Source organism: Prosopis cineraria, unplaced genomic scaffold, assembly GCF_029017545.1.
Source record: "Prosopis cineraria cultivar Desert tree isolate PC_DT_omini unplaced genomic scaffold, ASM2901754v1 PC7, whole genome shotgun sequence".
NCBI classification, from domain to species: domain Eukaryota; kingdom Viridiplantae; phylum Streptophyta; class Magnoliopsida; order Fabales; family Fabaceae; genus Prosopis; species Prosopis cineraria.
The window spans coordinates 30,231,732-30,302,598 of NW_026555338.1; the positions used below are offsets into that span (position 1 = coordinate 30,231,732).

At 30.5% G+C, this 70,867-nt stretch overlaps 10 protein-coding genes and 1 pseudogene across 12 annotated transcripts in view; 6 read left to right on the top strand and 5 right to left on the bottom strand.

Annotated features, from left to right (window-relative positions):
• Positions 1 to 3,698, bottom strand: part of LOC129315730 (succinate-semialdehyde dehydrogenase, mitochondrial) — a 12,939-nt gene extending 9,241 nt beyond the window's left edge. Inside the window, exons 1-5 of one of the 3 annotated variants that reach the window (XM_054959713.1) lie at positions 3,375 to 3,442; positions 3,120 to 3,166; positions 2,747 to 2,860; positions 2,249 to 2,348; positions 1,013 to 1,061 (exon numbers count right to left, since the gene is read on the bottom strand). In XM_054959713.1, coding sequence (XP_054815688.1) covers positions 1,013 to 1,061; positions 2,249 to 2,348; positions 2,747 to 2,854 — 257 coding nt within the window. In that variant the 5' untranslated portion in view covers positions 2,855 to 2,860; positions 3,120 to 3,166; positions 3,375 to 3,442. Of the gene's footprint in view, positions 1 to 1,012; positions 1,062 to 2,248; positions 2,349 to 2,746; positions 2,861 to 3,119; positions 3,167 to 3,374 lie in introns of those variants that run through there. The other 2 variants (XM_054959711.1, XM_054959714.1) reach the window with 2 other exon arrangements.
• A 3,359-nt stretch (positions 3,699 to 7,057) lies between these two features.
• Positions 7,058 to 13,152, top strand: LOC129315873 (ALA-interacting subunit 3-like). The gene is made up of 8 exons (XM_054960002.1): positions 7,058 to 7,394; positions 7,936 to 7,994; positions 8,104 to 8,178; positions 8,262 to 8,375; positions 9,643 to 9,713; positions 11,189 to 11,486; positions 11,897 to 12,186; positions 12,732 to 13,152. The coding sequence occupies exons 1-8, from the start codon at positions 7,319 to 7,321 to the stop codon at positions 12,784 to 12,786; spliced, it is 1,038 nt and encodes a 345-aa protein (XP_054815977.1). The 5' UTR covers positions 7,058 to 7,318; the 3' UTR covers positions 12,787 to 13,152.
• Positions 13,153 to 13,806: 654 nt separating this feature from the next.
• Positions 13,807 to 15,786, bottom strand: LOC129316226 (cytochrome P450 71D10-like). The gene is made up of 2 exons (XM_054960539.1): positions 14,833 to 15,786; positions 13,807 to 14,517 (listed from the first exon to the last, which is right to left on the bottom strand). Exons 1-2 carry the CDS (start codon positions 15,712 to 15,714, stop codon positions 13,900 to 13,902), a joined length of 1,500 nt encoding a protein of 499 aa, XP_054816514.1. The 5' UTR covers positions 15,715 to 15,786; the 3' UTR covers positions 13,807 to 13,899.
• A 14,125-nt stretch (positions 15,787 to 29,911) lies between these two features.
• Positions 29,912 to 31,890, top strand: LOC129316089 (cytochrome P450 71D10-like). Its single transcript, XM_054960347.1, has 2 exons — positions 29,912 to 30,867; positions 30,958 to 31,890. Exons 1-2 carry the CDS (start codon positions 29,983 to 29,985, stop codon positions 31,570 to 31,572), a joined length of 1,500 nt encoding a protein of 499 aa, XP_054816322.1. The 5' UTR covers positions 29,912 to 29,982; the 3' UTR covers positions 31,573 to 31,890.
• An 8,945-nt stretch (positions 31,891 to 40,835) lies between these two features.
• LOC129316368 (premnaspirodiene oxygenase-like) lies at positions 40,836 to 42,496 on the top strand. Its single transcript, XM_054960756.1, has 3 exons — positions 40,836 to 41,765; positions 41,844 to 41,945; positions 42,016 to 42,496. The coding sequence occupies exons 1-3, from the start codon at positions 40,887 to 40,889 to the stop codon at positions 42,070 to 42,072; spliced, it is 1,038 nt and encodes a 345-aa protein (XP_054816731.1). The 5' UTR covers positions 40,836 to 40,886; the 3' UTR covers positions 42,073 to 42,496.
• Positions 42,068 to 42,619, top strand: LOC129316369 (cytochrome P450 71D10-like). Its single transcript, XM_054960757.1, has one exon. It carries the CDS (start codon positions 42,108 to 42,110, stop codon positions 42,528 to 42,530), a length of 423 nt encoding a protein of 140 aa, XP_054816732.1. The 5' UTR covers positions 42,068 to 42,107; the 3' UTR covers positions 42,531 to 42,619.
• Positions 42,620 to 45,134: 2,515 nt separating this feature from the next.
• LOC129315879 (cytochrome P450 71D10-like) lies at positions 45,135 to 47,181 on the bottom strand. Its single transcript, XM_054960011.1, has 2 exons — positions 45,954 to 47,181; positions 45,135 to 45,853 (listed from the first exon to the last, which is right to left on the bottom strand). Exons 1-2 carry the CDS (start codon positions 46,830 to 46,832, stop codon positions 45,242 to 45,244), a joined length of 1,491 nt encoding a protein of 496 aa, XP_054815986.1. The 5' UTR covers positions 46,833 to 47,181; the 3' UTR covers positions 45,135 to 45,241.
• A 4,045-nt stretch (positions 47,182 to 51,226) lies between these two features.
• On the bottom strand, positions 51,227 to 53,520 carry LOC129314987 (cytochrome P450 71D10-like; annotated as a pseudogene).
• Positions 53,521 to 56,074: 2,554 nt separating this feature from the next.
• Positions 56,075 to 63,538, top strand: LOC129314986 (ent-kaur-16-ene synthase, chloroplastic-like). The gene is made up of 14 exons (XM_054958479.1): positions 56,075 to 56,161; positions 57,574 to 57,626; positions 57,912 to 58,197; positions 58,314 to 58,494; positions 58,927 to 59,144; positions 59,243 to 59,363; positions 59,450 to 59,547; positions 59,679 to 59,902; positions 60,006 to 60,118; positions 60,214 to 60,315; positions 60,395 to 60,616; positions 60,722 to 60,862; positions 60,977 to 61,222; positions 63,114 to 63,538. The coding sequence occupies exons 1-12, from the start codon at positions 56,101 to 56,103 to the stop codon at positions 60,762 to 60,764; spliced, it is 1,722 nt and encodes a 573-aa protein (XP_054814454.1). The 5' UTR covers positions 56,075 to 56,100; the 3' UTR covers positions 60,765 to 60,862; positions 60,977 to 61,222; positions 63,114 to 63,538.
• Positions 60,938 to 63,416, top strand: LOC129316717 (ent-kaur-16-ene synthase, chloroplastic-like). The gene is made up of 2 exons (XM_054961110.1): positions 60,938 to 61,222; positions 63,114 to 63,416. The coding sequence occupies exons 1-2, from the start codon at positions 60,938 to 60,940 to the stop codon at positions 63,414 to 63,416; spliced, it is 588 nt and encodes a 195-aa protein (XP_054817085.1).
• A 5,622-nt stretch (positions 63,539 to 69,160) lies between the features above and the next one.
• LOC129316109 (cytochrome P450 71D10-like) overlaps positions 69,161 to 70,867 on the bottom strand; it is a 1,892-nt gene continuing 185 nt past the window's right edge. Inside the window, exons 1-2 of the mRNA XM_054960377.1 lie at positions 70,074 to 70,867; positions 69,161 to 69,995 (exon numbers count right to left, since the gene is read on the bottom strand). The exon at positions 70,074 to 70,867 is cut by the window's right edge and continues 185 nt beyond it. Of these exons, the coding sequence (XP_054816352.1) occupies positions 69,390 to 69,995; positions 70,074 to 70,867 (1,400 nt within the window). The 3' untranslated portion in view covers positions 69,161 to 69,389. The remainder of the gene's footprint in view (positions 69,996 to 70,073) is intronic.

Below are 70,867 nucleotides of genomic sequence, written 5' to 3' on the forward strand. Positions count from 1 at the left end.
GCAACAAGGAGGAACATAACAGCATGAAATTATTGACAGCATAAAAAATATAAGCAAATTAAACTTCATGACTTATATTTTTAATTGTATAGGTATCCAGTACAACATATCAATACATATCTAGTGTGTCATCATTTCTATGTCGGAGAATAGAAGTCCCACATCTAAAAATAACAAGAAAATGAAGGGTGTATAAACTTGCGGCAATCCTAACCAAGTAGTTTAAATTATCTTGGTGACATTGATATGTCTAAACAAGAGCCTAACGGCCACAAGATTCAAGAACTCCATTAGAAATGAGATGGACCCTAAGTCTTTGAGGTTTGAAAGTATAAGCTAAGGCAAAAACATAAAGGCTATGACCTCTGCTTTTGAGACTTAAAGAGCACAAGCCTAGGCAAGACAGGGGGGAAAGAGTAAATGGGGAAAGATGAAGAGTATATAAGCTTGTGGCAATCCTAACCAAGTAGCGTAAGTTAAAAAGCTTCAGAGAATAATTGCCAAGGAATATATAATTTCCCAAGAACATAGCCTATACCTTATTGTACTCAGAGACATACTAAAGAATTTTCTATAAACACTAGCATCCAACATAGGAAGCTGCTTTTTGACTAAACACAATTGAATGATATAGACAATTTCCTTTTATCCATTTTCTTTTTAAGTTATTTTACACATGCAAATTGTATAAGAGCATAGTTTCAGATCTATTATCAATTCTCGCCAAAAGTAAATAACAATATATGGTATCAAACATTCAACAACATTAATAACAAAAGATGCATGTGTAGGCACACACATATCTATGCAAAGGTATGGTGAAAAACATGACCCTGTTACTAACCAAAAACACCATGTTAGACCAATAACCACATGAAGAAGTAGCATGTGCAGCAGAAATATCTATAGCACATTACACCAATAGTAAAACAAATGGTCACATAATCAGCAGATAGCTTGTGTATTTCCTTTAAAGTAGGTCGTTTATAAATTCACCAGCAACCAAATATACCATTTTCTCAGAAGTTTACTCCTCTCAGCAGCAGTAGTTTTGCTCCAAGCTGCACATAAGGACGTTTAGCTATTTAAATATTTTACATCATCAAAAGATACCAAAGGCAATAAGTTGTTTTTAGTATCTATAGATACATGGATTTATACGAATATGGAACTAAGAGCCTAAACATCATAAACATATTAGCACAGGGAAATTTCGAGTATCGCGCCAATAGCTACACCATAGAACCAAATCAAACTCAAACCAGATTAAAATCACGATCAACTACAATTCTAAAATAATTAACCAATTTGTTTCATGCTAGTGTATCTTTAAAATATATTATATAAATTGGCGAACGTTTCTGTGGAATATGTAAGGGAGAAAAAAATGTATTTCTCATTCTGCTGAATATTGAAATACAACTGTGTATATATACAACGAGATGGGGAAAATAATAATGCTCAATAAATACAAATAATGACTAACAAAGCCTAGGAATATTTACAACAGTTACACTATCACAGTTTCGCAGTTGCCATGCTATAGGAATATTATATGTACTAATGCACAACTACATTGATTGAAATGTAACTGAAAATTTTGAAATTTACGCATGTCCTTTCAACATGAAGAAACATAAAATGCAACAAGAACCTGTTTGATCCATTTTCTTACACAAAAAACAAGGTATGCAATGTTTGCACTTCCTTTTATCTTATTTTTAAAAGGAGGGATACAAAAGTCATTTTACATCCATGAAATCCCTTTTTTATTTCATTTTCCTTTTCATTACTTTTTATTTTGTTTACCAAACAGCTTTTAGCTTTGCACCTCCCCTCAAGATTCTAATAAAAGAGCAGGGAGAAAAAGGTTTTGAGAGAACATTGAGCAACTAAAGAAACAAAACATTTCCAGAAAAAGAAAAGGCCTAACATTTCAAATTCTGAGCATTATCTTTCAGTAGCTTAATTTTTTCCCCTAGAGAAAGCTAGACACAGAGACATGAAATAGTGTGTGGAAAAACCAAAAAATTTAGTGTTCAAACTCATAATTAAGTGCTAAGCTATTTGATGACATGTCATTTAAGTACATGCAAATATATTCAGGCAATTATGAGAATACGTCATCTCAAAGCTCCATAATGTTTTCAGTCAAAAAGAAAAAAGAAAAAAGAAAAAGAAAAGTTCCATAATGTCCCTGCATTGATCTTAGTCAAAGTATATATCCTGAAAGTATGAAATTCCATACATTGAAATGCATCATAGGCTGAAGATATCGCATCATTTGTCTCTCTTCCACCCATGCATGCAATATCTGTTATAGATTCACCGGTTGCTGGATTATAAACCTATCACAGTATTGAAAACGCTTTTATGTAAAATTTAAAAGATGTTTACAAATGTCATAGCACAATAAAACAAAGGAGTATCTAAGACAAAACAAGAACAGGTGTTTAAAATTGCAGCAGTAGACTTCTCAAATAAAGAGGATGAAGAAAACATCAGCAGTATCACTTGATAAAAGTACAAACCACCTATCCTTCTATTCAGTTTAACAAAAAGAGGAAGAAAAATAGCCTGTAATGGGCTGCGAAACCTGAAAATTAAACGTTTGAAGTAGAAGATTTGCTAATAAGTAACACAATCAGAAGAAACTAATGATAAAAAATTGAAATAGCTAAACCTCACTTTTTCCTACCATATCAAAGAGAACTGTGGTTTTGCATTATAGTAGCAACTGCCATACCTTTATGGTTTTGCCATCATAGGCATCACTCCATTTGCCTCCAATAAGGCCCTGAGTCCGCAGCAGACCAGAACTATTAAGCTGAGAAGCAACAGTCTTTGCATCCATGCTTATCTGGAATTCAAACCACATACTTAGACACTAAACTGTCTTAAACTTTAAGTACAAGTGACACGCGTATCAGATGATAGGTAAAATCTATGCTAGACTTCAATTCAACTTCTTTCACCCAAAAATGGACTCTTTTTTAATCATAACACTTGAACAGAAGATTAATAAAGATGCAGGCAGCCTGTATGTCGTACATGAAGTAGTCACGTGCACATAGCAAACATATGTAAGTATAAAGGCAGGAGAGAAGAGGGATTTATACTTTAACGTTGTAATCGAAATTCTGCAGCTATGAAACCTCTTTCGATTCTGCATAACGTAAAGGGCGACAGAACAATGATTACTAGAAGAGATTCGTACACTGTGAGCTAATACCAAGGAAGCTGGGCGAGCGAGGGCAAGCTCCGTCGGCAATTTTTTTTTCCCCACAGTTCACGATATGGGTATGGTATATCACATCGCAGAATATTCAGACCATATATATATATATATATATAAACAACAAAGATGCACTTGCCTGGCGAGCGAAGGAAGGGCCAGTGGTCTGCATGGAGACCAAATGTAAAGAGCGAGGGATGAGCTGCCAAGATTTCATTGACAAGCGTAAGCTCAATGCTGCGGAAGCCAGCGTCATTGCCGTGATCGTTTGGGTTGCTACTGCGAAGTTTCCTTCGTTGTTTTGCTATAATGGATATTAGCGTTTTGCGTGTTCGCTGATGGCATATGATTGCAGAACCTGGTGCCCTCTCTCTTCTCGCTGAATTGAACGAGCGTTGTGCTCCGATGTCATTATCGAGATCGGACTATTCACATATAGCCCGAGCCAGTTGACAGTTCACCGCAAGGCTAGCAACGAAAAAAGGTTTAAAAAAAGAAAGAAAGAAACACGCCTAGTTTATATAATGGCATGATGGAAGCTTTCCAAAACATTAGAATTAATTACTAATGCTAATTATTGTTGAATAATTTGATTAATTTCCTAATAAAATTTAAAAAAACTAAATGCAAACAAAAACACGCAAGTCTAATATAAAGACATATCTCTCGAATCTTACTTTCTCCATTTTAAGGAAATTTAACACTTAAAAATATAAGGTATTTTTAGTCTTTTAAAAAGAATCATTATCCTTTTTTCAAAAGTGCGCTTATTTATGAATAACTTTATATTTATTGTATGGTGTTTCATAGAGATAAATATGAAAAGATATAATTAGTTAAAAAATAGGTAATTATTTTATTAAAAGTAAAATTTAATTAAAAATGCCTTACATTTTTTAACGGATGGAGTATATCTATTGATAAATTGTTGTCCTTTTATGTAAATAATATAATGATCAACTAGTAGCTCATAAATAGTTATAAGATTTGATTGATATAACTTAGTTTAAGTTATATATTTGTTTGTTTATATTATATTTAAAAAAATTATTAATAATTGTAATGTGCTACATGTGGTTCTTAATATGAGAATATAGTTGGAAGATTGTTTGTAACTATTTATAAAAGCATTCCTTAAATTTATTAATACACTTTAATCATAGTGAGTCTTTATAACCTAACTTAACTTGGTTCTTGTTAACCAATAAAGTTATGATTAATGAAGTTATATGTGTTTATGATATCAAAAAATACTCATGTCATAAATAGGTGATTATTACTGTTAGAATAAAAAATGCGAATGAAGTTGTGAGATTAGGTAAAGAATCAAAACTGGAACACCCCTTACCCATCACAACCTAAAAAATTGTTGATGTAATTTTGAACCAACGCTTAAGATGTTTCCATATTTTCACTTATCTCCATCATCCTTGTGAAAGTGGCTTCAAATCTTTTCTCAAACTCTTGCATTTGCACGGCATAATAGTCTGTCATTCTTGGTAGAAGTTCATTAATTTCAAGCTTTGCTACCTCCACCGCTGCATACATTTGCTGCTATGACCTCATGCAAGAAAGAAAGATTGGACCAGTAAGTTTGTAGCACTTTGGTCTTTTGGAAATTGTAAGTTGTAACTCATTCCATAATGCAAAAACAATGCCATTCCATATGGAGGCTAAGATAGAGTGAGTTTTGGCAGCTCCTTTTCCTCTATAATGGAGAGGGAAGCCAAACCAAGCTAATACTAGATGAAAAAGGAATGTAGCTCTTTTTGTAGACAAACTTTGGTAAGAACAGGAGGCGTTTTCTTTTTTTCATTCAGCACCCAATATCCTATGCCAGCTCCATGTCTAATTGAAAAGGTTTTAATGAGGTATAGATTAATTTGGATTGAGACAAATTAAAATCCTTTTTAAGTGGAAGCTCTACAATTACTGCTGTTATTATATTGTGAGAACTTGAATTCAAAATCTCTAATTAAACTAATACAATTTATTTTCTAATTAAACTAAACATCCTATGATTAAGAAGAGGAGGCATGGCAACAATATTGAGAAGAACATCGATTGAAGATGTCAACAAAGCTTATATTGTCAAATACGTTTTGTTCATGCTTATGTTCTGCCCTACATTGTTGTGATGCTTCCGTCAACCAATATTTCAATTTGCTCAATAATTATTGTCACAGGAAAAAAAAAATGTTGAGCACCTTTAAAAAACCAAAAAATTAGAGGGAGAAAGAAGTGAAAGATTATGGAACCCGAATGTATAAAAATGGGTTTCATTCACCTTGCTTATTTTTCTAAAACTATTATTTGAATTATATTAGCTTCCTTGTAAATATGATCTAATGAGCGATTCAAAATAATATTCCTTATCTCATGACGAAGGACATGTGAAGATGTTTAGCACTTATGTCAATATTCATGTCACAAAGAAAAAAAAAAAAGATTTGATGATTCCGGAGGATTTGATGGCATCCAAAAACAAGAGCATAAATCTGAAATTACAAGATGCTCTAGGGAGTATAAATGCTCTTATTATATAGTAGTTTTGTAACTGCACTGTTCTTTTCTTATTAAAAAAAACATTTTCTTTTGGAGAATTCTAGACTCTTATTGATATCACACTTTGGAATTTATAGCAACAATGAATATGAAGCGGCAAATGAATTCCACTTCATTCTCACTTTTTAAAGATACACGCAAAGAGCTAATACAATTTTCAACCAAAAAAAAAAGAGAAAGAAAAAAAGAGTTCATATACGGTTTCCTAATCCAAATAAAACGTGTCTATAATACAAGTTGCTATAAATTTTATTTTTATTATTTGTATTAAAACTCCCTCCACTCTAAATTTAAAAACATTTCCAATCATATTTTACATGCTAATAAAAGTAATTATTTTCTTACTATCATGAAAAATAACAACTCTTTTTTGTTTTTCCCTGGACTCATTTATTATGAAAAGTAAGAAGTGTTTAATCAAATGAAAAAAACTTAAATACTTAACATTATATACTTAATGTGTTTGTTTTTAATTAAATCAAGACATATGTATTTTATATAGATTATTTATTCTATAATAAATTTTTTTTATTAATTTTATTAATATATTAAGATTCACTTATCATGATTTAATTGGATATAGATATATTAAATATATAAAGCTAAGTATACATGTCTTATCCTAATCAAATTATATATCTCATACCTACATTACATTATCTCTCATAACTAATAAATTTAAATAAAATAATATTAACAAAAATATAAGTAACATCTCATCAAGTGTCTTATATTAAAAATTAAAAAATCTTATAAAAAATAATGATTGAAGAAATATTTAGATAGATCTAATGCACCACATCATTATAGGTTGTTTAATTAAAATGCTTTAAGTAATTTAAATAAAATCTTGTATGAATTTTTTTAATTAATTTTATTTTTATAACATAATGTACATTTGATTTCTTACATTTTTCTCTCTCTAATATTATTAATATCAAAATAATTTATATTTAATATCATTTAAATGTTATTTTTTATTAGAGAAACTATAGATAACATGATACATTCGATCTATTTAAATATTCCTCTAGAGGTGGGAGGAACATACTTTGGATAAGTTTAGCTGGAAAAAAATCTTATAATTTAGACTGAGGGGGTATAGTAATGATTAATAATTATTTGCATTGATTGATAATTAATGATAATTAATGATGATGCTGATACTGAATTAAAAATAAAAATAAATTAAAAACAGAGCCGTCCAAAACCGGAAATTGCATCGTACCCTTTTTTTTTTTTTTTCCCCGGCTCGTCTCTGTTGTTTAGCTGCTTCTGTCTCTCTCCTCAGAGAGGGAGGGAAGGAGGTGACTGGCCGGCCTTCGTGATGAATCAGTCTCCATTTATTATTTCTTTGTAAAACCCAAATCTCCTAGAGAAGGCGCTTAACCAGAGTTTGCTCCAATCACAATTGCATTTTCTTTGCCCCTCATCACATTTCAAGGGTCTTCAATCCCCGTCTCTTTGTTGTTGCGGCATTGAGAGAAAGGATAAGCCTTTAGGATTTTGGGTTCGGATATGGCATCTCCGGGTTCTGGGAGTGCTGGATCCGCTGATGCAGCAACTGCCAGAAAACATACGAAGCGACCCAAATGTATTAACCTCTGAAACTTCCTGGTTTCTGATCATTTCTTTTAGTTTCCGGAGTTCAGTTTGCAGAGAACCACATTTGAATGGTTCTGTTAGCATGCTTATGTTTTCCTGCAATTTATGCCCTCAATGTGCGTCCGCTATATCAATTTGTGATAAAATTGTGCTTTGAAAAGGGTAATGCCTTTGTTGTAAGTCATTATGCTGAGAGAAGAGGAGGGGGGAGGGACTTTGAGATGTTGGCTTCTCCTATTCTGGTTCTTAGTGTGTGCTCGGACCTGTTGTTCGAGCTCATAATTTTAAATGCGACGGCAGTATTGTACCAGATGGTTGATTAATCTTTGAACAAAATCTACTTTAGTTTTTGAGCCTTGAACATTTGAACTTTGTTGATGAAATGTATTTGACATGCATATTGGTTTGTTAAGGTGTTCTTTGCAGTTAGACAGTATCTTCTGCTCTAGTGACAATTGCATTTGCTTCATTTTTGTTTTTAACATATCAACAGAAATCTTAACTGACTAGACACTAGAGTTCTTTTTTAGATTCGAAGTTTACACAACAAGAACTTCCAGCATGCAAGCCGATACTTACTCCACGAGCGGTAACTCTACCAATCCCATATTTGCTGTCCATTGTTTTAAGCACCATAGATTTAGTTGTCAAACTTCGTATACTTATGAGTTGTATTTGATTTACTTATTTCCCTGCAGGTTATTTCATCATTCTTGATTGTCAGTGTTTTCTTCATTCCTATCGGAGTTGCTTGCCTACTTGCTTCAAATGATGTATGAGCAACTGCAATTGATGTTTCATGTTCATGCTTTCTGTTATGTATGATGCTTACTGTGATTATGTTATTATCCGCCAGGTTGTTGAAATTGTCGATAGGTATGACTCTGATTGTATACCAGATAACTTTAAGAACAACAAAGTAGAATATATTCAGAGCTCTGTCAATAAATCATGCAACAGGACACTAAATGTAAGTCTCTTTGGCACCCCTGTCTCCTTAACATTTTTTACTCATCATTGTCATAAGGGCAGAGGGAGAAATTTTTGCTTGAGGGGGCCAAAACTATATCAGGATGTAATGCACAATCATTATTTTTGGTTAAACCCTGACCTCTATACAATACATAACACACATACTATAGTAGAGATCTAGCATCGAAAAATGTAAAAGAAAGTGTATAGGCTATTGTGAAAGAGATAATATATTGCATTCAACTCTGACATTACTAGTGTGCTGTGATCCACATGGCATAGCTATTGAGACAATGCCACAACATGCGACAAGAAAGTATACTTCTTTAATAGGTTTCATTTGATTTCATCTTATCACACTTGTTGGCCAACTTTCTCTGATTTATAAAACTAATTTCAACTGAAAATGAGTAAAATCTGTTGATAATTTAATGATAGTGATAAATTAAAGCATTTTATCAGACTTGTATGTGAGGAGAAACTAAAGATTTGTATGCAATGAGCAAGTAGAAGCCATTAAATAATAAAACAAAACATGACATCTTAACTGACTAGGCACTAGAGTTCTTTTTTAGATTCTAAGTTTTCACAACAAGAACTTCCAGCATGCAAGCTGATACTTACCCCACAAGTGGTAACTCTACCAATCCCATATTTGCTGTCAATTGTTTTAAGCACCATAGAAAGGTGAATGTTGGGTGACTAAACAAATGAGAAAAATGAAAAGGAGAAACCAAGAAAAAAAAAAAATTGAGACCGGCGAACTTGGTGATTCCAACTCTCATTTTAGCCTTTACATAAACATGGAAGTGGAAGGAAAAGTCTTTTATGCTTTTCTACTTCCCTAAATTTCTTATATCTAGATTATAGAGTGAGTTTCTTGGAGGTTTTTGTCTTGCCTAACATATTATTCTTAAAAACTTTAATTGCTGATGTAGCTTATTGTTCATAAAATAGAAAGTAACAATCAATAATACATTTTTGTCTTGGGTAAATTTACATAAATATCATCATATGCATACTCCAAACTTTAATATTTTGTCACTTCAGGTCAATTGATGTCAAGATAATATATATAAACATCAACGTTTTGGGGAACCATATGCAAATTACTAGTTTTTAGGCTAAACTTTTCCGTATAGAATATGTGTTTTCTAACTATTCAGGAGGGTAGGGGGCGGATGCTTGATCAGTATAAGTCCTATTAAAATCCTAATAGATAATGGAGTTCACACTGTAATGTTCATATCTTTTCTTATGAGCAGGTTACAAAGAATATGAAGTCACCGATATATGTTTACTATCAGCTCGACAACTTCTACCAGAATCATCGGCGGTATGTGACCCTTTTATTTCTCATGTACAATATGTGCATATTATATGCACCACCCATGCAACATGATTGAAAATGTATGTAGTTTTAAGCAGAAAGTGTTCCATCTCCCTTCTGTAGTCCCTGAGAATTCAAGCTTTATTTTTCATGACTACCTCCCAGCTTTAATTGTGAGAATTTCTTGTTAAAGAAAAAGGTTATTGAAAATCATGTTATACCCATATAAGTAGATTACTAGTAGAAGCAGAAGTAAGTGGATTAACTGAGTTTGTGCAGATAGAATTAGGTTACATCGAGAGAGATTTTCATATGAAAAGTCAATTACTGCTGGTTGTTTTCCCATTTTCACATTTCCTGCTGCAGATTGGTATCACACTACAGAGCTTTTTTACTTCTTTTTGAAAATGTTGAAAAGCATTTTCTTTGAGAAGGGGGTGGTATTAGAGAAGCTGTTGCTGTGGACAATTTTTTTAAGATGCTTCTGTCAAGATTTTGCCCTAACTTTGTTAACAATCTAACTAACTTGTTTGTAAATCAATAAAAGACAAAGTTTTCAAAGTTTCATTTAAGTCTTGTCGTTGGTTTGGGCTATCTTGTATGATATGTTGGTGATGTGGCTGTCTTGAAGGTGTAGTACAGTAGTAGGTGCGTGGGTGTTTGGATTTGGGAGGCTTCTATATCATTTGATACAGTACTAGCAGTGGAAAGCCGAGAAATAGGGGAAACAGAAGAAGAGGAGGGGAGAAGGGAGAAATGGGGATATAAAGAGGGACCCGGGTGGGGGGGACAGAGAGGTAAAGGAAGAAAGAGGGAGAAAACAATTCTCTTATAATATTCAATCGCTGCACATTCAAGACACCCAAGGGTTCTTAAAGGTAACTGAAAACACATGCTTGGATAAATAAAGAAAATAATAATAATGATAATAAATAAAATACCTAATTTAGTTGCTTTTTTTTTTATATGGATGGCGAGTGGTTCTTGTAATACATGTTTGAAACCTCGAATTATAGTTTATACTGATTTTAAATGTTATCAATCATTTCAACTGCTGTGTCAAGAACTAATTTTTTGTTTGCCCTTGGTTATGAGAAATAAAAAGTTTTTATCTGAGAATAATAATAGAAGGAAGAAAATAAAAAAGTATTGTCTGAGAACCATGGGGAAGTTCATTTTTTACCAACCATCTAAGCTGTGAAGAATACGTTTGGTTGATGAAATATAATTTCATGTCTCTTGAGTTATAGCTCTGTACTCGGGGTCTGTTTCCTAAAAGATTTAAGCAATATCCATTTGAAGATCTTATTGTATTCATCTTATTTTCATAACTCGTTATAAACTTCTATGTCATTTTATCACACATGTCAATACATTTCAGTCTTAATGTTTGGGAATTTTCTGGTTAATGACCGAGTATAATCCATATAATTCCATCTTTATAATTGCAATTATTCTAGTGCTAACTTTGTATCATTCAGGTATGTTAAAAGCCGAAATGATGAGCAGTTAAGAGACCCCAAAAAGGGCAATTTAACTGAATTTTGCAAGCCCGAAGATCTTTCCGATGGCAAAGCAATTGTACCTTGTGGTCTTATAGCTTGGAGTTTGTTCAATGATACGTATAACTTCTCCCGTGAAAACAATATTTTGGCAGTGAACAAGAAAGGCATCTCTTGGAAGAGTGATAGGGAACACAAATTTGGAAAAGATGTCTTTCCTAAAAACTTTCAGAATAGTTCTCTTAGAGGAGGTGCGCATCTTGATGAATCCATACCAGTAAGTCTTTAACTATAGAACGTTTTTATTGAATGAAGCATCTTTTTTTGCCCCATTTTTTGGGGTATTTTGTGTGTGTGTGTGTTTTTTTTTTTTTTTTTTTTTTTGGGGGGGGGGCGGTGTTAAGAGAATGAAGCAACTATTGTATGTATATAATTTGACTGGATGGTTGTTCGGAGGGAGAAGTGTAATAAAATAAAATCTTTTGTGGGTGTAAAATTTTTGTACATTTTTATTTACTCAACTACATTTATAGTTGAACTTCGTGTTTATTATTTGATATATTACATTCTGCATTGATTCCCCTTTCATTTTTGTGGCTTATAGTATATTGCATTCTTCAAAGAGTGTTCTCTATACTTTACATCACTGAGGCAAGTTGCTAACTCTTTTAATGTTGTATTTAACAGTTGAGTGAGCAGGAAGATCTTATTGTGTGGATGCGTACGGCTGCTCTTCCAACTTTTAGGAAGCTGTATGGAAAGATAGAGGTGGACCTGAATGCAGGTGACCAGATACACGTGACATTGAAGAACAACTACAACACATACAGTTTTAATGGAAAGAAGACGCTCATATTGTCAACTACTACCTGGCTTGGTGGGAAGAATGACTTCCTTGGCATTGCATATCTCTCTGTTGGAGGATTGTGCTTTTTTCTGGCCATGGCTTTTACCATCATATATTTTATCAAGCCAAGGTAAATACTCTAAATACATGCAAAGACAAAAAAAAAGTCATACTATTCAAGTTATAATGATTACTTTTAGGGTGCGTTAGGTACATGGAAAAGGCATTTGAAGATAGGGAAAATGTAAGAGGAGATATCTTTATTGCATTTGGCAGATGGCAAGGTGGCTTTGTTAAAAAGAAAGTTATGTTTATGGGAGTAGGCTTTACTATTCTCATTCCCTTTTCCATTATCATTTTGTACCTAACTTTGAAGAAGATGCTTTGACCAGCACTCGAGATATAACTAGATGCAGAAGAATAAAACCATCAGAAGATTCTTTAAAAAAATTATTGCTAGCGTGCTCTAGTTATTGGATGATAAATGATAATGACCACCACCAAGTCACCATCCAAGTTTATTTCAAATGCTAAGGTTCACTAGTGTATATGCTACATCTGCTGTCATTTTTTCCTCTATTGACGTTGACATTAACCAGATTCTGTTCAGTAGTTTGCTGAATGGCTCTTTTGTCTACAAGATCCTAATCTGTCTGTTTCTAACTGTGATTCTAGGCAACTTGGAGATCCGTCATATCTGTCATGGAATCGGAGTCCTGGTGGGCATTAAACAGATGCTAATTGATTAGTTATCTTCCAAGATTCAAGGCTCGGTTATTTTGCTGTGTCAGGTTTTTATGTGTCTGTTACTTATGCGTAATGGATTGGCTTAAGCAATCACATGTTATTATCGTCTTTTATCTGTGTCTTCTGTGCATCATAACGTAAACATAGTGTTGCGTGAGAAAAAAATAGTATCCAGTATTTCTGGCAGTCGTTTTTTTTTTCTATTAACAACTTAGGGATAGAGGTGGGTTCTTATTTTGACATTGCCTCTTTTGGCTCAGGAGTTCTGTATAGGAGAAATAGAAAGAGTCAAGTGAGGCTTCTTATTTTTCCTTTCTTGAGATGGAAAGACAGATAATTTTCCTTTTTTCCCCCCTTCCCTTGTGTTTGGTCCAAGGCTTAAATTCATTTTCAGTCAGAACGAAATAAAATAAAAAATAAAATTATCTATTTATTATTGAGTACTTTTGGCCCAAAAAAAATTTTATTATTGAGTACTCCCTATGTTATTTATTTTTAGAGAAGTTATCACTTTTGACTTGTATTTTGTATGAGCAAAATCACCCATTCCAATAAGTATTTATTACATATTTTTTAAATCACCTTTTATAATTTATATTAACAAGAAACAATTAATGTATGTTTATGTTAATTAATAAAGGGCATTTTTGTCCATTTATTTTATTTTAAGATATAATTATTATAGTTAACTAATTATAAAAACGGAGGGAGTAAAATAAAAAATATAAAATAGATATTAAATGTCTTATAATTTGTACAATGAAAAATATCTCCATATGATGGGCATATATAATATCTTCCATTTTGTAAAACTAATGCAATAGAATTTTCCCAAAAATAAATTTCGAAAATGATAAGGTTTGGATTAATTCTTCATGTGATAAAAGTTTAGTTAAATCTTCCACACGCAACAAGAAAAATTGTACTGACTCATTGTGCTAACTGAAGTATATCATTAATTTTTTTGTCGTGCTAGTACATGACAGACCATGACATCATGATATATTGACTCAAGGCTTTAGCTTCCTGTTTTATTACCTTAAGGTTTTAGCTTCTACAAGCTGATATCATACATTGACTCAGATAATGACGCAAACTAAGGGTGATGGCTGATAGGAATCAAACGGAGATCATGTTTTCTTCTCACGGTGGAACCAAAATCCTCATCCATCTCCAACCCTTCAGGCTTTAACCCATTGGGGAGTTTCCAATCAAAGTGGTAGAGCAAACTGGCAAGCATAAATTCGATAAGAGCTGTGGCAAATGAGATTCCTGGACATATTCTTCTTCCAGAACCAAATGGAATGTACTCAAACTCTGTGCCTTTAAAGTTGTAATCAGTCGAGGCATTTAGGAATCTTTCTGGCTCAAACTTTTCAGGCTCACTCCAGTATTTGGGATCTCTTTCAATTGCCCAACCATTGATAATAACCCTTGTCTTAGGAGGTAACTCAAAACCGTTGATCTCACAGCTCTCATGATTCTCTCTTGGAAGTAGCAGTGGCAAAGGAGGGTGAAGCCTCAGAGTTTCTTTTATGACAGCATACACATACTTCAATTGATGAACTTCTGACTCATCCACATAACCTTTGCTTCCATAAACCCTTCTTACCTCTTCTTGTGCCTTTTTCATCGTGTTAGGGTTTCTGAGAAGTTCTGACATTGACCACTCCACAGTTGTTGCTGATGTTTCAGTTCCACCAAGAAAAACATCCTGAAAAGAAGACATATATGTATATGTCAGTTGACATTTAGACCTAATTTTAATCTAGACTTATTTGTGGGCCACAGGCAAACAAATAATGTACCTAGTGTTTTTTTTTTTTCTTTCTTTCACTTTTAACCAGAAATATAAAATACCTTGTCAGATCCTTTCTATGACACAAATTATATTTTTATGACTTAGAAACCTAAAAGCAATGAGCCTATCAGGTGAAGGTGGATTTCATTCAAAGATCTCACCCTGAACACACACGCACACACAGAAATAGATGGGAAGATAATTTAATTATATAGAATAAATACTTACCAGGATAACAGATTTGATGTTCTCTAGAGTTAAGGGGATTTCAAGATCATTTTCCCTTTGAATCCTCAGAAGAACATCAACTAGATCCTCTGCCTCACCAATATAGCTGTGCTTCTCTTCTCTGTGGTGGTTGATGATATTCCTAACTATCGAATCAATCTCCTTGTTCACTCCTTCAATTTTAGCTTTGATTCCAGTGATCACTTGAAGGATTTTGAGCGAAGGGTAAAGATCAGCAATTGAGAGACCACTTGCCAACTCTAGGGTCCGCTTCATAGTTGATAGTAGTTCTTCAACATTCTTGCCCTTGGTCTTTGCACCAAAGGCTGCTCGTGCTGTTACGAAATTTGTGAGCTCGAAAAGCTTCTTACTGAGATTGATAACAGAGCCTTCATGTTCAGATACATTCTTCACAAATGCAGATACCTCCTCTTCCCTTATCGTTCTGAATGACTGGACCCTCTTTGCAGATAAAACCTCCACAGTGCAAATCTTTCGAAGTTGCCTCCAGTAGTTTCCATATGGAGCAAAGCCTATATCCATATTGTTGTTAATTATTTTGCTCGCAACAAGACTAGGTCGATAGGCAAAGGTGGTATCATGCTTTTTCATGATCTCTTTGGCAATTTCTGGGGAAGAGACAACAACATGGGACACCTCTCCTAGTTGAAGGTGCATGAAAGGTCCATACTTGTTAGCTAGGTCTCTCAGGGAGTGATGAGGTAGTGACCTTACAAGTTGGTGCAAGTTCCCTATGAGCGGTAATCTGGGTGGACCGGGGGGTAGGGTTTTGACAGATTTCTTGGAGCTCGATCGCTTCAGTATTACAAGGAGGAAGCAAGACATGGCAATGAAGAGAGAGCATGGGATTTGAATCTCCATTGATGGCAACGCAAATGGTGAGCTCAATATGGTTTACGGTAGCAGATATTTACGGCTTTTATAAAGAAAAAGATCGAGATATGCCAAATGGATGATTATTTTGCTTCATCAATAGTCATCTTCATTTTGGAAAATAAGCTTGAAGATTCAGTCTACCAGCAACATATAAAAGAACAGTTTAAAAGCACTGACGAGAAGTGGAGAGAAAATGGTTCAGCATTATCTTTTGTTGGTTGCTGCGGATGATAAGAAATTGAATTTTGAAAAATTTACACCTAAGTTTTGAAGAAGAAAATTTTATTATCGAAAGGTCTTATAAAATTTATAAAATAATTTAAAGTTTCAATTCTTATATATTTACAATTGAATAACATATATTTAATAATAAGTTGAAAATATTAAGTTGTAAATGCTTATTGTCTAGTTATAAATATTATTTGTTTAAGTTATAAATACATAAAATTTAAGATTTTTAAATACTTTGTGAATTTTATGGGATCTCGTAGTGATAAATTCTCTTCTGTGAAGCTTAGGTATGATTTTCCCTTGAATTTTCAACCAAAGTGCATGTGGAAGAAGTGAACCAGATTTAACATTTCAGACATTAATGAGAAGAGAGAAATGGTTTCTTTCTCAAGCAAGAACAGAAGAAAAGCGGCGTGCATGAATCTGTTGTGGGTGGTGAAATCTGGTCAGTCCGATCAATCTAACGGTTCTAATCACATCATCTCTGAAAATTCATGAGTGCGGTCCATTAATTTGACGACTGAAAATGAAAACAAGTGGCAGACAGAATTACGAGTTAATGTACTTGACTTGCAAGTGATTTGACTTTGAAACATAAGACATTATTTACATAAAAGTGGGTTCCATGACTTCAAAGCACGTTGTGGAAACAATATTACAAGCACCATCTAACACTACTCGAGCGTAGAATCAAAAATAAAAATTGAGTCTAAAAAGTTAAATTTAGAGTTGCTGAAGATTCAAATTTTAAAAATAATTTTTTAAAATAATCAAACTTGAGAGTTTAATCTTGATAAGTCCTGTAAAAAAGGACTCAGACTCGGTTATAATAATATTATTATTATTATTATCTTTTTTGGTAAAATATGTGTTTGAAGTTAATGACCTGCTCACATAATCCTATAAGCGTTATATTATTATTAATTTTAATTTATTCTAAAATTAATTTAATATAATTTAATAAATATTAGTGTATAGTATAAAATTGCTGATATTTTTTATTTTTTATAATTATTATGTTTGTGTATTTATAAAAAAATAAAATATTTTTAATTAAGATTTAAATTTTATTACTAAACTTCTAGATGTGTGTTCTTTAATTTTTAAAAATTATGAGGATTTTAATTTTTTAAATTTCAAAATATTTTAATTAATTTATAATGTTTAATTGTATTTTAATTTTTTCATATATTAGAAGAAAAATTGTTAGATTATCCAATTATGAAGAGGTCTAAATCAATATGAAACATAACTAATATATAATTAAAAAAAAGGCATATAAACTTAAACTTTGAAATTTTTAATTAAAATATGAAGTCCTTCAACTACTTTTGTCTGTTTATTCTTTTTTTTTTTTTGTTTTTGAATAGTCGGTCCCCATTTTTAAAGAAAACTCATGTAGTGAGTTAAGACTAGCCAGTCAAAGATTTTTATTCTACGGATTTTTGCGATATTGTCTAATTTCAAGTTACCATTTACTATGTGTAGAAGACATTTTCTCATTATATGGTTTTAGCAATAACTTTTGGAGTTGGTCAAAATGCAATGGCTATTGAATCATACTTGTTGAAGCATGCATCTGTGCCTAGTTAGCTTCTGCCACTTTGTGTCACATGCGAAGCATAATTAGTTGAATTTTTTAGTTAGTGATGTGGAAGAAAAATCAATTAACCTAACTTCCCATGTACTATGGTGTATGTGTATCGATCCATTCATCCATTAAATAAAATTGATTAAAAAATTAATTAATATTATTGATTTTAAATATAATTGATTATATTTTGTGATATAATTGATTTATAAAATTAATTAATTTTAGTATTGTTTAAAAGAAAAATTAAAAATTAGGCATTATTTTATGAAAATATATCCAAACACTCCTATTGTATGTTGTCAAAATTAATTATGAACTCAAATCATATTTTTTTAAAAAATATCCAAATATCTTTATACATGTCAAAATTAATGGGGCTTTTGTACATATAGCTTATTTCATAATATCAAATAAAAAAATAGCTTATCCTTTCTTAAATTTTAAAAATGAACTTTTTAATATTTAGTTTATAATTAATTTACAAAATTGCCCTTCTAATATTTGTTTTTTTTTTGCAAATATCAAAAGATTCAAAACTCAAGAAATCTCTGCAACTAAATGCATTGAACGCAAGATATATAGTTTAAAATGATTTTTTTTAGAGATGAATGCGAGAGGGAAGACGAAACTGGACGTGATAGAGATGAACACGAGGAACAAATGTGAGATGAGATATATCGACGATACTCAATAGAACAGAACACATAGGTGGAGAAATGGAGCTATAGAGTTATGGTTTTTTATTTTATTAATTTAGGTATTTGACTTTCTGTGATAAACTAAGAGTTCAAAATTTTTTGTAAATTGTGTTTGATCCATTTTGGGCAAATAATTATGTGTTTTTTATGTTACTAATTTGTGATACTACGTCGTTGATATATTGCTGTATATCACTGATATACTATGGCAAATCTACATAACTATACAATTAGACATAAACTTGTTTGTTATTGATATATATATATATATACATACGTATATCAATGATATAGTATTACAAATCAACAATATAAAAAATACATAATCATGTGCCTAAAATGAATCAAACACAATTTACAAAAAATTCAATGTTATCGAGAGATGTGAAGATGGTAAAAATCTGATGACAGATTAAAAATTCCAACCTATTCTTCTACTTTTAGAAATGAAGATTCCTCTTCAATGTCTAATGTCCTCTTCATAATGTTCCTAGGAAAAACAGAGAGGGAGAGAGAAGAAAAGCTCTACGATAAAAAAATGCACCGACAATTTTATATTTAGAGAAAAAAAGAAAAGATTCAGTCAATTGAGAATTAGTTATGATAGATATACTATGTTTTAATAATAAATTTAATTTAAGGATAAAAAAGTAAAATATATCTAACTAATTTTATTAATAGGCCATATTTCAGAATATTCAAAAATCTTATTCATAATTTATGGGAGCTGTATTTTTTGAAGCAATTGAGTTAATTTTCTCAAAATTAATTATGAACATAAAATGATGGTTATCTTATAAGTTATGTTTACATTTCAATTCAGTTTTTTAATCATACTTTTCTAAAAATTTATTCAAAAACCATATAAATTTTATTCTATAAACTATAATTTTGAGTATGTAGTTGATTTTGACATGCATAATGGTGCTTGAATATTTTCTTTAAATCATGGTTTGATGTTCATAATTGATTTTAAAATGTAAAAGTTAGGGGTGTTTGGATATTTTTAAAAGGAAAAAAAACTTATATACTTAGTCATATATATTTAAAGTATTTATTTTTAATTAAAGCAAGATATACAGATCTTTTATAAATTATTTATTCTTTTTTTTAAATCATAATTTTAAGTTTATAATTAATTTTAATATGCAACAAGGATGTTTGCATATATTTTTAAAAACAATGGTTTTTATCTAATTTCCAACCTAATATTAGTATTGCTTCGGTAAGTGAAGGAAATTATTCAGCTTAATAAACTGGATCGTCTCTCATCTCATTTCAAAAGAATGGCATGTGATTAATGCGTTAGCGACGTGGAAGTATACTCAGCATCTGGGGTCTCACTTGCATCTGCATGATCTTCATCTTCGTTTTTGAAAACAGCATGCGGTGAGACATTTCTAACGGCTAGTGCAAACTTTTCATCTCTGTTATAAGATATACTCCATCTGTTTTCCATTATAGTGTATTTTCAATCATTTTACGTATTTTAAAAAAGTTAATTTTTAAAATTATAAAAAAAGAGATATATACTTTCATTTATATCATTTTATTTTATTATATAATCACATTAAATATTTTTATATTAATCAGTAAAGGATAAAATTTAAAAAAAAATGATTTAATTGTTGTAAGGTGTTATATATTTTAAACCAAAAATTATTTCTAAAATGTTTCTTACAAATAACATCTGATAGAGGGTATTTCTAACTATTTTGATAGGATTAAAAATATAATTAAGTCATTAACTTTTTAAAAAATAAAATAAAAATCCAATTTTATTGGTATTTAAATAAATTTTTTAATTTTATATTATACCTTCTTTTATAGTTTAATGATTTTAAATAGTGGGGTTTGGCCAAGTAGGCTAGATTCATTGATTTTGGGCCCAAATTAGAGGACAATGAGGAGAAGCCGGACTCATCAGTAAACACCTAAAGGCAAGATCTCAACATTGTAATAGAACATCGCATTTCAAGGGAGCAGCGACCAAGTCTAGACCACTCGACCACGTAACCACGTTCCGAAGAAAGACAGAGCACCTTGAGCCTTGAGGCACTCCCTCTTCGCCGCAGACAATTAATGAATGGTTATGTTCTTGTGACCATTTTCACATCTTAAACCTATATCAACTTAAGACATTAGAAGAGAGAATTGTGGTAAAAAATTTTGAAAATTCATAGTCATTGATTCTCCTACACATTGAGGATTTTACGCCTCTCGCACGCCTAGCATCATGTAAGAGACACAACGCTCCTGTTTTATGCCAACAAGTTGTAATGTTGAAAAAAACTTAATTATTACCCATACAATGACTTGTAATAAGGATCACACATTTCATCTAAAATGTTTCTTGTGATGAGGATTAGGAGGAGTAAATACTAATACATGAATTTGGACAAAGTAAATGACTTTACGGTATGGAAGGTGATTTTTTTTTTAAATAAGAGATATACTTAAGTTAACTCTCCGAGTTTAAAATTTTTATGTTTCTAACTTACAAAATCTTGTCAACTTATTCATTAATTCATATTATATATAAACTCAGTTAAAATCGTGAGTTTACCTCCAAATTTTAAGTTATAAAATCGTGTCAATAAATTCATAAACTTAAATTAGATTTAAGTTTGGTAAAACTTGTTAAATTCATTATTTTTTTTAGTTAAGTGAGTTAAGTATATACTATAAAAAAGGAAAAAATATTAACTGACCTTAATTTTGAAGAGGAGGGGGTGGGAGAGGCCTGACATGGAGGCGCCGACACCAACTTGGGATTAGAGAGAAGGTTAGGAATTAAGATTTGGAATTGCTCCCAATGATGTTGTCATCATTTGTTTAATGCCTCTAATCAACCGCATTAACTGACCCTGCCACCCCCGCCCACCATGCTTTTCTTTTCTTTAATTTGATTGGAAATCAACCCCATATTTCTTTGCTTGCACATGAGCGCCACGTGAGGGCTTCCCAGGGGACATCATTATTCATTTGTGAAAGTTGAGAATTCTGGAAATTTTTTTTTTGTTTTTAACGTTGGGAAGTACTTCCGCCAATCTTATTTTTTAAATTGTTTCGCAAACACGAGAGTGATCCTTATTACAAGCCACTCAACAAAAATAGAATAATCTTCTCACTTTATCCTTACTTCAGAAAACATTTGTACAAATTATTAGATGACCTGTCAATTTCCTCTCAATTTCTTATAAGGATATAATTAAACGTTAGAATAAAAATTAACATTGGAGGGAATATATAATTAAAAATCTGATGAAGGAGGGAAGTGGTAATGGAGAGATTATAGGAGGCATTATGTTACACCACCATCAGTACCGCCCCTCCGAACAAAAATTTACGCTTATTTCCTATTTAATTTAATAAAAAATGCATGAATAAAGTGGGAGAAATATGACCCAAAACGTGTGGACCCCATCTAAGCTTCGCCCGCGGCCCCACCCCTTTCCTGCTCACCTGGATTGGATGCATCATCTGTGTGAACAATACCATTATTAATTGATCCCACCATTTCTTCCCCCAAAATATAATAATATATCAACAGTGATTATTCCAACTCTTTCATGCATCATTTTGTGGCCACAACACTATGCACTTTGTATTCCATTATATTATTTTCTCTTGCTCGCTTGGCATACACTCTATTTTTTCCTAAAACAAAAAAAAAAAGAAACAATTTATCATCCATCGGTCAATATATCATATTCACGACTGCTATTTCCCCTTCAAAATATACCCACTCTAAAAAATTATAAAAAAAAATTGGGATTGAAAGGAGATGAGAAAGAGAGTTAAAAAAAAATATCTTTCCTTTTCCTCCCGCGCTAACAATCAAACGAAGAATTAAAATTTGAAAATTCATGGCCATTGATTCTCGTGCACATTGAGGATTTTACTCCTCTCACACGCCTAGCATCATGTAAGAGACACAACGCTCCTGTTTTATGCCAACAAGTTGTAATGTTGAAAAAAAACTTAATTATTACCCATACAATGACTTGTAACAAGGATCACACATTTCATCTAAAATGTGCCTTGTAATGAGGATTAGGAGGAGTAAATACTAATACATGAATTTGGGCAAAGTAAATGACTTTATGGTATGGGAGGTGATTTTTTTTTTTAAAATAAGAGATACACTCAAGTTAACTCTCCGAGTTTAAAATTTTTATGATTCTAACTTACAAAATTTTATCAACTTACTCATTAATTCAAATTAGATACAAACTCAGTTAAACTCGTGAGTTTACCTCTGAATTTTAACTAACAAAATCGTGTCAATAAATTTATAAATTCGAATTAGATTTAAGCTTGGTGAAACTTATTAAGCTCGTCATTTTTTTTAATTAAATGAGTTAAGTATACACTATGAAAAATTTAATTTATACAAGTGATAAGACATGGTTTAAAGAAAAAAAAATTGAAATGCAAAAACTAATACTAATAAAAAAATACTAAAAATAAGTCTCGATATGTTAAAAATTTTATATCTTGTATATGATAATTTATCAATGTTAATGAGTTAAATTTTAATTATTTATATTTTTAATATATTTAAATTAAATTACAATTATATTTTAAGGATTGTTTGTTAAGAAAAGTATATTTTTATGAATTTACAATCGGAGTTTGCATTTGAGTTTACATTTCCATCATCAATTTATTTAAACTCATGATTTTAACAAAGACGCAAAGCGCACGACTCAAATAAGTTACCCGATTAAATTATAATGCCGATCCTATTAAGCTACCCAATTAATGGAACTTGCTATAAACTATGATAAATCTTATTGAATTCGTACATGGCTAGCTATGAATCTATGGTTATAATAATAAAATAAAATATTATAATCCCATGTCATTCAAACTTCATACACTCTCATCATTCAAACTTCGCTTGCAATTATTAATTGAAATGCAGCCGTGCTTGATTGTGTCATGAGGATGGGTTAGTGCAAACTTAGAAAAAATCAGAAGACGAAAATAGCTAATTTCGGAATTATTAACTTATTTGCCCCCAAAAAAGAATTATTTAACTTATTCGGGTCAATAATTGATTTACTATAATTAGATGAAGTCATAGAAATTAAATATCCCTCTTTCTTATTGGTATCTCCAGTCCACGTCATTCAACATCTGTTTTCTTTTCTTTTCTTTTGTTTTTTTGTAACATAGTTATTCCACACTGTTCAACGAGTGAAATTGTTAGCCAAGAAAGAGATGTTAATCATTATAATTTAACATATTGGGTGTGATTCTCTGAATCTTTTTCAGATATTAATTGTTGCATTGTTTATCACATATTTGCACAAAATTCAACATATATTTTGCATTTTTTTTACTGTTTTCTGTACATATAAACCATGTGAGTTTGTGACTTCGCATACGTTTTATATTTAATATTAATATTGAGTTGAACTTTCTTAACCTTTCAAATATCAATAATACTTATATTTAATATAATATCTATACATTAGAAGACAAACAAAATCAATTATATTACATCATTTCTAGTTAATTATTATATAGTCATTATATATGTATTATATAGTTAATTTTAAAAAAATTCTGAGTCAAGTCAATCTGTGAGAGAGATAGAGAGAGAGAGAGAGTTATCATTTCATGAAATCATTAATTAATCTTGGGTTGAATTAATTTTATCACACGATTAAGTTTCTTCTAGGTCAGTCGCGTTAGACTTCATTGTTTTTTTAAGTATGATCCATATCTCTTGTACGATTGTCTCATGCTATATACAGCAATCTTTTTCATCAGATATTTTGACTTTCTTTGGTCAGTATTAGAATTTTTTTTTTGGGGGGAGGGGGTACAGCAATGTTATTAGACAGTTTAAATTCATTATACATAGATTTGTGTAGGCATTAAGACTGTAAATTTTATTTATATATAAAAAAAGACTGAATTTTATTGGGGGAATGACACACTTAATTACATATACCAAGAAAAATTATAATAGCAGTTAATTGAAAAAAAATTTATGGAAAGTTAAGTTGCAAATTAAATATTTATTTAAATAATTGCAAATATGAGATTGTCATGAAGAATCCGATACTTAAGTCTTATATGCCACCCCTAATGATTTACAATTGAGATCCATATATTTACAAATGTTTAAGTTAATATTTGTAAGGTAAGTTTTTTTTTAAGAATTAGCTATCATTTTCGATTGGCTTTGAAGACCTGAAGTAGAAGTCTTATACCATTGTTTGAGAGATCTAAAATGGAGTGAAATGACTTTGAAATAGCTTTCTGAGTCATCCTTAATCCAATTTTTCTTGACCCCCAATTTAGAGGGTCGACAAGGATAGAATGATCCATCTGATATAAACAACACTATAGCAAAATTATTCCCATTCTTCTCACTTCCTTTTATTCTCAAATCAAAAAGTATTACTATACAAAATTTAAATATATTAATTTTAGAATAATTCTTAAATAATAATTAAATAAAATTATTCATGCTTCTAATAAAACTCTTATTTAATGAAATGTTCTATTTTACTTTACTCCACTCCACTTTATATCATATACTCTCAATAGTTTCAAACACATCCTGAAAGGGTCATTTCTCTCAATTTTATTCAAAACTTATGCCGATTGATACTCGATCACAAATTCATTTATTGTCAGTCAAATAATCCATTAAATCAGTAAATGAATATAAATATAAATAATAAAATTCATTACAAGTTGTATTATTAGTTACATCTTTCAAGTCATGGAGAATTTGGATTATTATTCAAATTTCATGGGAAAATGAGTTGAATAATTTATACACGAACATGTGATCCTTGCTTCTTATATTAATGTCTTACATAATGTTTGAATTCAACAGTTGACTTGTATATACATATATAAGTATTATTTCCTCAATTATGTCATGTGGTTGTCTTTTTACGTACGCAATTAATTTGACTTTAACAAACATTGACAAATTAATCAAGTAAAGTGCAGACTAGTGTCAGTAAAAATACTTATCAACGATTTTCGCTCAACAAAACTACTTATTTCAGAACATTTTAAGGTAAGCAAAATAAAAATTATCAATCGATGAATATATAGTTTTAGTTTTTTACATATAGGAAGTGATTGCGGATAGTGATAGGATGTTATGAATATGATTTGTCTTGAGTTGTGTGCTTTATTTATTTGTATTATTAGGTTACTGAAATGATTTTTTTATTATTTTTTTATATTCATTTTATTGATAATTGTAACTTGTCAGGTGAACTAGTTGGAGTTAGAAGTATAGGCCAAGTCAGATCGCATGAGTTGATCAGCCAGTATATGTTTAGAAAAAATTTAACCCAACCCAACCCACTAATCCATATATTTACTTTTTGCATGATTTTTTTTAAATATACATAAATTATAAGTTCTAATATGATAGTATATTTCATGCTTTCGAAAAAAAAATTCACACCATAAATATATGAGATCGATCAATTTTATTATGATTCATTCTAAATTTGATTGTCTTCAGAGGCTGTGGTGCCAAAACTCCCTTCATTTTTTTTATTTTTTTTAATATTCTTTATAAAAAATATGAATTAAATGCGTCAACCCTAACTTATCCGTGTTTGTCCATTTGGTTTACATATTATCTAGCTTTAGCTGAAAAAGATTCATTTTTATTTAAATTAATTTTTATAACCCAACTCAGCCCAATTCTTATAACAAGTTATTTTAAGTAATCCATATGACTCGATACATGTTCCCACCTACTAGCTCATGATGCTTCTAAAATCATACAACTAGCTTTAATTATAATTATAAATTATAATACACTCTTGCACTGAATGCGCTAGCATTAATTATAGACTTCTAGTTATAATACTGGAATAAATTTACTTCTTTATTTTATTTATAATTATAAGTTAATTTTAACATGTTTTACTTGAATCAAGAAAAATTTTAAAATTATTAACTAACTTTGTATGAAAATGTAGTAAGTTTTTAACTTTTTACTTATTTAATATACACATTTTAATAGCTTATTTTTTTTCTTTTTAACATTTAATGAGGGATAAAAAAATTAGTGATAAAAATTTAAATGATGTGATTTATAAATATGATAAAAAAATTTTCACTTTGCCCTATAAATTGAATCAGAGGGGCTGAGGGAGTATTAAATTGATAAACCAATTAAAAGCAAAAGCAGCCATGTAAAACAACTTGAAGAATATTTATAGTTTGTGAATGCGTTTGTACAAGTGATTCAAAGACAGTCAGTCCTGAGCACCAAACTGTGTTTAATATTTAATAACTCTTTTGGCATCCTCTGTTGTCATGTACGCAAGGGGGAGGGTTTGTTGGTTTAAAAATCATACATATGGCATTAAAAAAAAAAATCATATATATGCATAGATGCATGTACTACCCCCCCATATATATATATTCTGTTAAACAGGAATAATTAAAGAATAATTGAAAAAACTCAACAAAGTTAGAGAAGTAGTTGGTAAAAAAAAGTTGGAGAATTAATTGAATGGAAATTTATTATAAAATTAAAAAATTAAATGTTTTCATGCATATTGAATGGGATTGTTTTTAAAAAGAGGACTAAATGTGTATTTTACATACTTTTTATGTAAAAAATTAAACTTTAATCCTACAAAACTCATAAGTGGAATAATCAAATTCTTTGAAATTCATTAATTGATGTTCAAATGATAAAAATTATTTATACGATATGTTATTATAACAGTAAAATATGAAAGTAAAATTAAAAATTGGGAGAATGACAGTTAAATACTAAAGAAATAAATTAATGACAGTTAGGTCTCAACAAATTTTTTTAAAAAATAAGTTAAATATATTGATTTAAAATTGATACAAAGTCAGGAGTTTCAATTACAAACAAGTAATATCAAATGTAACTTTTATATTATAACGAAAATTTTTATTTATAACTGTTTAAATTAATATTTATAATTTATTTTGTAAAAAATTTTATCAAATATCTAATTATCATTAATTTATTCATTGGTAACCTAACTGTCCATTTTTCTTTAAAATTTTGCGATTCACATAACTCGGCTCACAACAATGTTTTCTTTATTATACACGTGTCCTGAAATTCAGTACGTGACTACATGTAAAAGTTGACTTTTACGTTACCCTTAGGTCATATTTGGTTACTAGCTAGAATCTTGGGCTATGGAATGATGGTCATATCTTCATTACTACTTTATATTTGGTTGCTTTAAAAAGATATGGAATAACCTTTCTCAAGAACGGGGATTAATATATTTTGAGAAGTGGGTGTGTTTTTCAAAAATGAGAGAAATTATATCACTCACCTTAAGTCTAATATGTTTTTACCAAAATATCCTTATAAACTTTTCATATCCACAACAGTAGAACCAGTGTGAATGTTAAGGGGGCCAAATTTTTAACATTAATATGTGATCATCCATATTTTTATTTATTTTTAATGTTTATAATAATTAATTGTTTATGTAAGTTTATAATTTTTTTTAAAAAGTTACATATAATTATATAATATGAATTTAGAAAAATTTTAAAAGTGAAGTGATATATCTATAATATTAACCATAAAAAATATAAATAATATGAGAAAAACTACAAAATAAATAATATAGAAAAACCATATATTTGACATATTAAAAACCTTACCGACATGGTAGATCCATATCCTTTTTTGGTCTGGGAGAAAGGGGTTAGACAATAAGCAAACTCACATATATTGTATAGATTATACAGAAGGCAAAAGCTGTCGGGTTGTGAATTATATCTAAAAAAACAATGAGTCTAAACCTGAAGGATCCTTACAGCATTGAGAGATTGACTCCCTTAAGGATAACGTGGTTCCGCCAATGCATATCCATGCCTATTTTCCTCAATTTTTTTTTTTTCATTTTTGCCGTGTATTCATTCATTCACCCACAAAATCTTCACCGAACTCACTAGAAGAACGTAACACACTGCTACGTGTATGGTATTTATATTTCTTAATTTTTGTTTCTTATAAAGTAAAATTTAAATTTAAAATAATTTAAGTTTTTTGAAGAAATGTTAGTATATGTGTGCGTGTATATTATTATTATACACACACACACACATAAACCTATGTGAAAAATTTTAAAAGAAGATAAAAAAAGCAAATGCATAAAGACAGGAAAAAAAGGTTGTTGCTGCTGCCATATGGTAAGGGTATTATGATTTTTATATTTTACTTTATATTTAAACAAGTAATATATAAACTCCATTCACATATACTTAAATATTCTATCAAATAAATTTATATTCACGATTTTTTTTATTTTTTTCTATTCTTTATCATTCCAACCATTTCCATTACTTCTTTCTCTATGAACCAAATGTGACCTTAAATCCGTTTAATTGACTATAAACAGATTAATTTGAGTTGTAAAAAGTATTGAATATTTACAATTTTAAAGTATTGAATATTTACAATTTCGGCTTGCCACTTGCAAAAATGAAAATCAAGTTTTTAGTAACATTAGGATTCGTTGTGATTCTCTTAAAGCTGTCAATTTGATCCTAACGCCTGCCATATGATTTTAAATAAAAAAATGTATATACTTAATCATATATTGATATATATGTTAAAGATATTTGTTTTTAATTAAATCAATATATATTAATTATATATATATATATTTTTTCCTTAAAAAATGTAAAGTATTTTTTGAGAAGTTAAATGTTCAAAAATAGAAGGCTTAGTCTTTCAAGATATAATTATTGCTTTTTTTAAAAAAATCCCTATGAATACTACCTTTATATTTATTGTAGGGTGTTTAATAGAGATAAATATAAAAAGATAGAGTTAGTTTGAAAGCAAAAAACTACTTTATTAAGGGTGAGATTCGGTTAAAAATGTCTTACATTTTTAATGGAGGGAGTATTATTTATTAATAAATTCTTGTTATTAAATTAATAATAAAACATTTTATATCTTCTTTTCTAATTATCACTTAAATTATACCCTCTCTGTTAAAAAAATATAAACATTGTTAAAAAAAATAAATTTTTTTTAATTTTTCAAAGCGTAATTATTATTTTTTTTAAATGTCCCTATTGATAAATAAATTTATATTTATTATATAATATTTAATAGAAATAAATATAAAAAAATAAAGTTATTTTAAATTATAGGATATTTAATAAAAATAAATTTTATTAAAAATATTTTATATTTTTTAATGGAGAGAATAATAAATGTTGAATAAAATAACAATTATTCAACATTTAGTTACCTCTGTAATGATCACGTACTTGATGCATCAATATTATTATATTAATTATCTGTGAAATAAAATAGTTTTTCTAAAACAATTTCTCCACTGTGTCCTCAAAATTTGACTAAGATGATTTAATAAAATATTTTTCTTAACCTCATTCAGAATATCAAACGGCGTCTTTGACTTTTGGCAATCTTTTCTTTGCAATATCAAATCATTGAGAATAATCTATAAACCAGAGTGTCAGTGATGCTGATATGACAATTAGTTTTCTTATTTATTTGATTGATAACATCGTCATAACAGAACAGAGGACTATTTACGCTCCCTCTCTGTTTTTTTTTTTTGGTGCAAAGAGAACTTGTTACTCTTTAATCTGCATTACCGACATCCATTATATAAAGCCTCGCCACTTCATCTTCTTCCCCGCGCACACCACACAGCTGCACCATTTCCATACCCATAGATCATCATGGAGATCCAGATCCCACACTCCATCCTCTTCACCTTCCTTTGCTTCGTCGTCTTCATACGCAAACTTATTTCCGTGAAATATCCCAAAAACCTACCACCAGGACCAAGGAAACTACCACTTATAGGAAACCTTCACCAGATTGGGTCCTTGCCACATCGATCTCTTAGAGACCTCGCTAACAAGTATGGACCCATAATGCATCTTCAGCTCGGACAGATGTCCCACGTCATAATCTCTTCACCAGACCTAGCCAAAGAGATCATGAAAACCCACGACATCATCTTCTCCAACAGACCCAAAATCTTTTCTGGTGAAGCCTTGTGTTATAACAGCACAGACATAGCCTTCTCTCCTTATGGAAACTATTGGAGGCAACTCCGAAAGATTTGTACTTTGGAGCTTTTGTCCGTGAAAAGAGTCCAGACATTCAGAAAAATAAGGGAGGAGGAGGTTTCTGCGTTTGTGAAGCATGTTTCTGAACATGAACTTGGTTCTGTAATGAATCTCACTCAGAAACTCTATCCACTCACGAATTCCATAATTGCTCGAGCAGCCTTTGGTCGAAAGACTGGTAACGTAGAAGGTGCTCTTGCGGGAATGATGTACACAGTCGAGCTTGTGAGTGGCTTATCAATCTGTGATCTCTATCCTTCACTTGAATTCCTTCGTGTGATCAATGGTACGAGAGCTAAAGCTGACAAGGCACACAGAGATCTTGATAGGATGCTCAGCAACATCATCAACGATCACTTAGAAAAGAAAGATGGCCATAAGCAGGACGGAGAAGCAGAAGAGGATCTGGTTGATGTTCTTCTCAGGATTCAGAAAGAGCATGATCTTGAAATTCCCTTAACTTTCGACAACATCAAAGCTATCCTCCAGGTCAGTCTAAGGTTTTACATTCATCAACTCTACATGTTTTACCATAACTATAGTACGATATTATTAACCATGACACTGATACATTTTCAGGACATGTTCATTGGTGGGACTGAAACTACAGCAACAACAACAGAGTGGGCAATGGCAGAAATGATAAGAAGCCCAGAAGTGATGAAGAAGGCACAAGAAGAAGTGAGAAGGATCTATGGAAACAAAGGATACGTGGATCAATCAGAACTTCATCGGTTAAAATATGTTGACTCAGTCATTCGAGAAACTTTAAGATTACACCCACCTGTATCTTTATTGGGACCAAGAGAAAACAGTGAGGCATGTCGAATCAATGGGTACGATATACCAGCAAAAACTGTTGTGAACGTCAATGCTTGGGCCATTAATAGACATCCTGATTATTGGAACGAACCTGAGAAGTTTCAACCAGAGAGGTTTATTAACAACACAGTTGATTACAAAAGCACCAATTTTGAATTGATTCCATTTGGTGGTGGAAGAAGGATATGCCCTGGAGTGTCATTTGCTACGCCAATTTTAGAACTGATAATTTCCAATTTGCTTTATCATTTTGATTGGAAACTTCCTAATGGAGAAAAGCATGAAGAATTAGACATGTCTGAGAGCTTTGGCGCTGTGGTGAAAAGGAAGAATGACCTATGTTTAGTTCCCATGGCATATAGGCGCCCTTAGGTTTATTACCTAATGAGTAGAATAATAATCACACAGCACTCACATACATGCACTTCCAGTTACCCAGACGTGTAAAGCAATATTATATAGTTGACGCTCTGTGGCCTCCTAGTAGCTATTTTCTTCTCTTTTTTTTTGGGTAATTCTAGTAGCTATTTTCTTTAACAATAATGATGAACAACTAATTGAGTGCACCCAGATCAGGGTTCGTACTCTAGGAAGTTGTACCATGCAGGTTTGCTTTGTTTGTTTGGGGGATACTATGTTGTGTTGGATAATGTTATAAAAGGTTCGTTAATTTACATTTCTCTTTAATTATGATGATATTTTTAGTTATTATTTTAGAAAGCTTGACTATGTATTTTCGGAGTCCACTTGTATTGATCTATAGTGCAAAATCAAGTCTGCAACCAAATATATATAGAAAAGAAATATGTATAGTAAATAAATGCAAAATTTTAATGTACTATAACAAGATAAAATATTAATATGAATATGTTATTTAAATTATTTATGTATATATTATGTTAAAGTTGCTATGCCAGATATTTAAGGGAAAATTGTCAGAAAATACTTCACCGTGACATTAATTGCTCAAAATTCCCTCAAATTAACGCAAGCCAAAGGTCCTTTCGTGTCAATATCTTGGAGTGTTAAAAGACTGAAATGCCCTCCTCTTCCTGGACCTCGTCACCTCGACCTCTCTCGCACACGGCTCCTCCTCTTTCTCCGCTGTCACCGGTGACTTCGCACATGGCTGTGACGTTTCAAGCTGCGTCTACGAAGCATGTGCGCGGAAACGGTTGGCTCCTGCGACGACTTCGGCACCGGAGTGTTGATTCTCCCTCAGTGCAGGTTTCTTTGTGCTCGTTTTTCCCCAGCGCGATAAAAATTTAAAATTTAAAAACTTTTCCTGGTGTGAAGTTCATCCGCTATCATTGACTCTTGCTGAGTCTCTCTCTCACAATGAATGAGACTCCAAGTTCAGTTGCTACAGTGTGGGCCTATTTTCTGTGGTGGTAATTGGGTTTGGGAAGTGTATCAGTGACAGAATTGACCTGCGAATGTGCGATGGACAGAGAGCAAACGAGTTTATTTTTTTTGCTTTTTGAATATTGTCATGTGACTTTTTGGATGAGGTTTCTCTCCACTACTCTATTGTAAATCTGAATGTTTAAATGAAATTTGTGTTATCAAATCTAAATTATGAACTTCAATTTAACGATGTAGATCTGCCAAGATCCGTCCTCTGCTTTCCTCTCCAAAGCCAATTCCAACTTTCACAATGCATCTCTTTTAGCTTCTCAGCAAGTTCTAATCTTTCAGCACATAGTCTACCTTTACCTGAGAATTTACTCATGTTGAGTGCCATTCTATTTCACGATTCAAAGATGCATTGGGTTTCAATTTACATTCTGTTTCATAAAGCATTATGTTACATTCTGATTCAATTTACTTATGTTGAGTATTTACCATTCAAGAGCCATAGTTTTCATGTTGTTTGGTTTGGATTGGATTTCTTTGGCTGTGGTATTGGACTTTGGAGTTTCATTCTTGGGTTTATTTTCAAAATTTTAAGTTTCACATGCTTGGGATTATTTGGTTTGTTGTCTAGCTGTCTTTCCCATTCCCTTTCTGATATATTATCAACTCTATGATCCTTTATATTTGGTTCCTAAATGGAAAATCAATTCTCCAGGATTGTAGTCTATACTCTATACTTGATCTCTAAATCTGTGTTGCTGACTTGAATTTTTTTGTGGCAGACATTTTGTGCACACAGTTCCACCTGATGGTGAGGGTTGGCTGTGCCCGGGATGTGATTGCAAAAATGACTTTTTTTGATATCCTTAATGGCTCCTTGGTAACAAGCTTCTCTATAATGGTTTCCATTCAATTCAAGAATCGCTTCAACGAGGTGGGACAATAATAACCAAAAGCCATCCTCAGGATCTATAACATTATTCCGGTGCAGGTTCATAGAAATCGAACAGTAAGTAGCAATGGAAAGAGCATATTGTTGGAATATTTATGGATTAGCATTAAATATATATTTTACTAAGTTTGTTGAATTTTTATGGAGATTGTCTTACATGTATAAGATTTTTCACTCTATTGAATTTTTGTTGGGTTATTTGACCAGAACTAATTATTTTTTATTTAAATATCCATTTTTTTCATATTCAAATATAAATATTTTTATGTATATAAATTATATTATATTATTTTAATTAATACTAGTATGACTCTGAGTTAACCTTTAATTGACCTATTAACTCTTGCTATATTGTTTTGACTAGTTTATTGACTAATTCAATTTTCAGTATCTTTGATAAAATTCCAATAAAAAGTTAAATAATTTTGCTCAAATAAACTAATTGAGTTGACCAGGTCACCACTAAGTTACAGCTAAGTTGATTAGGTCACCCTTGGATTGATTGAGTTGGTTTGGGTTAACACTACCTCGAGTTAGGTCATATACTAGATTAACCAACTGGCCAGTTCATGGTCATTGGTTGAATCGATCAATTCTGTCTAGTTTTTCATTCATTGCAAAAGATCATTAAGGTTTTTTTTTTATTATCCTATTTGACCCTATCTCTGTTGGGGTTCAGTTTTGGTGCTTATTGAGTGATGAGCAAAACATCAATCCAGATTTATAGATTTTATTTTATATTTACCATAAAAAATTATAAAATTTTAATAAATTTATTTTATTATTGATCTATATAATGCATATTTGATCTAAATGATTTAATTTAATATTAATTTTTATAAATTTTTATAAATTAAATATTTAAATATACTCTGAACAGACTAAATATAAAGTACATCTAGATAGTTACTTTATAAAAAATTTTAAAGAAATAATATTAAATTAGACTATCCATATCAAATACATATTGTTTACATTAATGATAAAGTATATTGATTAAAATTTTGTATTTTATATTTTAATAAATATAAAATAAAATTAGTAAAAATCTAGACGTTCCAAATTACTTACCAGACGACCAGCACCTAAACATATCTCCATAGGGGGCACATGCATGCATCATTCATTCGTTCAGCACATAACACACAACCCCGTAATTAAACCCTACACACACCTATCTATCCTAATTGATTTTTAACTTCACCACCCATTTTTTGGGCATGTATTTTAGGACTTACAGGGAGTAAAACTTAGAACCCTTTTTATAAAATAGAGGTTACTGCCGCTGAAGCAAATGATTCTTGGCCATTAAGACTATTTTCATCAAGTTGTGTGTATATCTGCCCCTCTATGGTAAATTATAAGGATATGCTCCCAGTTAAAGAGATGAGCATCAAGAGACATGTTTTCGAATTTTGTCATTTATTTTGTATCAAGGATATATTATAAAGGGAAACTATCATCTAAAGACCCTCTAGCATTTTAATATCTAAGAAAAACATTAAAAATTCCAAATATCTTTGCACCCCTCACACATATAAAAAGAAGATTTTGGGGAATAAAAAGACCTAATTATCCCCGTAGTGTTTCATAAGTCTTGCTCCGTCAACAAAGCATTTGACTATTCGTAAGTTATGATACATAATTAACAGCGCATATTCATCCATAAACAAGTTACAAAAATTTATAGACATGGTTTATTGTTTACAGCCGAATGGTATCTTGTTAATAGTGAAATGCTTTGTTATTTGTATTAAAGCAAAACTTGTAAAATTAAACCAAGTCTGTCAATTTTTGTAATTGTTCATGAATGAATGTTCACTTATTAATTACATAACTTTTTAATAGTTGAATGTATTGTTATTTATATACTTACAAAACACTATAAGGGTAATTAGGTCTTTTCCCCCAAAATTTTATTTTCAAACAAGTTGTAATGATACTTCAGATTTGTATGTTCCTTCTTTATTATTAAATGATTCCAGTGGTATATTTTTCTTATTAAAAAATTAAAATCTAAATATAAGAATTTAATATTGCCTCCCGTCCGATATAGGCACGGGCAAAAATCCATGTCATAGTTTTTGTGGCTAGAAAATAAAAAATATATAGTTATTGTTAAAATTACTTATTTATAATTATTCATACAATTATATTCACACTTTCTAGATACTATTTTTTTTTTTGTAAAATAATCACTAACAGCATTAATCCAAGTATTATTTTAGATGATATATATCACCTTTTTGTTAAACTATTAACTCGTAAGGATTCATGAAATTCCAGCAACTCGCTTTGGCGAGCATAGTTATTGAAAAATAAAAATCATTAATTCGAGATTTGTTTGGCTTGAAATTAACCAGGGAAATATTTATGTTCTCTGAAATTGGCCAAACAGATATGACCCACAGAGAAATTCTTAATCTTGAAGAAAGATTGGCATCATTCACTTGGCTCACTCAAACTCTAAATGAACCACATTATTTACTTTTTTTTTTACCATCCATAAATTAAAAGTAGTCTTGCCAATAACTAGAAGTAGTGAACAAAAAAAGCAAATAAGTTGCAATGTACTTCTATTGAGAGCCAAAGGAATAAGATAACAACATGTGACACATCATTGAGGTAGTTATATAGAACTAGGATTGATAAACCACTTGGATTAATTTGAGATTCTTTACTCACTATGATAGAATAGGCTTTTAACAATGGATAAAAAATACTTTGAATAACGATCTATAACTGCTATTATTTCAGGGGATGTTAAAAGTATGTAACTTTTAAAAGCAGTTAGTCATAAGTGATTATAGTCATAACTGATCTTAAAAGTAGTTTTTTAAAAAAATATTAATTTTGTTTCTATTTATTTCCTCAATTCCTACAAATAAAAATATTCTATATAATTTATTGTCAGCCAACTAGTTTCAGTATATATAAATAATTCAAATTTTAATACAAAATTTTATAGAAATTACACAAAACTCACATGGTCTATACAATTTTCTAAAAAACTATCTAAATCTTCATACCATCCACAAAATATTGTACTTAATATGTGAGGATATCGTCAACCTTTTCCTCAAAAAATGAATTCACAATGTCAAACATCTAATTAAAGTATAAAATTATAATTAAAACATTAACTAACTAATTCAAATAACAATAAAATTTACTTTTAAAAAATATAGTTACCTCTTTTATAAATTCAGTCATCCTCAATATGATGATGTTGAGCATGTGTCTCATCCCATGTACGCTGCACAAACTAGTTTTTTATAGTTGCCTGACTTTATATAAAAACATATATATATATATATATATAAGTAATTGAGAATCAGTAATAAATATTGATAATTGAATTAGTTAATAAAGTATTAGTTTAACTTACCTTTAGCTTGATCCATGTAGGATCCTTTAATTCATGTGCGTGCTTTTTCAGGATCATTGTTTGATATTTTTATTGGCCTATGATCAACACGAGATTTATAATTAATAAAGTGGGCTTTCAACAACGGGTGCTTTTTTAGGACCATTATTTAATATGTTTTCATTGCTTTATAATCAACATCATAAAATTTGTAATTAATAAAGTAGGCTTTCAACAGCGGGCGCCACTATTGAAAGTCAAAAATTTTATTTTATTTTAAATTTTTAAAATTTTTTGACATCAGATTAAACTACACCCAATGTTAAAAGTTTTTTCTGCAGCAGTTACATTTTAAACCGATATTGAAATTCCTACAATGATTGCAAATATTACAAAAATACCATTGCTTCTACTTTTAACAGCGACTGCCTTTTAACCAACATTAAAAATTTCATGTAAAAGATAAATTCTGCACTAGTGACTTTTCTCATACTAACACCAAACATCTACATGTCAAATTTTTCATGAGTGATTCCATTTAGTAGCTTCCAATCAAAATGATACAGAAAATTTAACTTTGGTTCAATGTTAGGTATGGCTAAGTTAATTCTAGGACAAATTCTCCTTAGAGCACTAAATACTATATAATTAAAGTTTGCTCCTTTAAAATCAATTAGATATTATCCAAAAATCTCTCTAACTTGAAGGTACTATTAGCATCATCCCATTAGGATCTCTTAGTATTGCCCATCCATTAACAATATAACTTTAGCCTTTTCAAGCATCTCTCGTATCCATTGATCACATTTCTATCAGTGTTTTTTTGTAGAAGTAGCGACACCCTAGGTGGGTGAAGCTTTAATAAGTAATGGTAAATAAATTATAAAAACTTTTTTTTTAAAAGGGATTCAAACCTTGATTCATTATAGTACTTTTATGACATTTTAATAATTTGAGGCCTTCAATTATCATTAATACCTTCACAAGGTGTATAATTATCACTATCTTTTTCCCTTAAAAGTAATGTTCTAGAATAATCATGACCGTGATAATTTGAAACCAATCAACTCAATTAATTCAAGTAGTGACTCAGCAATTGAATGTTTGATTTCAATCCAATTTAAAAAATTATATATACTTCTCTGATTTTATTTATAAATCATTTTTAACATGCATGTTTTATTAAAATTAAAAAAATATTAAAACTAATTAATTTTGCCAAAAAGTTTAAGAAGTTATCAATTTTATCTCTATTAAATATATATATTTTAACAATATATTTTCTCTCTTCATTTCATGAGATAAAAGGAGAAATTTGTTATCAAAATTTAATAATATGATTTATATATAGGAACAAAATTTTCTCTAATTTATCCTATAAATTGGACTAGAATGACTGAAATGAGTATATAAGGAGAAATCTTTTGAGAAAATCTCGGGTTATTTATTTACTTATTTTAAACCAATTATTACGTGGAACAGCTTTATTTGACTAATAATATCTAGTAAATCCTTGAAAAAAGCCACAAACAAATTAACTTGCATGGAGTCAAATTCCAAACAACGTAGTCAAGACGCGACTCCTTAATTAGACTGGCAGAAAAACACGCGCCTACAATTTTCTTTCTTTCTTTGTTTTTTTTTCAAAATAGACGGACGTTGGTGGAAAAAAGTGAGCAATACATGTTGACAAAATCTATTATTATATTTATAAGTCATTTTTAAATATTTTATTAATATTTAAAAAATTTAAATTTATTAACTTTATCTAAAAAATTTAATTTTTTAACTTTATTTCTATTAAATATATATATTTTAATATATAATATATTTTCTCTCATTAATATTTAATAAAAAATAAAAAAATTATAATAATATAATTTATAAATGAAATTAAAAAAGTAATTCTTTCCTCGCTTTATGAATAAGATTGTAGGAAATATATCTTTATAAAACTGGGTGCTCGCGTGCAATAGGTGTGTGAGATAGGATATGTAGTTACTTTAATAACAGAAAAGGATTCAAATGAATCGAAAATAAGTTTGACAATGATGAATTTTTTTTAATAAATAAATCACTCAATCATTTCTTAGATACTCTCTTTATTTAAAAATAGTATTTTAGATGTTAAACAATATAAGATATTTTTAATTTTTATTATTTCAAGACGTAATTAATATAATGTATTTTATTTTTAACGTGCTCTTAATAAATAAATTAATTTATATTTATTTTAAAGTGAACTAACCTATTAAATTGAGGTAAATATAAAAAGATGATATTAGTTTAAAAATAATTAATTACTTTACAAATGAGTGTGATTTGATTGAAAATATTTTATATTTTTGAACGGAAAGAGTGCTCTTTTAAATAAGAACAAACATGAAAAAATGATTAATTGAAAGATAATCAACAAATAATTTATTGAAGGTATAATTTAATTAAAAATATTTTATATTTTTTAATAAAAAGAGTCAGGGAGTATCTGTTAGAAACAATATACAAATACTCTGAATACCAGAAAACCCATTTATTGCATTTCCCAAGTGCATTCATTCAAATGGGGCACAAGGTATTTCCAGAAGACTCCACAAAATCATGTAAAATGACCGATATTTAGCATCAAAGTTTTCTTTTAAGACATGACTAACAGGTATACTCTCTCCATTAAAAAATAAAGTATTTTTTTAAGAATTGTACTTATTAATAAAATAGTTACTTCTCTTTAAATTAATATTATCTTTCTATATTTATCTCTATTTAATAGAATATTTTACTCTAAAATAAATATAAAGTGATTTATTAATCATGATACTTTAAATAAAACAATGATTATACTTTAAAACATAAAAAATATTTTATATTTTTTAAAATTAAACCTTTCAAAAAATGCTTTATAATTTTGCACAGATGGAGTATATATGATGAGAAAGAGTACTTGGAATTAAAATTTTAAATTGTATTTAATTTAATTTATTAATATTAATTTATAAAAAAACTGCTTATAAAATGAGGTGGATGCAGTATTATGCTAGTCTGCTCCGTGCCATTTTTTTTTTATCTATAAGTTATTTTACAGTAAATTGATATTAATAGCGTGAGAAAATTAAAGATATAAGAAATGTATGTCTGGTCAAACTTATTGAACAAAGTGATCCCATGTTCAAAAATAAACAGGTAATTATATAATATTATAAATTAAAGAAAAAATTAATCTATAAGTCCTTATAGTTCTATTCAATTTTAAATTAGGTCACTACAATTTATTTTATTTTAATCAAACTCTTATAGTTTGATCTATTATACAAGTTAACCTTAAAAGTTAAAATTGATAATGAATTATTAAATTTCACAATATAAAAATACTATTGGAGCTTATAAAAAATTTAATTTATTACTTTTAGCTAAAATAAAAAGTTGATTTAATACACTATTTATATTTTTATTGGTTTTTTAATGAAAATTTTATATGTGTAAAAAAATATTTAGAAGACAACCTAACTATATAAATTTTGAGTTATAAAAATTATGTAATTAATTCTAAATTTATATAATCATTTAATAAAAATATAAAAGTTAATTTTTTAAAGAAAAAATCTAAGAATTTTAATATTGAGGGATTAAAAAATTGAATTAATAAAATTATAAGAGATTAATTAAAATAAAATAAATTATAGGGATCTAATTTAAAATTAAATCAAATTATAAGGGTGTGCAGATATATTTGTTCTAACTTTAATGACCTAGAAAAATCAATGTCTCCATCAGTTGTCATTAAATATGAATAGTTTAACACTACAAGTCAATAGAGTATACCACTTTTAGGATACCAAATGCTCTAAGTAAAGAAAAGAAAAGAGTACACCATTCCTGGAATTAATTAATTAATTATATGGTAACTGCGGAACTCCCTGGTCTCAAGTGCTCAATGTACTATATAAAAAAACACAACTCAAGGCCAAAAACCTCACAGCAAATTAAACTTACCATCTCAGCAATCATTTTCTGATCATGGAGATTCAGAGCCCTTTTGCTATCCTCTTCACCTTCTTGTGCTTCATCCTTGCGATCAACAAGCTTTCAGATTCCAGAAAACGCAGTCAAAACTTACCTCCCGGGCCACCCAGATTACCTCTCATAGGAAACCTTCATCAACTTGCAGGCTCCATTCCTACTCGATCTCTGAGAGACCTTGCTAACAAGTATGGACCCTTGATGCACCTTCAACTTGGTCAGCTTCCACACATCATCGTGTCTTCTCCAGAAATGGCCAAAGAGGTTATGAAGACGCATGACCAAATCTTCGCCAATAGACCCAAAATCCTTGCCACAGATATCTTTGCCTACGGTAGCTCCGATATTGTCTTTTCCTCCTACGGAAACTATTGGAGGCAGCTCCGAAAGATTTGCACTCTGGAGCTTTTTTCTGCCAAGAGGGTCCAGACTTTCAAAGCTATAAGGGAAGAGGAGGTTTCAGCACTGATGAAGGACATTGATGAGTATGAAGGTTCTGTCATGAACCTCAGTAAGAAAATCTTCCCTCTCACGAATTCCATAGTCGCAAGAGCAGCGTTTGGTAAAAAGACCAAGAACGTTGAAGCCATCCTGCCTACCATTGAGCATGCGATTCGGCTGACCACGGGCTTAAATGTTATTGATTTCTATCCTTCTCTCGGATTCCTCAGCGTGATCACTGGGATCAAATCTACAATGATAAGGATCCATCACGAGATTGATAGGATCTTAGGAAGCATCATGACCGATCACAAAGAAAAGAAGACTAACGGTACTGGTGAGACTGAAGATCTGGTTGATGTTCTTCTCAGGATTCAGAATGACGATGACCTCGAGATTCCCTTATCTTCTGACAACATTAAAGCTGTTATTCTGGTTAGTAATGTTGCATAATCATTATCTTTTGATACACATAAAGAGACAATTGAATCATGCCTTTTAAATCCTTTTCAGGATGTTTTCGTGGGTGGAACTGAAACAGCAGCAACGACGACAGAGTGGACTATGACACAACTACTTAGAAACCCTGTGGCAATGAAGAAGGCACAAGAAGAGGTACAATCATGCATAAAGTTGTGTTGATTGATGTAATATTAATTTAGAATTTCTTTTGTTGTGTACACAGGTTAGAAGAGTTTATGGAAGCAAGGGATACGTAGATGAATCAGAACTTTCCAATTGAAATATGTTGCTGCTGCCATCAAAGAAACCTTGAGGATGCATCCTCCGGTACCATTATTGGTTCCAAGGGAGAATAGTGAGGGATGTGAAATTAATGGATATGAGATACCTGCAAAAACTAAGATTATCATTAATGCTTGGGCAATTGGAAGAGATCCCAAATACTGGAATGAACCAGAAAAATTTGTTCCGGAGAGATTCCTTGATACCAAAGTTGATTACAATCTCAAAGATTCAAACTTTAAGTTTATCCCATTTGGTGCGGGAAGAAGAATATGCCCTGGAATTACATTTGCTACACCTGTCCTTGAATTACTTATTTCCAATTTGCTTTATCATTTTGATTGGAAACTTTCAAATGGAATGAAGCCTAAAGAATTGGATGTGGAAGAGTCTTTTGGTGCTACAATGAGAAGGAAAAATGACCTATATGTTGTTCCTTTTAAGTATAGCCCTTAATTAGTAATTTCAATTACCTGAATAAATGATTGTATCTCTGTCATGGTTATATGGGGTTTACAAATAATATAGTTATTTTTTAATTTCAATTTGAGGATGATGGTGTTTTTGTAATTTAAAAGAAAAATCCACAGTCCTCCCCTTCCTGATAGTCACTAAACAAAGCCATGGGATGATCTGAAACGAAACGAGGTGTTCTTGAGAGAGTATTCTTCGCAGTAATCTCCACCATCGCTGTCCCTCCTATGTTCAACGCTCATAGCGCTGGCTTAGCCGACATCAACTCGGTAATGTGGCTCTCTTCATTCTCGCTATCGTCGTCGGACTCATCAGCTGCAACATCATCAAACAAATGGTCTCCATCTCACATCGATCGGATGCGTGGGGGCTTCTCTGTGTTTCTTCCTGTTTTACAAGGCCTGTGATGTGGGGTATCCGAACGGAGAATACAAAGCATCGTATGCTAATGTGTACAGAAACATGGCGATTCTGGGCGTTGAGGGCTGCTTCCCGTTCGCCGTGGTGGCGAACTTGGTGAGGGATATCAGCCGCAGGAGCAGCGGCAGCAATTTTCATTTTTTAAAAATTTAATAATTTTAAAAATAATTTAATATTAAAAAGTTAAAAATTTAAGTTTAGAAAAATAATTAAAATGAATTTAATATTTATTTTAAAAAATAGGGTCCAAAATATGAAAGAGGGGGGATGCACACTTTAAAATTCCATATCTATATTATATATAATTTTTCTCACTACGTAAGCTGTGGGGGGGGGGGGGGGGGGTCCCTCTTTTGATGGTGGTGGTGGACCGGTGATGCCTTTACGGTGAAGAGGAGAAAAGGAGGGAGTGGTAGCCTCGTAGGTTTTGGAATATTGTGAAGAGTAAAAAATAACAATGTTCGTAAAGTGATCAGTCACGAATAGTAAGGAAAATGGCTTGAATATTTATAATATTAGTGGGTGCATGAATGATGAAATTATTAACTTTGCTTTCACGCCTTTAGTTATTGGTATTAAATGTTAGTTTTATATGTCACATGTTACTTTTTATTGACGTAAATTAAAAAAAAGATAAAAATATTTATGAAATCATAAGCTATTCAGTAGCCTAAAATAAGAAAAAGAGTAAAAATATTCATAACGTTATCAAATTTAATGTAAAAGTGATCGACTCATCAATTTTCTTAAAAGTTAACATCTAAGTAGAAGTTTATAATTTTTTTGCTGAAATGGACAAAAAAAATTTTCAAGTAAAATTCTATAAAGATTAATCGATCATCATATGAATATCATGTGAAAAAATATTATTTTGACCGAACATCAAATTCAATCGCCCACTTCTTTACAATAGTGGCAAAAACTATTTGAAAATTTTGAACCTATTATAAAAAAAATTACTTAAAGTTATGATAATGTTCTTAAGGTAGGGTGGCGTAGGAGGTATGCTTAGTTTCGATCTTCAATTGTGTACAACCTATCTCACTGTGTTGAATATCATATTTTATAGATAAGAAAAATGAGTGGAGAGGAAAGGAGGAAGGGGTAGTATACATGGCAATGGAAAAAAAACCACGTGACATGGATTTTGACAAATGATCAATATAGAACCTACAAAAAAAAAAACATTATGAATACTTATATGATGATCGATTAACCTTTATAGAAATTCACTTAAAAAAATTTTTTGTCTACATTAATAAAAAAATAATCAACTTTTGCTTATATATCAACTAAACGGTTAACATTTAAAGGATTTGATAAATTGATCATTTTTGCACAACTTTAGTAATGTTACAGGTATTTTTATCTTTTTTTCTCACTTTAAGTTACTGGATACTTCTGGCTAATGATTTCATGGGTATTTTTGCCTCTTTTTATTCCACGTTAGCAAAGACTGATATGTGACATGTACAGTTAGCATTTAACACTGAAAACTAATGATATTAGAGTAAAATTAATGGTTTGGTCACTTTTACATTCACTTATGTAACGTTATGGATATTTATGTCCTTTTTCACACTTTAAGTTATTGAGTGTCCTTAACTGATTATTCTATGAGTATTTTTGCTCCTTTGCCCAATTGTTAAAGGAAGAAAAGGACAATGAATGGTTGAGAGGAGTGTTTTAGTAAATTTCTTTTTAAATTGCAAAAAAGACCATGATCATTAAATTTAATTTTAAAATTTCAGGGTCCTCAATTGTTATTACTAATACTTTCAGTGTCCTTAATTATGATTTTTTCCATTATGTTAGATAATATCACTTTTTGTAACAAATTTAATTAAACTTGTAAGGATTCATATGAACTTTCAGCAGCTCGCGCGATTAGCATAGTCAGCTAGTGAAAAAATAAAAATCATTCGTTTTTTACAAAGAAAAAATAAAAATCATTAGTTTGAGATTTGTTTGGCTGGAAAACAGGGAAATATTGATGTTTTCTGAAATTAGCCAAACAGATATGCACTCGCCTCATTTTTACTTGAAGAAAAAGACAATACAGGCATCATTCACTTGGCTTTCTCATCTAACTCTAAATAAACGATATTATATTTATTAATTTATTTCTTACCATCACTTAATATAAGTTTCACATACAACCAGAAGTAAACGAAAAGGGCAAAATAAGTCGCTGAGTACCTTCATTCAGAGTCAAAGGATTAAAAATACCAAGAGGCGACATGTCACAGAGGCCTTTTTGGCCTTTTATAGAACTAGGATTGATAAACAACTGGTACTAGCCAGAGGTTCTCTGCTCTCCTTACACTAACACCAAACATCTCTGACATGTCAAACTCTTCATGAGTGATTTCATTTGGTAGCTTCCAGTCAAAATGATACAGCAAATTGGCCAGTGGAAGCTCAATGTTAGGCATAGCTAAGTTAATTCCAGGACACATTCTCCTTCCAGCACCAAATGGTATATAGTCAAAATTCATTCCTCTAAAATCGATTGGATTATCCAAAAACCTCTCTGGCTTGAAGGTATCAGCATCATCCCAAAACTTAGGATCTCTCATTATTGCCCAACCGTTGACAATGATTTTAGTCTTTTTAGGTATCTCATATCCATTGATCACACACACCTGTGTGTTTTCCCGTGGAAGTAGCAGCACCCCTGGTGGGTGAAGCCTTAAGGTTTCTTTCACAATTGAGTTTAGGTATTTCAATTGATGAATCTCACTTTCATCCACATACCCTTTTTCTTTGTAAATCTTTCTGACCTCAGCTTGAGCCTCCTCCATTACCTTTGGGTTCTTCATTAATTCTGCCATGGCCCACTCTAGAGTAGTTGATGATGTCTCAGATCCAGCAATGAACATGTCCTGAAAACATATGATGGGATAGCATTAGTTTACCTTGTGAATTAGGACGTTGGATGCTCATCAATATGAATGAATTTCTTAATTGAGATGCTACTCATACCAGAAGGACGACTTTGACGTGGTCATGAGTCAAGGGAAGTTCTAGATCTTTCCCCTGCTGAATCTTTAGAAGAACATGCAGCAGATTCTCTTCGTTACTTTCATTGTTTCTGGCTTTTCTTTCTTTGTGATCCCTGATGATGTTTTCGATGATTTCATCATTCAATCTATGGATCCTTTCAAGTTTAGCTTTCATACCTGTAATCACTTGAAGCGCTTTGATAGAAGGAAACAGATCCACAACTGAGAAACCTCCTATCAACTTCATGGTATCCTTTAGACTATCTATGAAAGCTTCTTGATCTCTTGACTTCTTGCCAAAGGCTGCTCTTGAGATTATGGAATTCGTGGTTGCAAAAACTTTCTCACTCAGATTTATGAGTGACCCTTCATTAGAGCAAATATCTTTGATGAGGGCAGATACTTCCTCTTCCCTTATGTATCTAAAGGACCTAACACGCTTCGGCGTCAAAAGTTCCAAAGTACATATTTTACGAAGCTGCCTCCAATGGTTTCCGTATGGAGAAAAGCCAATACCTATGTTATTGTAAGAGATGATCTTGGCTGCAAAAACATCAGGTCTGTTGGAGAAGACTAGGTCATGTGTTGTGAAGATCTGTTTGGCAATTTCTGAGGAAGAGACAATGACACTGGATGTCTGTCCAAGCTGAAGGTGCATCAAGGGTCCGTACTTGTTTGCCAAATTTCTAAAGGAGTGATGAGGTAGTGACCCTACAATTTGATGGATGTTCCCTATAAGAGGTAACTTCCATGGCCCTGGAGGTAAGGTTAGCCCTTTGTTGGATTTCCTGGGATTTGATAGCTTGTATATCAGAAGGAGGAAGCACGAAAAGGTGAAGAAGAAGATGTGAATCTCCATATGGTTGCTAAAAGTGAAGCATCCAATCAATGCCGCATGACATACATGTGTCAAAAAATTAGAAGTCACTCATCATTATATTACCTCATGGGACACGAACTATAATTGAGCATTCTAGAACCAGATCATCGCACTGGTTGTTCTTCTCAGGCGTCAGAACTGGTTCCACCAGTTGAATATTTTCATCAAGAAGAACAAGGCAAGAGCTTCAACAGGGATTGATGAAGAGAGCCAGAAAGTACTGGAAGAGCAAGAAAATTGAAAGAAAAAGAAGAGGAGGAAGAGATTTTCGGCGATAAGTTCTGGAAACCTGAAAAAAGTGGAAAGATGTGAAGGAATTGAAGAAAGTGCGTAACTTTGCGTAGTCAAACTTGCTTTAATGATGCCGGCAAATATCAGTTGATGGGCATGTGAGTGGTTTACATAATTGATTTCATCATATTAAATTATTAATTAACGGATAAAGCCTCTGGTAATAGCGTAATACCAAGTTCATCATTTAAAGCTAAAATGCTTGACACGTGAGATATTTTCTTAATTACTATTCCGTCCCGTTTCACGTCTAGGATATTTTTTTTTAATGAGTTATTATTGGTAGTGTTTTGTATTTTAAGGAAATATCTTTTAATTTTTTTTCATGTGTTAATGTGTTAATTTTTTTTTTAAATCACTCCTAACCTAATTCTTTCTCACAGGGTAGGATAACCCACTCACACACATCGTTACACAAAGTCGTACACTCTCCCTATGCCACTTGGGTTTGATCTCATATGGGATGCCATGTGGGCTCCAAGGCCCAAAAGCAAACCATGCGTTGGTTAACGAAAGCTGTGCAATTATATGTATAAAAAATTGTGAGCACTATTAATTGTGAATAAGGATAAAAATGAAAAAGTAAGTCACTTTTAAATCAGATTAAAAAAATAGAATTTACTTAATTCACGTCATTCATGTCTGTACCCGAGGTATCGTGTGAGAGGCATCTGGCATATCTAATAACTGTAAATAATTACTTCATTGATATAATATATTTTTAATTAAAACATTATTATTTTCATAATAATGTCCAAATCAAACTGATTTTAAAAAGTTTAAATATAATTTTTAAATTTTATAAAACTTATTTATACATAAATATATTTTACAAGAATGTATACTTGATTTTTTTTTTAATCTGTGTACAAGAATCTTGGGAGATTACAATATAAGGCTTTGACGAGTGGTAACTATTTTACAGTTTTAAAAAATTTAGTTGAAACCTTTGTCTTTTAAAAAAAAAAATTATATTTTTTTAACTATACCTTCATTAAAATATCGTTTATAATATTTTAATAATCACAATTGAAATTTTAATGTATATTTTTTAAAAAAAAATAATAAATGAAATAGGTGTATATAATTGAAAATAAAATTATAAAAATTATCAAATACTTTATATTTTAAATTAAAAAAATTTGAAAAATGTCTTATATTGTATTTTAGAAAGAGTATATAACAAATAGGAGGAAGTATAATAAACCATTAAAAATGAACCCATAGCTCATAAATACTCCCTCTATTCCAATTTACAAGATACTTTCATATAAAATCACACATATCAATATAATTAATTAAATACATTTTATTTTATTTTAAAATAAAAATATAAACTTTTAAGAATGCCCTTCAATTAATACTTCATTTATAAAAGAATATTAAAGAGAGACAATATAATATGTAGGGCTATATTAACAAATACTTGTTATTATTAAAGTATTTTATATTTTAAAATATTAAATTTTTTTAAAAAATATCTTATAAATTGGGATCGAGAAAGTGTAAAATAAAAAGACAAAAACAAAACGAAACCACGTGTAAGATGGAAAAAATCTGCCCATGTGGGCTTGTTTATTGGGTATTTCCGTAGACCGATTGGTTGTGCATGAGGGGCCGGGAAGGATGATGATGTGTGGGCCTGTTTAAAGTAAAAAGACAGGCCCAAAAGCTTGTTCATGTGTATGTCATGAAATATTGATTTCCTATCACATCTTATTGTTATTAGCCATTAGCAATGCACTGAAAATTAAATTGGTCATTGAATCCATTGAAATTAGGAGTTAAAATCAAGATTCAATTGAAGTCAAATTAAAATTAAATCAATCATAATAAAATAAAATAATTTAATTAAAAATTTACTAATACTCAATACATTCATTTATATTCAAGATTTAATATCTCAAATAACATACAACAGTAATTTTAATAATAAAAAAAATTTGCATGATAATAAAATTAAAGTGAGAAAAATAATAATAGGATATAAACATAGAATTAAAAAAGAAATAATAAAAAATTTATAGGTTAAAACGTAATAAAAATACATGTAAATAACTAAATATATAATTTCAATTAATAAAAAATTGAAATATGTGTAGAAAGTGGTTACAGCTAGAAAATGTGTATAGTGTGATGGGATGAACTGAAGAAGTGAAGTATCTGACACCTCATTTCAATAAAAAAATTGATAAAACTATTGTGCTCCCTTATGGTTGGAAACTTTTTAGTAGTAGTGTAGTGCACTTATCCTTAGCCATTTCATCTCTATGTAAGCCTTGATGGAAGGAGGACGTAGAGAACCTAAAAATGCTAAAGGAAGGGAGAGAGAGAAGCTACACCTAAATGGAGTGGGGAGGGAGAGAGAGAAGCTACTAAAGGTCAAAGATAAGTAAGACCCATAGACTTACGAAGGTCAAGCCTGAAACTCGAAGAGAGTTCATTGCTCAAGGATGACAAATGATAAGATGAGAGTAGTGTGTGTTTTTTTTTTTCTTCCCATTTTTCTGACCTAGATAAATTACTAGCTCATTCGGATTAATCTTGGGTTAGCTAATTTCACATCAAAAAAGGGAACTAGACAAACACACGATCGGGTCATTAGTTCACACTGATTTGATCAGTCGGTCCAGTTTTATAAGCAACAGCCATTAGTTTCACTTCTATGTATTGTATTGAGTCTATTAGGGGCATCTAATGTGATTTCCTCAAGTATTATTAATTTGATGTGTTGTGTTACTTTATATTAATATGATACCACTCCAATACTTATTAAAGCACCCAACTAATAAAGAATGTGGTTAATAATTAATTTAATCTGAAAATGGAATAAGTTCTAATTTTATCCATCTTTAAATAAATTTTTTTATATTTATATTAGATTCTCTCTTATATTAATAACTTTAAATAAAATAATATTAAAAATACTTAATTAATACCCATCAAGTAATTTACTCCCTCAATTTAAAAATGTAAGTTATTTTTTGAGGGTGTGGATGTTCAAAAATTTAAGACATTTTAGCCTTTCAAAGTATAATCATTATTTTTTTAAAGTATCCCTATTGAATTTTATATTTATTTTAGGATAAAATACCCTATTAAATAAGGATAAATATTAAAAAGTAAGATTAATTTAAAGATAAATAACTATATGAGATTTGTTTTGAACAGAGAGAGTATAATAAATCCATTTCTTTTAAAATGTGTATGTCTCGTAATTGGTGGTAGAGTCATGTATTTTTAGCCAAAAAAGAACCCAATCCTACAAACACAGTTTTTGTTAGTCAAGTTTGTTCCAATCCGAAGCCATGTGGCCGACAATATGTATATGTATATGTATATATTACCGGATCTCGTGCATTGTATTTGCTTGTATCTCTTGCTATGTACCTCAAACCTCAAACTCCTTTAGCATAGCCCTAAGCCCGTCCATGACATACCCTCCCCCATCAAAATGGACCTTGAGGGCATCCCCTCCCCCATCAAAATTAGACCTTGTTCTCAAGAACCAGGCTTGAAAAATTAACTTAAAAAGAATTTAAAACTGCATAAAAAGATGGATTAAGACCATTTCAAGATACTAAAATGAGATAGCCTTTGGTGTGTTAGGTTTAAGGGGAGAGATTTTAATGAAGGGGAGAAAAGGGTTTAATGTTACTTTGTTTGGTTCAGGAAAAAAAGAAAAGAAAAATAATTATATATAAACAATTTTGCTCTCATCTTACTAGCATTGAGATATTATAGAAGTGTATTTGCATTTTTTTTAACTTATTATGGAAGGCATATTGGTCAAGATATGACAAATTTTACCCCTCCCCTCCATTGCAATAAGTGAAAATAATATGATACCAAGGTGTAGTGTATCCGTAATTACAACAATACCCTTTAGGTGCAAAGCGTCTAAGATATTATTTTGACACAAGGCAACCTCAAAACAAGTTAGCTCAATCATGATTTCAAAGGTCACGATGGCAGTAATAGTCAAAATGATACAATCAATTGCAATATTGAGATAAAAATGATCCCAAACGGTATGAAAACCTTTTGTCATTTTATATTGCTTGGTGATGACAAAAACAAGAGGGTATTCCTTGGGTTCAAAAACATTAAAGCTAGCCTTCCATTTTCTAAGGAAGATAGAGCCAGAGAATATTGTCATTCAAATGACCCCATGGTAACAAAATCTTGATAACTCCAGTAAGTCGTGAGAATCTCAAGTTAGACAAAAGTTGATAAAAATACACGGCATAATGTGTAACAGATTTGGGATCACTTTCAAAGAAGAACCCTGGCATAAGATCAAGGCAACCCATTATAGAACATTCTTTCATAGGAAAACGCATTGCATTACCTTTTGCTTTGCAAAGAATTTGACTATCAACTGTCTGAGCACCAGAATGAGGACTAATAAAATGTAGGTATAGTCGAACATAGCACCCACCACTAAAATAAACAATATGCAGAGTGATTCGAAAACAACATATCATGATTTTGGAGTAAAAACATGCGGTGGCCTATAAAAGATGTATTCAGTTAAGACAAGACCATGCCACTGTTGTCCACTTAATTAAGTATTGCATCCTTAGAGGTTCATTTTTAACTGGGAAAATAATTAATAAGTTCGAGATCTCAACAACCAATTTCACGCACCTATCCATCTTAGCATCCCCAACATCAAAGACCAAAAGGCAAAATAAAATGACATAACATAACATTGACGCAATTACAGAACTAGGTTGGTTGATAACTTAATGGTATTAGACAGAGATTCTCATATCTTCTCACACTTGAAGAAAACTTCTCAGTCATGTTAAATTCTTCATGAGTGATTCCATTCGGCAGTTTCCAATCAAAATGATAAACCAAATTTGCAAGTGGAAGCTCAATGCTGGCTACAGCAAAGTTAATTCCAGGACACATTCTCCTTCCAGCACCGAATGGTAAATAGTCCATGTTTGCTCCTCTGAAATCAATTGGATTATCCAAAAATCGTTCTGGCTTGAACGTCTCAGCATCATTCCAAAACTTTGGATCTCGTCCTATTGCCCAAGCATTGACCATTATTCTAGTCTTTTCAGGTATTTCATATCCATTGATCACACATCTCTCATTGCTCTCTCTTGGAAGTAGAAACACACCAGGTGGGTGTAGCCTTAAGGTTTCTTTCACAACAGAGTTCAAGGACTTCAATTGGTGAATCTCACTTTCATCCACAAATTCTTTTCCCTTGTATACCCATCTCACCTCAGCTTGAGCCTTCTCCATCACAGATGGGTTTTTAATCAATTCAGCCATAGCCCACTCTAGAGCAGTTGATGTTGTCTCTGATCCACCAATGAACATATCCTGAAAATAGGTTACATATATAGGAGCTTATCATAAGAATTAATGTCTGTAATAGGTGGTTACTGTACAACGTACGTAAGAGTAAACTTTTACTGTATATGTTCCTCACCACAATGACGGCTTTGACGTGGTCATGAGTCAAGGAAAATTCTAGATCTTTTCCCAGCTGAATCTTCAGAAGAACATCAAGGAGATTCTCTTCATTCCTCTGATCATTACTTCCGGCTTTTCTTTCTTTGTGAGACCTGATGATGTTTTCTAATACTTGATCATTCAATTTGTGGACCCTTTCAAGCCTAGCTTTCATTCCTGTAATCCTTTGAAGCACTTCTATCGAAGGAAAGAGATCGGCAATTGAAAAACCTCCCAGCATCTTCGTTACATCGTCCAGTGTAGATAAGAAAGCTTCGTGATCTCCATTTTCAGACTTCCTACCAAGGCTGATCTTGCAACTATAGAAGATGTGGTTGAGAAAATTTTCTCACTCAGATTTATGACAGACCCTGAATTAGACAAGACGTCTTTGACAAGTGCAGATACCTCGTCTTCCCTTATGAACCTGAAGGATCTAACACGCTTTGCAGTTAAAAGCTCTGAAGTACATATTTTTCGCAGGTTCCTCCAATGGTTTCCGATCTGTCGAGCAAATCCAATATCTATGTTATTGTAAGAGATGATCCTGGCAGCAAGAATGTCAGGTCTGTTGGAGAAGACAAGGCCATGTGTTTTGAAGATCTGTTTGGCAATTTCTGAGGAAGAGACAATGACATTGGATGTCTGCCAAGCTGATGATGCATCAAGGGTCCATACTTGTTGGACAAGTGTCTCAAGGAGTGATGGGGCAGTGACCCAACAATTTGATGGATGTTCCCTATAAGGGGCAACTTCCATGGTCCTGGAGGTAAGGGAAGGGTTTTGCTTGATTTCATAAAATTGGATCTCTTGTATATCAGAAGAAGGAAGCAGAACAAGATGAAGTAGAGGAAGATGTGGAGAATATTCTCCATGGTTACAGAACTGCGATGTTAAGTTGTTCAGGGTAGAATGATTTATATGCAAGGGGATAGAACAAATGTCCAACAACTCTACCCAAACTATCTAGGGGAGAGGGAGGGAGGCGAAGACTCAATAGTCAATACCGTCATTTTCTTTGACAATTCCACAAGACGAAGACGAGAAATTTGGGATTGAACCTATCGTAAGATATTTAATAGTAATGTGGGGACGGATTTAAATCTTCTAGGTAAAGGGTTTTTTTCATAATATTTTTACTCGTTGTGTTATTTTTTATAATATATATATTTTTTATTTTTTAAAAAACTTTACAAAAAATTATTAACCAAAACTTTAGGGGATTTTTTTTTTAATAGAAGCTGAATACCATTAAAAAACTAGTAGCAGGTACACAAACATCACCAAAACACTAAAAAAAACAAAAACCTACATTTTTTCATCATCTTCCAACCCTAAATTAGGAGATGGGTGATGATTAAAGAGACAAAAACTACTAACCATATTAGCTTCTGATTTACTTCTTGGAGGCCGGCATTTAAAAATTCTTGTGATTAATTAATTATTTATCCTCACTTAATTTTATCTCTTTCCAAGGTCGTTATCTAAGTCAGATCACTTCAAAATTTAATAGTAATCACATATTTATAAACTTAATACAGAACTGCAGTAGTTTGTGCCCAAAAAATAAAAAATAAAAAATAGAACCGCCCTATCAGTAAGTTAATTTTGCTTCTTTTTTTTTTTTTTTAACTAGCATCATCCTGAAATTCAGTACATGTATAAGTTGACTTTTGCTGACCCTTAATTAGGGAGAGTCAAAATCTGTGTAATTGACTAGAAAAAGGTTAATTTCGCTTCTAAAAATTATGGAATATTTACAATTTTGGCTTGTCACTTGCAAAAAAGAAAAATAAAGTTTTATTTATTTAAACATCGTTTTGAGATGTAAATTAAGCAAATAAATTTTGGCTTCTAAAATGAGTTAAGGAATTTGAGTTGTAAATTATAAAATATCATTTTAATTGGACAATTTATTTAAATAATAAATCCCTTAATTCATTTTTGCATTTAATTTCTTTTTACTAATATTATAATAATCACAAAGTTTCTTTTTTTCATTGTTCACATATCCTCCTATTGAAAATAATTATATTCAAGTACCATCAAGTATTATATGTGGGTACTATTTCAAAAATAATTACTATATTATATGAAACTAACCCCTTCATACAGTAGAATAAATTAATGAAGCTGGAGGTTTCGCCAAAAAAAAAAAAAGAAGAAGCCGCAGGTTTGGGCCAAAAATGAAGTAGGAGGTTGGGCTCAAAAATTGAGGCAAGAGGTAGCAATTAGGCCGTTACTTCATCGGGCTTTGAAGATATAACTGAGGTTATTTCCTTTTGGGCCTATGGCCGATGATGTAATGTAACCGCACTAATTAAGTGGTCAAAAAAAAAAAAAAAGCCGCGCTAATTCTTGATTATAGAGTGTAATTGATTGATTTGAAATTAATTGTTCTCTATTGATTTGATGATAGAAGAATTGTAAGGATAAATATTTAAAATATTATGTTTTACTACTGCTAGAATTCTTGTAGTATGTTGTATGAAATGTAAAGTTTTGAATATGGATAAATGTGTTAAAATTATTGTGTTTTTATTTAAATTATATTATTTTATTATGATCAGATTGACTTTAATTTAACCTTAGTTTGATCTCGGTTGAATTCCTCTTTATCTTGATTGGTTCAATGATTGATTTAGTTTTCAGTACTTTACTAATTTATGATATTTTTATAAAAATATTATGAGTTATTTGTTTTAAATAAATAAACTATAGTTTTTTAATTTTTTTTCCTTATAGTTACGTTTAATCAAGTATATATTTTATTTTTATATAAATTGTGAGGTTTTTAAAAATTTATTTTAAGTGAACCAAGTCAACTCACACTTGACATCTCAACACTTTTTCTAGTCCAAGATATAAGTCTTGTTTGATAATATAAAGGGCATTAATTTTTTTTTTGTTTTCCTAATTTGCCCTTGTATACTGGTTAAATATTATGCAACTTTGGAAATTTTTTTTTTAACTCTGACATATTTAATGGGTTAATGTACACCTAGGTAGATTTTTTTCACCGGTGATACAGCTAGGTAGGTTGAACTTATATTTGGAAACGAGTATAGCTTAAATGCTTGCAAATAATTTCATTTTTTGAACAATCTGATTAAAGTCAAAGATGAATTGAGCTGCCTTTTTATCTTCTAAAAGCAAACTTTTCAACAGCATTATATTATATTATGTAAAATATATAATCAATTTCTTAAACTCCGGTCATGCAGGGGAATCAAGTGCTCCAGTTTATTATAATAAAGGTGGCTGCTGGTTGCCATATTATCAAAATCAGATGAATTATTATCCAAGTCATGACCTAGACGTAGGTGTTTTTTTATTTTATTTTTTTATTAGATTATTTTTTTAATAAATAATAATAATAATAATAATAATAATAATAAAAGAACAGCTATGTTCCTCTGCTTCACACACATGTATAAAAGAGCAACCAACGCTGTGGTTTTCTCAAACAAATACTTCCATGTTTCTCAGTACCAGTATGTCTCTCTCGCGTCCCTCCTTTGCTCCTTCGGTCTCTCCAGGTTCCATCTCTGTCTCTGTCTCTGACTCTGTTTTGTTTCTGTGTGTTTATCTTTCGCGCGAATTCAAGCTTTAAAGAACAAATCAATATATGTAATTGATTCATAAGAAGCATAGAAATCAAAATCTTGATTTGGGTTATCGAGTTGAGCCGATCATCGTTCTCTTCGCCATTTCTGAATCCTGCTTCGTTTGCTAAGAAATATTAGGTGATGCAGGGAGCTCTGTCCTGAGTTCTGACTTAAATTATTCATTTGATGTACTTTTCTCTGTTTTCATACTGATGATTAATCATTTTGTTATCTGTAACATTAGTATACTACATAGTGGTTGAATGAAAAAAGACATCACAATTATCATCCTTCAAATTTCAATCATCATGCGCTTCAATATTTAATCTGTCCATTTGTTTTAGGAAAATGACGGATCAGGATCCCCTGCTGCCAATATATTTTTAAGTCTCTGTAAAAATATTAATAAAATGATTTTTTATAATAATAAAATAAATAGAAAAAATTTAACTTGTTTAAAAGCCCTCTCTTTGACTGTTCTGTTCAACTTTGTGACGAGTATATTTCACTCCTTTTTTTTTCCCTCCTTGTTGGAACGTTGAATGTTCTTTTTTTTTTCCCCGTCAAAAAACGTTGAATGTTGTTTGGTATCGGTTCATCTTAAGATTGAATTAAGGAATCACAGTTAAGTCCCATGGAACTAATTAATTCAAATTAAATCTTAACTAATTTTAAAATGCTAACAAATTCTTTTGACCTTTCAGCGGCAAAAATTAAAATATTAAATTTAATAGCTATAGGAATTTTAAATTCGGCTTCTGACTTTGTAACTCTAGTGAATTTATAATTTATTTTTTAAATTTTAACTGGAACACAAATGTTCATATTTAATATTAAAAATAAAAGACTTAATAAATATTATTTATTTTCAATCTTATTAAAATTTGAAAAATAACTTGTAAATTCATATTAATAAAGTTGCAAAATTAAGAGTCTCTTGCAAATTCATGAAACTGTTAGACTTAATATTTTACCACTAAAGGACCAAAAAAATTTGTTGGTATTTTGAAATTGATTAGCACTTAACTTGAGTTAATTAATCCTCTTAGAACTTAATTTTTATTCTCCCTTGAAGTAAACCCAAGTGATGTTGTTTGTATATTAACATAATTCTTTTTTTAATGATATCATTTTGTTAACGGTAATCTTATTCAAGGCATAATCAACACTAAATATGAGCACATAAATTAAAAAAAATTTGAATAACAATGTATTCATAAGTTTGTAAATATAATATCTTAATTTTAAAATTGCATGCAATGCACGCAGAATTGATATATGTATTTTTATATTCACAAGAAATATTGGAAAAGTAACATCTTCTGTGTACTTTCATTTTTCAGCAACTTCGGTTGGATCCAATGGCAAGGGCAAAATTCAGAGTAGACCTAACATCGTAAAAATATCATCCTTCCCTTTCCCACTTTTCTCTTTACTTTAACATCTCAATTTTGTTTATTTTTTTTATACTTTAATATTTAAATAAAATCATCTGAATGTGATCAAAAAGTCTGAAACTAACTAGAAAAGTAGGGAGAGAGAAGTGAATTTTTGAGAGGATTTGATTTCCTATTTCTTTTATATATGTATCCATATGAATAAATGATTACTCTAACCTGACAAATATTTGATTAAAAAAATGTATTAATAATTGGTGAATTATATTCCATGAAAAATGCAGATGTTTGAAGTTCAGCAAGAGAGAATAAAGAAGATGTTTCATAAAGTTGACCTACCTACATCTTGTTACGACACTGCTTGGGTAGCAATGGTGGCATCACCTTCTTCTTCAAAAACCCCTCTGTTCCCTCAAACCTTAAATTGGTTATTAGAAAATCAACAAAGTGATGGGTCATGGGGTCTTCCTCATCATCACAATCTCTTAATCAAAGATTCTCTTTTATCTACTCTGGCTTGTGTTCTTGCACTAAAGCAATGGAATGTGGGTGAACAACAAACTTATAAAGGTATTATTCGTTTTGGTTGATATGAAGTTATTTTATTCGTGTAGCTTAGGTGCAGTGACTGAATCCTTAGTTGTAATTAACTGAGTAATTAATTGGATGATTCTCTTTTGTTGAAGGACTTCAATATATTGAGTCAAATATTGCTGCAACTCGTGATGATAAACAATACTCTCCAATTGGATTTGATATTATCTTCTCTCATTTAATTGAGTCTGCTCAAAAATTGGATCTAAATCTTCCTCTTGGAGGGATGCATTTGGAGTCACTCATGCAAAAGAGAGAATTGGAGCTCAAAAGGTATATAACTTTTTGTAATTCTTACAGTCAAATTAATAAAATGCATATATACCATGGATTTAGCATATTTGAATTGAAACGTTCCATTAAACGAGAATGACAACTAAGTATATTTGAAAAAGGAAATCGATTAACAGTTATGTTTTTGATAATTTTTTTCAAAAATAAGCTGCAAATATCCATTCAAATAATAATTATAAATACATAATTTTTAGTTGCAACCAAGACATTTAAATTTTACACGTGACTCTTCCTATTTATAATTGTCATAATCAATATTTATAATTTATTTTCCAGAAATTTCTGTGAGATACCTAACTGTGATTACTTTCATCTTTTGAGATTTTAATTACTGCCATCCTTTTTTTTTTTTTAATGTTTGTGTTTTTCTTATTTATCCCTTTTAACACTCAACAATTGTTATAATAACAGAGGCTGGGAAGACAATTCAGAAGGATGGAAGGCATATTTAGCATATATTTCAGAAGGATTAGGAAAGTCACAGAATTGGGAAATGGCGATGAAATACCAAAGAAAGAACGGATCTTTATTTAACTCACCAGCTACAACAGCATCTGCTTTTACTCACCTTAACAATACTCAGTGTCTTGATTATCTGCTTTCGCTATTCCATAAATACGATAACACTGGTTTGTCACTTTCAAACTTTCTTTTTTTTTTTTTCAATTTTTTTTAATTTTAAATTCATCTTTGTACTAGTTAATTAATCAACTTCATATATATCCAGTCCCTGCTGTTCATCCCCTGGACGTCCATGCACAACTCCACCTGGTTGATTGTCTTGAAAAATTGGGTATTGATCGTCACTTTCAGCACGAAATTCAAAGTGTATTGGATGAAATATACAGGTATTTAACAATTCATTAAACAATCTTAATTCTTAATAATATATCAAATTGTTCACGTGTGTGTGTGTGTGTGTGTGATTTAACAGATTGTGGCAGCAAGAGGATGATGATATCTTTTTAGAGCCAGTCACATATGCTATGGCATTTCGTTTACTACGCCTGCACGGTTATGATATTTCTTCAGGTTTTATAGCATTTCTCACAGTGTTCATGTGTGTGTGTGTGTGTGTGTGTGTGTGTTCTTTTTCTACGTATAGCAATGAAAAACTATATATGGATTTAATTCTGATATAAATAATTTGTACGTGTCCTCAGAGGAAATGAATCATTTCTCAGAAGACAAGTTCTGTAATACCCTTCAAGGATACTTGAAAGATGTTGGTGCTATTTTGGAGTTACACAAGTCTTCGCAGATAGTTTTACATTCAAATGATTCAGTTCTAGAGGAACAGAGTTTCTGGACAGGGAAATTCCTGGAGGAATATTTGTCGTCTTCCTCAGATAACGCTCACAAACCTTTTCACAAAATTGATCATGAGGTACAGATCAAGCCTTCATTTTCATTAATTAATAGTTCATTAACTATTTCTGATATTGTTATATATATACATATATATATATATATATATATATATATTCCAGATACGTTATGCTGTGAGGTTTCCTTATCATACTAGTTTGGATCGCATATTAAACCGGACATCTATAGAGAATTACAAAGTAGATGAAAAGAGAATTTTGAAAACTTCATACAGGTATGAATACTACATATACATGCATGTGTTTGTTTGTGCGTGCTTCATCTTTAAAAGCTCACTTGTTGCTTTGTGTCTCTGGTTCTCTGAATCAGTCATTTGGACCTCGCAACAAGCAAAAATATGTTAGAGCTGGCTGTACAAGATTTTAACCACGGTTTATCCATGTATCAGAAGGACTTGCAGCAATTCAACAAGTATGCATGCATCTACAAAGTAAATTTTGTATATCACGTGCCTTCAATTGAGCCCAACAATGTTGATTTGATTGATCAGGTGGTTTATGGAGAGTGGACTGGATAAACTACACTTTGCTGTGTCAAAGACAAAATTGGGATATTCATTCATGACAGCAGCAGGAGGGCATTCATGGTCAGAACTTAACGAAGCACGCCTGGCATGGGCCAAGAATGGCTTGCTTGTTTATGTTGCTGATGATCTCTACGACGTTTGGGGCTCTCAAGAGGAACAGATCCATCTTTTAGGCTTGATGGAGAAGTAATAAATAAGCTATCTCTAATTGCATTATTTTATTGAGAGTTCACCAGATCTATTTGTAATATTGAAATAGAGTTTGATTGCTATATAATGTTCAATTCACAGGTGGGATGTAGATGTGAGCAAAGAAGATGTTCTGAGACAGTGAAGATATTGTTCTTAGCAATCAAGGGAACCATTTGTGAGATTGCGGAGCAAGCTTCCAAGGTTCAAGGACGAAGCGTGTTGAATCACTTGATTCAGCTTGTGAGTAGTATAAACTAAAAGTCAAACTATTTATAGGTCAAACAAATTAAATATTGTAGTTTACTTCAGACATGAATGTTGGGTTTGAATTACTGTACTTGGTTTAAATTGCAGTGGGTGGATGTGTTGAGGTCGTTTCTGAAAGAAGCTGAGTGGTCGAGAAACAAGAGTGTGCCAAGCATGGAAGAGTATGAACCAAATTCAATAGTATCATTGGCTATGGGAGTGATCGTCCTTCCAAGTCTTTATCTAATGGGGCCTCAACTTCCCCAGGAGACTATCGAAAGTGATGAATACAATCAACTCTTTCATATCCTTAGCTTTTATGGCAGATTACTCAATGATGTCAATGGCTACAAGGTAACGTACCCCAACTCTTATTTTAAAAAATGACCCATTCACTATACTGCTACATAAAAATCCACAGGAGTGTTTCTATTTTTATCTACAAGAGCACTTTGAAAGCACTCATATATGTTTACATTACAAGAGTGCTTTTCTAAATTCTATATTGAGTTGAGAATATGAATTGGCCTGAATAATTTATTATAATAAAGGTTGTGCTAGGTTGAAAAAATATTAACTCATAAAAATATATGGATCTGTTTCAGCTTAGATCAAATAACCATGAAGCAAATGAGTTAACCCTAACAGGGTAGAATTGGGCCATTTAACCTATATTATTTGTTAAAAAAATGAAATAAAATTGAAAAATAAAAAATGGAGGGAACTGAAACCTCACAATTCAAGTAAATTTTGGATTGAATCATGATGGAATTGATCAATATCATATAATTATGATGTGATTTTTTTTAATTACATGAAGTATCATATTAGAATTACTTCTTATTTAGGTGTAATTTTTTAAAAATTCATGAAAAAAATAAATATATGAGTTGATAGGTTAGCTCATTTAACCTATCAACTTGTAAAAGTTAGGTTCGATTAAATTTTTTTAATCCATATAAAAATAAATTGAACCTAACATAACCCATATGGTCTCAAATTAGCTAATATTTTCAACTCTAATTTTATATAGAGTAAGTAATATTGACCAACCCGAGAGTTGCGAGCTAGCTCATGGTGGGTTGTGGGCTTGGCAATGCAGGCGAGCATAACCTACATGTTGACAAGTTAATCCACTAGCAAAACATTTTTTTTACATATTTTTAATTGTAAAAATTACAAAACCACATCTTTTCATTTTTTTTCCTAAGAGAATCAATTTTTTATTTAAAAATAAATTATTCCAATGACAATAAATTCCTTCTAAGTTACTAAAAATTACAATATAAATTTAAAATACATGAATCACTGTCAAAAAAAATATCTACTCTATCACAAACAAACATAATAAAAATTTAAATTACAATTCAAAGCTTGAATTAATATTTTTCTGAATCACTGATAATAAAAAAAATCCATTGTCCTCTTCTGATGCATTGAGACCATCATTATGATCGACTTAAGAGTATCATAATTTAATATCCAAGACCTTAACATTCATCTCATTGCAGTGAACCATAAAAGATACAAAAGCAACCTGCTTTTATAGTAGTTCAAACACATGAACCTTGGAAATTAGTTTTCTTCAGTAATGGGCAAGGCTGAATAACAGAGCTCCAAAGACGAAATCATAGAGACATCATGAAAAACCAAGTTCTGTCAACTTGACATTAACTAGAGAAATGTATGAATCTATGAAATAGAATATAAATGACCTGACAATTAAAATAGTAAAACCCCACAAATTAACACATGACGGGTACTCACCACTGTCCGTCCCAATAACACCATGATGAAATGCCCAGATAATCACAAAAACCTTAAAAGAGAGGGGGGGGGGAAGGAAGGGAGTGAATCAATGGATATTTAAGCAAAACTCTCATATGTAAAAACAAATTTTTTAAAAAAAATGAGCAGGCTAACCTATTAACCCACGAGTTAATTTGATGTGGGTTTGGGTTATGTGCTGCAGGTCAAAATAGGCTCACATCTAAACAAGTCACATTTTTTGCCAACCCGACCTGTATTTTTTTGGTGTGGACTCAACCAATATTATCAGCTCTAGTTCTTTGAGTATTTTTATTTATAAAGGCTCTATAAGAGCTTTCTTGTAGACCTTAGCTATGGTAACCTTCCTCTGCACCACGAAAAAATTAATTAGGATTAACAATTAGATTATGATAATATCTCTCAGGCGTTGTATGAATTAGGGTTGATTAATAAACTGGTGAAAATGGATTTGCAGAGGGAAAAAGAGCAAGGAAAACTGAACTCAGTTGCATTGCAAGTGATTCATGGGTCAAGTGAAGAAGAGATCATAAAGAAGATGAGAGTGAAGATTGATGAGAAAAGAAAAGAGCTTCTGAGAAAAGTTTTGCAGAAAGAAGGGAGTGTGGTTCCAGGAGAAGTCAAACAAGTTTTCTGGAAAATGGCCAAGTTGCTGACCTTGATTTACAAGAAGGATGACGTCATGCACGAAAATGAAATGCCTCAGGAAATGTTCAGCATCAAAGATGCATTGCTTGGAGATCCCATCGTTTTTAATTGATTATTAATTAACACTTAATAACCAAATTGTACTCTTCTTATTGAGTAACTAGACTGGATCCCCTACATTGCACGGATTTTACATGAAATAATTAAGAAAAGTAATATAGACATAAACATCAATATTATTTGCAAATAATATTGCATCTTCACAACTTCTCAAGAATTTATCATTAAGGTATCTATAGAAATACAATACAAAATTAAGGAAATTGCAAATATAATTAATTATTGAAAATATAAAAAAATATAAATAAAAAATTAGATTAAATTGATAAGTAAAATGTTTGAAATTGCAATTATTCTTATTACTAATATTTTATATGGAATTGATTGCTTCTATTCTATTCACCTTGCTTTTAATGCTGTTATTCCTGCTTAAAACTCTAATTTTATTATCAAGCACTCTAACTGCTGTATAATTCACAACGCCACTTAAAGATTCAATCAAGATTAAGTTCTGATGAGATTATTTGCTAACCATATATATATTTTACAATTTAAAATTAACTAATTAATCAGTTAATCATTATTATACGTGCCATTGAATTGGATATTTTTAGTAGAACTGCTTAATTTTCAAGTGAAATCAGTGGCGTTAGTGGCACTCATATTTGTCGCCCCTGAAAAAGAAAAGGTTCTACTTTTAACAATATATACATATTTTCACTCGATAATATTCAATGTAAAATTAATAGGCTATTATTCTCATAAATTCTTTTTAAAGGACCTTAAATATCATTCTCCTAACAAAAAAACAAAAACATTCTTGCCTATTGTCTTTCACGGATTTGAAGTTTTGAACTGATATTTAATTGGTTATAATCTTTAAGAGTAAACTACACAAGCCATCCTTCTATTTTATCTTAATTACATATACTACATTCTATTTTGAAAACTTAGATAAACCTCCTTTAAAATTAAAATATATATTACATAAGCCTTCCTTATATATTATTTGAGATTTCGTTTCCATCTATGCAACCGTTAGTTTAATGTTAAGTGTGACTTTTAAGCTATTAATTTGATCAAAATGTTCTCTTTAACATACTATCTCCTGAATGTAATATAAGTCATTATTAACTGATTTATATTTTTTAAAAAAAGTTAGTTAAAATCTTGATTTTCTAAAAATTGCCACATATTTTCCAATAATGCTCTTTGAATGTAATACATGTAATATTTGATTTATTTAAAATACCCTCATTAATTACTCAATAAAACAAACGATGTAATTGAAAAAAAAAATATGACATCTAACCAATGCACTATACTTTGGATTAAGCAAAACTTCTAAAAAATAAATTATATTATAATTTGGAGGAGTAAGAATATCTAAACATCTAAATTTTCCAAAAAAAAATTATTTTACATACAACTAAAAATTATAATAAATACATTTTCAAACTTTTTATTATATTATAAAATTAATTTTTTATATTATAAAATTTTATAATTTTTATTTTTATCAAATTTATTGAAAATTATTATATATTTTTTAAAATTTATAAAAATATATTTCAAAAACATATTTTTTTCAACATATTACATAAAATAAAGTTAAATTTAACATTTAAAATGATATAAATTCAAGACATTATATAAATCATGTAAATTTAAAATTTAAAATTTGTAAACATATTTTTTCGACAAACGTTTATAAACACATTGGATTTTATTTAAAAATTAATCAGATTCTTAATCAAATTTTTTATGTCTATTCAAGCTAAAAATTACTTTAAGCTTTGTCCCAATTTGCTATAAACATTAAGCAAATAACTACTCTCTAAACAAGAAAATAAATTTTAATGGAGTTAACGGATTAAATTAAATTGGATATTTTTAAAATAGAGAAAATGTCTAGTGTAATTAAAGTAAAATAGAAGTGATAAAAATATTTTACTCTAATCTTAGTTACTAATATGTATATTTTTGTTTTTATTTATAAGCAAAACTGCAAATTTTCAAAAAATATTTATCATATTTTTTTTTCTAAATTGTCCCTCATTAAATCCATTTTCATTTTAAGTAAACAAATTTGTTTCATTAATTATTGGGATAATTAAGTCAAATTTTTTTAATTTCAGACATAATTATTATATTTAACTAATTTTTTTAAACAGTGTAAATTAATTATTTTCTCATAGTAAAAAGGGAAAGAGTAATTGTTGTCTTTTTTCTTTAATGTCTTGATTAAAAGCTTTTGGAGCATTTTTTTTTTGGGCCATATGTAAACAAGCTTTTGCGATTCTAAATTTAAAGTCACTGACTTATAATTTGCTATACTTATTATTTAAAAATGGTAAAAATAACATAATTCAAAATTTATTTCTTTTTCAATAGAGAAAATAAAATTATCATTTATAAAGTCAAATTTTAAATATCAATGATATTTCCCAGGAAATAAATTATTTTCTATCAAATAAGAAAATTGCCTTATCTTTTTTAATAAAAAACATATTTTTGGATTAAAAGTTTGGCTTAATATGTGTGTATGAATGTGTAAAAAAATGTGCATGCACATGCGTTTTACTCTGAATTGACTTGTAAGTTTGATTTTACTCTAAACTTTATATCTTATTGTGTTGTTATTTTTTTTTTGGGTAAAATCTTAATGTGTTGTTATGCACAAAAGAAAAGGTATAGCTATCCAAATAACCATTAATTAGTTTTTCTTTTTTTGGTTCGTTGAAGATTACTAAATTTTAATAATACAAAACTCCAAAATATGGTCAACAATTGAGCATAATTCATAGGGTTTTTTTTTTCAAAAAAAAAAATTATCTCTCTCTCTCTCTCTCCCCTTTAATTTCGTTCATAACTTTGATTTAATATATTTGATATTTTTGTTGAGAGGAAACTTCTTCCATTGCAATTCCATTCAACAATAGCTGGCCAAGGCAAAAAAAAGTCTGTTAAAACATGGAGACCGGATAATGTTTAATAAAAACAATAATGAAATATTTAAATTCAAAGTTCAATCGCATATTGTTTGAGTTTTTCTATAAATTCTAATCGAAATCAGATTAAAACAATTTAATAATAACAAGTTTTAAGATAAGTTGATGAAATTTAAAAGACAAAGAAATAAAAAATTCCACGAGTCAAAAGTATCGAATAAATTACTCCCAGATGAGAAAGATGCTTGCGTAATTTTCTGGCGAGCGTAAAACGACCGCAAACTTTTTTTTTTTTTTTAATACGGCTGTGTTCGTTGAATTGAACTTAAGCTTCTAACCAACCAATTTTTTGTTAGAATAGGCTTTCTGTTTGAAAAGGATTTTAAAAAATAATAAATAAGTTGCGTGGAGAAAATTTTAAAAATAGTACATTTTTTTATTACCTTTAAAAAAATTTTCTTCAAGTTGTTCTTCTCCTTTATTTTTCTCCCTATTCAAACCAAATAAAAGTTAGTATACAATTTAAATCTTAAATTATAAATTGAGGGATGATTTAAACACTAAATCTTTAAAAGATACATTTTGAATTTTAAACAATAAAAGTTAAAACAATTTTCCCACATCGTTAAGTTTAAATGAACGTATGTTAAATTAGATCTTAATTTTTAAAAAATTAACAGATATTTGTTAAAATTTAACAATTGAGGGTGAAATTACCTTAACTTTAGTTCTTTAGAGTTTAAAATGTATCTTTTAAAAGTTTAGTCACCTCTGAACTTATAATTCAGGATTTGAATTGCACATTAATCCAATCAAACAATAACAACTTATATTATGTGTTTGTAAAAATAATATGTGTTCCTAATTTCATGGCAACCCTTTTTTATAAATTCATTGAGAGCATCAAATTCATTTAAATATTAATAATTAAAAAATAATTAAAAATTATTTAATGATCACATATACCTTATTAAAAATTACTTAATAATTACATATACATCTTTTTTAATATGAGTCACTAGATAATCATTAATCCATAGATTCTCCATTCAATTGTACAACTAATTTTTCACAAACTTTATAACAAAAAAAAAAAGCTCTTTTATCAGACAATACAATTGCTAATTTTAGGGGAAGATAAATTGATAGACAAACAATAATGTCTTCGAGTTTCAACTAGTTTTTCAGCAAGAATAAATTTTTTAAAGGTTTAATAAATGATAATTTTTTATAAAATAATATTAGTATTTGGATATGGTGAAACTATAAGCTAAAATATACCGGATTTTGAGTTAAAAAAATTTTAAATTTGGGTTAAAAAATAACCTAAAATGAATTTAAAATTTAAAATATTAAAATAAAAGGATACAAAATATGAAAAGAAGGATTGCAAAATATAAAATCCTATACCATTGTATGTAATTTTGTTCAAGTGAGGGACATAAACACGTGGCTGCGCCACTGGTTGAGAGAGACCTGCTGGCAAGGACTCACAGGAGCATGAATCTTGGGAGAACACAGTAAAATTCCAAAAAGATTAATTAATAATAGTTACTCCTTCCATTTAAAAATATAAAATATTTTTAATTAAATTTTATTTTTAATAAAATAATTATATATTTTTAAATTAATTGTATTTTTTTATATTTATCTTTATTAAACATCCTATAATAAATATAAAATTATTATCAATAGAGACACTTTAAAAAAAATAATAATTACACCTCAAAAGATTAAAAATATCTTACATTTTTTAATATTAAAATTTTTAAAAAATATTTTAAATTTTTAAATGAAGGGAGTAAGTCTTTAAATTTTTTTATAAAATAAATTATAAATATCAATTCAAATAGTTATAAACAGAAATTTGAATTACAAACTAATTATCATATTTATAATTTAAATATCTTATTTACAATTGAAATTTTTAAATTCACAACTATTTGAATTGATATTTACAACAATTTTTTTTAAAAAAATTTGTTAAGAATTTAAATGTCATTATTTTTTTTTTTTGAGACTTTACTATCATTCTCTCATGAATCTTTTGTATTATAGTGTGATAATGTAAGGAGAAAGATTCAGAATGGGAAGTCTTCTCACTCTTTTTATTTTGAAACTATTGTTATTTTAGATAATTGGCTCAGGTTTGGTACTCATTTCTATAATGAGATTTATATCGTTTAGATTTTTAAACGGTTGATATTTAAAATTTTTATTTTATGATTTTTAAATGATAAATTTATTTTTTCACAAGAGGAACTATTCGAATGTTATCTTTATTATTTATTAAAATATAGAAATAAAATAATATTAAATCAAAATCATCTAATTTTAACGTAAACACTCCAGATTTCGTCCTCATCACGTGAATAGCGTACTGAAATTGTTTCCTAGACTATTATCAGGATCCTATGCACGTGCTCATCAATCAAACGACCGCGTTTAGGATGCAAGAGGAAACGTTGACAATTAATAGTAATTTTATAACTATAAAGCCGAAAAAAGAAAAGGGTTTATAACTCTGAATGGATGCAATATTTTTTTTTTTGCACTAAAAAGTTAATATTGAGATACTCCAGTAGTTTTTCACATAACAAGAAATTAATATTATAAAACAATTCAATATTAAGATGTATATATAGAGATATACTACAAATATTATAAAAGGCCAATATATATATATAATTTATTTGCTAATTTCAACTATAAATCCCTTCATTTATATAAAAATGAATTCGTATCAATGAGATCGCGCGAGATCGTCTAAACCAACTTGTATTAGAAATTAAAATCAGTATCGGTTCCTTTGGAGCATTGACTTGGAATTTAAAAGTGATAGTCATGGAGAATGATGACTTTTATTTTATCACAAAAAAAGGAAAAAAAACTGTTTTTCAAGTATACAAAGTCACCACAAGCTACAACTCTCAAGTAGTTCACAGCATGGAGATACAATATTCTTCTATTCAACAGCCCATTCAAAATTATATCGATTATTACAGGAAATAGCTAATCACATTTTATTCTTTTTTATATTTCTACGAGTGGAAATATGCTCAACTTTGTAATTATTAGTGGGAATAACGAATTGGAACAACGCATAGATCATTCTTTCTTCTCACCGTGGCACCAAATTCCTCAGTCATGTCCAATTCATTTGTTCCGTTAGGAAGCTTCCAATCGAAATGGTAAAGCAAATTGGAAAGTATAAGCTGTAGAACAGGTGCAGCGAACGAGATTCCAGGACATATCCTCCTTCCAAAACCAAATGGAATGAACTCCAAGTTCCCACCTTTGTAATCAATTGAACTGTCCACAAATCTCTTTGGTTCAAACTTGTCTGCTTCATTCCAATACTTTGGATCTCTTCCAATGGCCCAAGCGTTGATCATGACCCTAGTCTTCCTAGATATCTCGTACCCATTGATCTCAACAGTCTCGCTGTTTTCTCTCGGAACTAGCAGAGACCCAGGTGGATGCAATCTCAAGGTCTCTCTGATCACAGCTGGTACATATTTCAATTGGTGAAGTTCTGATTCATCTACGTATCCTTTGCTTCCATACACCCTTCTTACTTCTGCTTGAGCCTTTTCCATTGCTGCTGGGTGATTCATCAATTCTGACATTGCCCACTCCAGTGTTGATGCTGATGTTTCCGTTCCTCCAACAAAAACATCCTGAAATTAAATGGATTCATCACATGAGTTATGATTAACTAAACTATATACGACTTTATGAATTAAACTGAGACTAACCAATATGACGGCTTTGATGTTGTCGAGAGTCAAGGTGACTTCGTCGTTATTCTGCTTTTGAACCCTGAGAAGAACATCAACTAAATCCTCATGTGCCTCGTCACCATCAACATCGATCTCTTTGTTTCCTCTGTGATCGTCGATGATATTTCCGAGCAACCTATCAACCTCTCTGTGAGCTTTGGCTACTTTATACCGAGTCACACTGAGTGCATTAAGGAATTTCAGAGAAGGATAGAGATCGGAAATGGTGAAACCGCTGGCCACCTGCACCGTGTACGCCACCGTGGAAAGGATTTTCTCGACGTTCTTTGTCTTCTTCCCGAAGGCAGCTCTTCCAACTATGGAATTCGTGACTGGGGAAATTATCTTGCTGAGATTCACAGCAGAACCTTGACGTTCATCAATGAACTTGACAACTTCTGATACCTCTTCTTCCCTAATTTTTTTGAACGATTGGACCCTCTTCATGGACAAAAGCTCCAGAGTACAAACCTTTCTAAGAAGCCTCCAGTAGCTTCCATATGGAGCAAAAACCAAGTCGGTGCTATTGTAAGCGAAGATCTCGCTGACAAGAATTTTGGGTCTGTTCGAAAAGACTTGATCGTGTGTTTTGGTAATCTCTTTGACAATTTCCGGCGAAGTGATGACAACATTGGATGTTTCTCCGAGTTGAAGGTGCATCAAGGGTCCGTACTTATTTGCAAGGTCTCTGAGACGGCGATGGGGGAGTGAGCCTACAAGTTGGTGGAGGTTTCCGATGAGAGGTAGCTTGGGGGGTCCTGGGGGTAAGG

Excerpts from the sequence above, each read along its gene's own strand:
- LOC129316368 (XM_054960756.1), top strand. The coding sequence starts at position 40,887 with ATGGAGATTCAGAGCCCTTTTGCTATCCTCTTCACCTTCTTGTGCTTC. Across the intron at positions 41,766-41,843 it reads ACATTAAAGCTGTTATTCTG|GATGTTTTCGTGGGTGGAAC; the intron begins GTTAGTAATGTT and ends AATCCTTTTCAG. Across the intron at positions 41,946-42,015 it reads TGAAGAAGGCACAAGAAGAG|GTTAGAAGAGTTTATGGAAG; the intron begins GTACAATCATGC and ends TTGTGTACACAG.
- LOC129316089 (XM_054960347.1), top strand. The coding sequence starts at position 29,983 with ATGGAGATCCAGATCCCACACTCCATCCTCTTCACCTTCCTTTGCTTC. Across the intron at positions 30,868-30,957 it reads ACATCAAAGCTATCCTCCAG|GACATGTTCATTGGTGGGAC; the intron begins GTCAGTCTAAGG and ends ATACATTTTCAG.
- LOC129315873 (XM_054960002.1), top strand. The coding sequence starts at position 7,319 with ATGGCATCTCCGGGTTCTGGGAGTGCTGGATCCGCTGATGCAGCAACT. Across the intron at positions 7,995-8,103 it reads CGATACTTACTCCACGAGCG|GTTATTTCATCATTCTTGAT; the intron begins GTAACTCTACCA and ends ATTTCCCTGCAG. Across the intron at positions 12,187-12,731 it reads ATATATTTTATCAAGCCAAG|GCAACTTGGAGATCCGTCAT; the intron begins GTAAATACTCTA and ends CTGTGATTCTAG.
- LOC129316226 (XM_054960539.1), bottom strand. The coding sequence starts at position 15,714 with ATGGAGATTCAAATCCCATGCTCTCTCTTCATTGCCATGTCTTGCTTC. Across the intron at positions 14,518-14,832 it reads ACATCAAATCTGTTATCCTG|GATGTTTTTCTTGGTGGAAC; the intron begins GTAAGTATTTAT and ends TCTTCTTTTCAG.
- LOC129314986 (XM_054958479.1), top strand. The coding sequence starts at position 56,101 with ATGTTTCTCAGTACCAGTATGTCTCTCTCGCGTCCCTCCTTTGCTCCT. Across the intron at positions 59,903-60,005 it reads TTCACAAAATTGATCATGAG|ATACGTTATGCTGTGAGGTT; the intron begins GTACAGATCAAG and ends TATATATTCCAG. Across the intron at positions 60,119-60,213 it reads ATTTTGAAAACTTCATACAG|TCATTTGGACCTCGCAACAA; the intron begins GTATGAATACTA and ends TCTCTGAATCAG.
- LOC129315879 (XM_054960011.1), bottom strand. The coding sequence starts at position 46,832 with ATGGAGATTCACATCTTCTTCTTCACCTTTTCGTGCTTCCTCCTTCTG. Across the intron at positions 45,854-45,953 it reads ACGTCAAAGTCGTCCTTCTG|GACATGTTCATTGCTGGATC; the intron begins GTATGAGTAGCA and ends ATATGTTTTCAG.
- LOC129316717 (XM_054961110.1), top strand. The coding sequence starts at position 60,938 with ATGTTGGGTTTGAATTACTGTACTTGGTTTAAATTGCAGTGGGTGGAT. Across the intron at positions 61,223-63,113 it reads ATGATGTCAATGGCTACAAG|AGGGAAAAAGAGCAAGGAAA; the intron begins GTAACGTACCCC and ends ATGGATTTGCAG.
- LOC129316369 (XM_054960757.1), top strand. The coding sequence starts at position 42,108 with ATGCATCCTCCGGTACCATTATTGGTTCCAAGGGAGAATAGTGAGGGA.